Raw genomic sequence first — 60,948 nt, forward strand, 5'->3', positions numbered from 1 at the left:
TAGAAATAAGAGAATTTAAGAAGGTGAATGTAAGATTACAGTCAAATGCATTTCTTTATACCAATGACAAATACCTAAAAATGTAATTAAAAAGAAGACAGCATTTTCAATAATCTTAGAGAATACCAAGTACCTAGGAGTAAATATAATAACAAATATGCAAGATCTCTAAGTAAAAACTACAAAAAGACATTAGGAGACATTAAATAAAGACCTGAATAAATGGAGAAAGATACCGTGTTTGTGCATAAGAAGATTCAATATTGTAGTTAGTTGACCTACAGATTTAACATAATTACAATCAAAATTCCAATAGGTCTTTTTCATGCATCATGTAAAGCTAATTCTTTAAAAAAGCATGAACAATAAGGATTTTTTTTAAAGCCAGGAAATTTCTGAAGACACTAGAGGAAGTTGCCCTATCAGACATAAAGACTTACTATGAAGCTGTGGCAATTAAGGCATAATAAAACAAATTGGACAAATTAACTGAACTAAATGGGAAACTACAACAGACCACACATCTATGGGACTTTGGCTATGCCAGAAGAACACATGATATTGATGGGAAAATTAGGAACTATTCAATAAGTGGAGGTGGAAAAAATGATTATACATGTAGTTAAAGGTGAAAATTAGAGTTCTGTATCATACAAGATATAAGATCCAAATCCAAATGTATTAAAAACTATCATGTCAAAAACAAAACTTAAATTCTCTTAGTAGAAAGCACACATGAAAATATTTTAGACTAATGGAAGAATTTCAAAAATTTAAACAATACAAGAAAAGCACTAACTATGAAATACAAATGATATACACTGACTTTTAAAATTAAAAATTTTTTGGCTGGGTGTGGTGGCTCACGCCTGTAATCTCAGCACTTTGGGAGGCCACGGGGGCGGATCACAAGGTCAGGAGTTTGAGACCAGCCTGGTGAACATGGTGAAATCCCATCTCTACTAAAAATACAAAAAATTAGCCGGGCGTGGTAGCCCATGCCTGTAATCCTAGCTACTCCGGAGGCTGAGGCAGGAGAATTGCTTGAACCCAGGAGGTGTAGGTTGTAGTGAGCCAAGATCACGCCATTGCACTCCAGCCTGGGTGACAGAGCAAGGCTCTGTCTCAGGAAAAAAAAAAATTAAAAATTTTTTGTTCATCAAAATGTATTTTCAGGACAGGCGTGGTGGCTCATGCTTGTAATCCCAACACTTTGGGAGGCCGAGGTGGATGGATCACCTGAGGTCAGGAGTTTGAGACCACCCTGGCCAACATGGTGAAATCCCGTCTCTACTAAAAATACAAAAATTAGCCAGGCATGGTGGCAGGCCCCTGTAATCCCAGCTACTCAGGAGGCTGAGGCAGGAGAATTGCCTGAACCTGTGAGGCGGAGGTTGCAGTGAGCCAAAATCGCGCCACTGCACTCCAGCCAGGACAACGCAGCCAGGCTCTGTCTCAGGGGGGCAGGGAAATAAATTTAACATAGTGTATATTTAATTGGTTTGATAAATTGTATGAGCAAATAATTGGTCAGTACATAGATATATATGTTAGTTAACTAAAAATATTAAGTAGTTACAGAAAGTAATGACCTATATTTTTCTTTATGAGACTCTAATAAGAGTTTAACTTAAATAAATACAATACACCTAAGGCTAGTATAGGGTGGTTTTTCTAGCTCCGCCTTTTAACTGTTCTTAGCCTCTTCAGGACACAAATTTTATTTTGTTTATTAAAACCATGTGAAGTGGCATTGTTATTATCCCTTGCCCTCCTTTTTTTTAAAAATCGAGGAGGAAACTGAGGCTCAGAAAGACTGAGTAGTCTTTCTAGATCACGAAGCTAGTTAAGTTATGCTTCCAGGATTTAAAGCCTGACAACTGACCCCAGGATCAACATTTAATCACTAGGCTATCACTGTGATGTGAGATAATCTATGTACTAAAAAGCCATATCAGACCATATAAAAGACAGGCTAGACACGAAGTAAAATTGTAACCATGCCCTGTTTGCCCTTACTCTTAGAAGATTTCTATTAAGTTTGCAATATGAGGCAATCTCTGCTATGACTTCATGATAAGGAAAAAAATCATGCTGGTCCTTTGCTGCCCTCTTATGGAAGATGTACACAGATACACAAAAAATTCCCAGCCAGTAACTGCAGTCTAACTTTGCCACCGTAACTAAACTATTTCAGGTGTACCTAGCGTTACATGATAGATAAGATTCTAGAACAATGCAACTGGTACATAAGAGGTACTCAGTGAATGTGTAGAACTGAAATGAAAACTTTCTCTCTCTTTGATATGCAGTAAGAGCTTGATCTTATAAAAATCCTATGATAAATTATTTAAATGACAAATCACCCTCCAATTTAATTGTTGTGGTATACAGATTTGTATATATTTATTTTAAATTATAAAATGTTATCATGTGGCCAATTTATTCACAATAAAGGTATGACTAAAATAATTATCTAAAAATGTCAGTTTAATCACTTGTTTCAAGCAACTTTGTCTCTTTCTAAGGCCAAAATCTAACGAATAATCTAAGTGAATAGTTTGAGTTTCTTCTAATTTCTTGCTCTTTATTTAATCTCTGTTTGTTGTGACCATGATTTCTCTTAGGAGAGACTAAGTGTCTTGAACTCTGAGGTAGGCCTAAACAATTCAAAACAAAATCTATGAAGAGCATTGCTCAAAGTTTTAATGTAGGTAAATAGTTCTCTCCCTAGCCATTTCGGTTTTGACAAGGCTGTGAACGATTAAACACTAAAACCGATAATCTTATGAAGTCAAAACAGTGAGTGATTTTTGCAGCTAAACAGCAATGAACATTATTTCACTGAGCTATGGATGGTCTTACATGGATAAGCTTATGCAAGAGCACTTCTCCAGGCTCCCTACTAGAATGGAGTGTTTAGATCCTTAGAATTAGACTTCACCTGGCTCTCTTCATCAGTACAAAAGGCTACATACATCACTGAGATGTGTGATGTATATCATTCCTAAATATTGGGTAGCTATTACAATTTTTTTTAAAAAGTATCAAAAAATATTGCCTAGATGTAGCTCTATCACAGAACATGCTAATTCTTCAAAGGCTTTCCTAATTCATGTCTTCCTCCCTATTTTCGATATTACACTAGTTCAGGCTCTTATAATTTTACGTTCATCCATCAAACACAGTATTTCTTGAGCGCCTACTATTATGTGTAAGCACTGTGTTAGCAGGTAGGCCAGAGCGATAAACAAAAGAGATGTGGTCTGATCTCATATAGTTTATAGTCTAATAAGAAAAGCAAACAGGCCGGGTGCGGTGGCTCACGCCTGTAATCTCAGCACCTTGGGAGGCTGAGACGGGCGGATCGCCTGAGGTCGGGAGTTTGCGACCAGCCTGACCAACATGGAAAAACCCTGTCTCTACTAAAAACACAAAATTAGCCAGGATGGTGGCACATGCCTGTAATTCCAGCTACTCGGGAGGCTGAGGCAGGAGAATTGCTTGAACCTGGGAGGTGGAGGTTGTGGTGAGCCGAGATTGCGCCACTGCACTCCAGCCTGGCAACAGAGTGAAACTGCGTCTCAAAAAAACAAACAAAACACACAGAAAAAAAGAGAAACTGACACCAAACAAACAGGCAAATAAATACACTGACAAACAGTCCAACAAGGTTTTATCAGGGAATATAACAGGATACTTTAAGAAAGTTATAGAAAAAACAGGTATAGAAAAAAATCTCCTAATTTATCTAGGGACCAGAGGGAAAGCTGTTGTTTAGATAAGGGCTATCTGTGAAATGGACATTTAAGCCAACACTTGAAAAATAAGTCATGGTGATCAAGAGGAAGAGTGAGAACAGAGAAATCCAGGCAGTAGAAATATCAAAAACCCTAAGCTTTAATGTAGGAAAAAGCATGGCATGTTTTAGGATTAACATGAGGGCCAGTGTGGCTGAAAGATTAAACTGAAAAATAGGCAAGGTTTAAATTATCAAGGCTTTACAGGCCATATTAAGAAGTTTGACTTTTATTTGATTTTTATTCCAAGTAATACACTACGTATATATAGTTTCCCAATAAGTATTTTGGAAATTATTTTATTCATGATTTGGAAAATACAATCCTAAGAACAGATCTGTATTATATAAAGATAATATGTATTCTAGAATTCTGAATCCTTTTTTTTAATTATTATTTTTATGTATTTATTTTTGAGACAGGTCTCACTCTGTCACCCAGGCTGGGGTGCAGTGGTGTAATCACAGCTCACTGCAACCTTGAACTCCTGGGCTCAAGTGATCCTCCCACTTCAGCCTCCTAAGTAGCTGGGACTATAGGCATGCCCCACCATGACTGAATTCTGAATCCTTTACTGGAAACCTCACCTTTCCTCCAGTCACAAGGACCCCCCTGGGCTTCAATACTGCACTCGTCCCACTTCCTGACCTGAGGACACACCCAGCAATACCACTTCCTCTCCTACAGTAAGGCTAGCACTTTCTGGGGCCCAAACCTAGCCTAATTATGACACCTAAACACAAACTGAGCCACAACCTATTTATCCAGTCACAGCCAGTACCAAGGAGCCCTGGACTCTTTCTAATCCTTCCTATGTCAATGGCTAACCAAAGACCAATTTCATCAAAGAAGTTTTATAATATGTGATTTACTAATTAAGGCATAACAAAGAAGAATAAACAACTTGTTTTTGAAAGCAAATTCTAAAAGTGAAATTTGCAACTATATGGTTAGCAAAAATATGTCTATGCTACATTTGTCCCATTTTAAAAAATGAATATGCATTTATTTAGAAAATATCTCCTAAATACATACTGTATCCTAGACATATTTTCAAAATGCAGAAGCACACAGTAGAAACTAAAGTTATTTTTCGTTAAAAAGTGCAATTTATATTAGCAAATAATGGGTTTATTATTGATATTTTAAGTGAATTAATAAAAATTTTTACATTTCTCAATGTTAATAGATTACAACAAGTATTAGTAGGTATTACCTTCATAAATAAAAGCTCTTCAATCATTTTTAAGGCCATAAAGGGGTCCTCAGACCAAAATGTTTGAGAACCACTGTCACTGGTTCAGGAAGAGACTAAAAACAGGAAAGAAAGTTAGGAAGATGGTTTTGTAGGCATGAATGCCTGTTTTAGTATACCTATAGAGGGAATGAATCACATTTGAGACAATATGAATTAAGGACATTAACATCCCTAAATATTAATAGCTAAAGATTTGTGGTATCTCTCTTATTATATATTCAAAATAAAACAACATTAAGCCATAGAATAAATGTGAAGAAATCCAACATATCTCTGAGATTTTCTGATTTCAATGATCTTTTTGAAATACCAAATAACACAAACTTCCACCCACACCATACATTTTTAGATTCTCTTGTTTTGATGATACCCAAAACATGTGCTCATTGTAAATACTGGGCAAACAGGCTCCTTGCTACTCTAAGTGACCTCCATTAACCAGCACCAGCATCCCGTGGGAACTTGCTGGAATTGCAAAAGGGAAGACCTCCCCTCAGACCTACTAAATCAGAATCCACATTTTAGCAAGATTCCCTAGATGATTTTTATACGGGGTGGACTTTGAGAAACACTGGACTAACTAATATAGATGCTTAGGAATTCATTATTGATACATGTTAGATCCATAGAAAAGAAGAAATTTCAAAGGACTTACAGGGTGGATGGCGACGATAAAGTTATGAAATGACCCTTTGATACTGTATTCAATTCTCTGGCACATGAAATTGGTATTTTATTCGTGTGTACACATAGTAAAACAAATATATATTCTCCAGCTTTCACAGAATATATAAAACATAGTAAACAGATTTCCAGGATCTGTGTAATGAATTTTTAGAATCCATGCTTATGTTATTATGCTAAAAATTCATTAGAGAATATATGGAATAGCAGGAACCAGACTTAACCTGCTTAATAACTAGAAAACTAGACAAAATATAAAACCAACTGTGTCAGATGCTGGACAACAGATAGCACAGCACCATGATCCCTAGGAGCAGAGAAGCAAATGAAGAGAGCCCTAAAACTACTACAGCTTTTGGCCTGAATGCTATTACAAACTGCAGAAGCGGGAAGATAATTTCAAGCAGATCACAGTAGTGCAGATAAATTGAGGTATTTAGAGGCTAGTCTTCTGAGAGTCTGAAGTAACTGAAAGTTGCAGGGCAGGCGCCTGGAGAGGTGGGAGACAGACAGAAAAAAATGTGTGATTGTACATGGGGCTGCACAAAGAGGAATTATGTGACTATGAGCTGGATGGTTCCAGTACTGCACATATAACTGAATGTGACAAGGACAGACAAGGATGCCCACACTTATCACTTACATTCAACATAGTACTAGAAATCCTAGCCACAGAAATTAGGCAAGGAAAAGAAATAAAAGGCATCCAAATCAGAAAGGAAGAAGTAAAATTGTCTCTGCAGGTGACATGATCTTATATACAGAAAACCCTAAATACGCCACTAAAAACTGTTAGAATGAAAAAACGAATCCAGTAAAGTTTCAGGATACAAAATCAACATACAAAAATCAGTTACACTTCACTAACAGTGAAGTATCCAAGAAAGAAATTAAGAAAGCAATCCCATTTACAATAGCATCAAAAGGAATAAAATACTTAGGAATAAGTTTTACCAAGGACGAGAAAGATGTGTATGCTAAAAGCTATAATACATATATGAAAAGAACTGGAGATGACACAAATAAATGGAAAGCTATCCCATGTTCAGGATCAGAAGAATCATTATTGTCAAAATGTCTGCAATACACAAAGTAGTCTACAGATTCAATGCAATCTCTAGCAAAACTCCAATGACATTTTTCACAAGAAAAAAAAAAAATCCTAACATCCATACAGAACCCAAAAGACCCAGAATATCTAAAACGATCTTGAGCAAGAAGAGCAAAGCTGGTGGCATCACACTTCTTTATTTCAAATTATATTACAAACCTACAGTAATCAAAACTGTATGGTACTGGCATAAAAGCAGACATATAGACCAATGGAACAGAATAGGAATCCCAGAAATAAATCCACGTTTATGTGGCCAACTAATCATCAACAAAGGTGTCAAAAGTACACAATAAAGAAAGGATAGTCTCTTTAATAAATGGTGTTGAAAAAACTAGATAACCACATGCCAAGAAATGAAATTGGGCCCTTATCTTACCCCATCCACAAAAGTCAATTCAAAATGGTTAAAAGAGACCAGGCGCAGTGGCTCTTCCCTGTAATCCTAGTCCTTTGAGAGGATGAGGCAGGTGGATCACTTGAGGTCAGGAGTTCAAGACCAGCCTGGTGAAACCCTATTTCTATTAAAAACATAAAAATAAGCCGGGCACAGTGGCACGTGCCTGTAATCCCACCTACTCGGGAGGCTGAGGCAGGAGAACCGCTTGAACCCAGGAGGTGGAGGTTGCAGTGAGTCAAGATCATACACCACTGCACTCCAGCCTGGGCAACAAAGGGAGACTCTGTCTCAAAAAAAAAAAAAAAAAAAAAAAAGGTGAAAAGACTTAAATGGAAGACATGAAACCGTAAAACTAGAAGAAAACAGTGGAAAAGCTCCATGACATTAGTCTTGGCAATAATTTTGTCTGTTTGTTTTGTAAATGACACCAAAAGCACAGGCAACAAAAGCAAAAATAGGCAAATGGAACTAAACCAAACAAAAAAGCTTCTGCAAGCAAAGGAAACAACAAAATGAAAAGGCAATCCACGGAATGGGAGAAAACACTGAAAAACCTTTTATCTAACAAGGGGTTAATATCCAAAATATATAAGGAACTCATACAAAGAACTCATGCCTGTAATCCCAGCACTTTTGGGAAGCCACAGCTGGAGGATCACTTGAGGCCAGGAGTTAGAGACCACCCTGAGCAACAGAGTGAGACCCTGTCTCTATAAAAAATTTAAAAATTAGCTGGGTGTGGTGATGTATGCTTATAGAGTAATATAGTTACTCAGGAGGCTGAGGTGCAGAAAATACAAAAATTAGCCAGGCCTGGTGGCATGTGCCTGTAGTCCCAACTACTCAGGAGGTTGAGGTGGAAGGATCACTTTGAGTCCAGGAGTTTGACACTACAGTGAGATATATTCATGACACTGCACTCCAGCAGCCTGGGCAACAGAGCAAGACCTTGTTACCCAAAAAAAAATGAAAAAGAAAAAAAAATTACTCCAGATGGTAATGAATCCACAAGAAAAAGAAACAAACAACCTGAAATGATAAATAAGGTTATTATAACAAAAGTTACAAATATATATTTGCTTTCCTTTGTTCATTTTCTTTAAACGATGTAAAAGTAATAATTGTAGTAATGTATTGTTGAGTTTGTAACAGCTATGACATATACAACAACAAAACCACAAAAAAACAGGGACATGGAATAAAACTATATTGGAGTAAGGTTTCTACATCTCACTGCAATTGAGTATAAATCCAAAGCTGATTCTAATAAGTTAAGCTAATTGCACGGTAAGCTCTAGAGCACCACTACGATCTCTAAAAAAACTTAAAACAGTGAAAAAAATCACTCAAGAAATTAAAATGCTACATTAGAAGATATTCACTTGATGCCAAACAAAGCAGTAAAGGAGAGACAGGAAAAGAAAAAGACCAAAGACACAAAGAAAACAAAAATAAGATGGCATATATAAATCCAACTATATCAATAACATTAAATGTGAATGATTAAACAATTGGATCAAAAGGCAGAAATTATCAGATTAAAAAAAAACAAGATGTGGCCAGGCACAGTGGCTCATGACTGTAATCCCAGCACTTTGGGAGGCCGAGGCAGGTGGATCACGAGGTCAGGAGTTCGAGACCAGCCTGGCCAACATGGTGAAACCCCGTCTCTACTAAAAATACAAAAATTAACTGGGCATGGTGGGGGGCGCCTGTAATCCCAGCTACTATGGAGGCTGAGGTGGGAGAATCATCTGAACCCGGGAGGTGGAGGTTGCAGTGAGCCAAGATCACGCCATTTTACTCCAGCCAAGGAGGCAGGGCGAGACTCTGTCTCAAAACAAAAAACAAACAAACAAACAAAACAAACCAAGATCCAACTATTTGTCTACAGGAGACACATTTTAGATTCAATGGGACAAAGCATGTAAATAGTAATCACGTGAGAACTGAAATAGCTACATTAGTATCAGACAAAATAGACTTTAAAACAATGTTACTAGAGAAAAAGAGAAATACTTTCAATGATAAAAGGATAAACCCACAAGGAAGATATAACAATTTACAAGGATAGATGTACCTAGTAACAGAATATATGTAGCAAAAACTGACAGAAATGAAGGGACAAATTGATACCTCAAGAACAGAAGATGAAGTCTTTAATACTCCTGTTCCAATTAGTTAGACTCCACAACAGGTAACATGACTGAAACAGAACTCTATTTAGTTTCCCCCCATCTTCAGTCTCTATCTTGGTTAAGGAGCAACCGTATCTGTTTAACTGCCCAAACCAAAATTCTTTAAGTCACTTTCTCTTGAATTCCACATCCCATCAATCAGTGAATCCTGTAACTTCTCCCTTCAAAATATATCCAGAACCCAATCATTTTTCCCTACTTACACCCTGATCGAAACTAACACCGTCTCTCACAGAGATTACTTAAATACTCTCCTAATTGGACTGCATCTTCCTCCCCTGGTCCCTTGCAGTCTATCTCCATATGGCAGCCAAATGAGCCATCTAAAACAAATCAGGTCACTCCTCAACCCTGAACTTACTCTGTCCAGTAAACTTTTTTTTCAAAATAATTATTCTTATTTTTATTTTATGGAGATAGGGTCTCCCTATGTTGCCCAGGCTGGCTCAAACTCCTGGGCTTAAGGGATCTTTCCACTTCAGCCTCCCAAAGCGACATAATTACAGGCCTGAGCCACTATGCCCAACCTGTCCAGTACACTTTTAATGAAATCTAAATCCTACAAACTCCCTTTCCTGCATTACTTCCTACTCCCTTAATCATCCCACTCTCATTGCACTGGCCTCTGCCATTTTCAGCAAGTTACTAAGCCCAATTTATAATATAATTCTATTTTTAAAAAACACTACAGGCCCAGCACGGTGGCTCATGCCTGTAATCCCAGCACCTTGGGAGGATGAGGCGAGTGGATCAGGAGGTCAGGAGTTCGAGACCAGCCTGGCCAAGATGGTGAAACCCCGTCTCTACTAAAAATACAAAAATTAGCCAGGCACAGCGGCGGGCGCCTGTAATCCCAGCTACTCGGGAGGCTGAGGCAGGAGAATTGCTTGAATCCGTGAGGTGGAGGTTGCAGTGAGCCGAGGTCGCACCATTGCACCCTAGCCTGGGCAACAGAGCTAGACTCCATTTCAAAAAATAAAAATAAAATAAAATAAAACCACTACATATATATGCATAAGAAAGGATTGCCCAAAATGTGACTATTCACCTATGGTTAGCAGGATTATAAATTTTAATTTTTTAAATTTTTTCCTATTGTGAAAAATTATTTCTAATTCATGTGTTACTTATAATAAAGTATATGAAAAGCTGTGTATCAAACACACAATATATTGTATAAAATATATGAAAAGCTCTGTATCAAACCCCATACCCCCACTGTGATAAGTATTTAAGTATATTCAAAATCTGGAAATAAATCATACATGTCACCAAAAAATCACAACAAAAATAAATTTGCCTACAGTAATAGCTAGCATTTACTAATAATACATGCTGCAGGCACTTTCACTCATTATTTCATTTTACTCTCATAATAATTCTATGCAATCAGAACCATTATCCCCATGTTACTGTGTAAAATGAGGCTCAAAAAAGTTAAACTGTTTGAAATTGCACAGTAAGTTGTGAAGCCCAGGTCTGCCTGACTTGAATGCTCACGTTCTAAATACTAATCTAGCTACTGCCTTATCATATAGTAGTTACATGCAATAGTGCAAAGTTGAAATAACCTAGACATACAATAACAAAGGAAAAAGAGTGTAGTTATAAAAATGCATACTGAAACTAGAATTATGTAGTAAAAATTGGGGGACATGTTACATGAAAGAGCAAACTATCATATTCTATACCTGAGTACAAGAAAATTTAACATTTCATATGGAAAAAAGCCAAAATAAACCAGTATGTTCACGTTGGCTCAATGTGGGTAATGGAACTCTGGGTGATTTTCATTATTTTGCTTTGTTATCCTTTGGTTTGCACCAAAATTGCTTCAATACTAACAACAACAACAACAAAAACAAATTACGTTCTCATAAACTTTGTTTTGTAACAAAGGAAAATTCTGCCCAGTGTTCCAAACACCTCAAAGTTCCAAGTCCAGGTCTAAACCAGAGTCCTAAGTATTCTCTGAAAAGCGATCTACTCTTAATTGACATCTGGCGACTCTACATGGACCAATGGCTTCCTCCGCAGGATGTTATGATCTTTATTTTGTTTGTAGCCTACGGAAGAATGAGCCTATTAAGAGCTTATTGAGATTGATGATTGCACAGTGTAGCTTGAAAGGTCCAAATTTAATCCGTTTCAACGGGAGGAACAAAATTCAAAACTGTTTTCAAAGTATTTCGAGAATGTGTCCCTTATCTGGAAGTAATACTTAAAATGAAGCAAACAAAGACGGTAAGAGAAAGTAACAAATGCAAGCTCGCGCTCGAAGCCAGCCTCGGGCCGGTACGCTTTTGTGTGGTGTGGCGGCGGCAGGGCGCCAAGCGCTGTGGTTTTCATGGTCTCATCAGCAAGCAGGGCCGACCTCCGCTTTATCCGACAGGACCAACGCAGGATCCGAGGCGCGGCGGCGACATGGCCCCGAGGCGGATGCCCGGGCCAGGACTCTGGCACCTACTTACTCCTCGGCCGGCCCGGCGGCTCCGGAAAACGACCTCACAGGAATGGCGGCAAGAGCGCCGCCGCCGGCAGGGGCTGAGGAGAGCGAGCCTGGGGCTCCACGCCCAGGGATGAGACGCTCTGGCTGGGAGGCAAGGAGCATCGGCACCGACGGATAGAGTTCGGTCGCCCTCAGCTTGAGCAGGCGGCTTCGGGGCGGGGACAGAAGGGACCAAGGCCCACCGCAGGCCTCAGACCCTCCCACGACTCCCCGCTGCTCCCCCACGATGACGCAAGTACGCATGCGCCTCCTCAGCTGCCGCTGGGAAGAGCGCGCTCCCCAGGGCCCCGCCCCCTCCAAGGTTTTCCGGGGAGGCGGGTTCCACTGCTCAGTTGCACTTTTTGCCCCTCGGCTTAAAAGGCGCCTGCCCGGGGCAGCTTTCCGTTGCAAAGGTTCCTGAATTTGGGGAGGAAGAGCAGCAAGATTGAAATACTGGGCATAAGTTTGTTGCTTCATAAACGTTTGCTGAATGAATAAACTGATACGCCGATGTTTGCTTTAATTGTAACTCCCCGTTCCGAAGGTCCCAGTCTTTGAAAACCACAACAGCAACATAGTTTTGGGTGTGTCCTTGACAAATCTATTTCATTCCCCAGGTAGTACCGTGCAAGTGAACTTGGTGAGAATTTTTTCAAGGAAATTTTTGCCAGCGTCGATTTTTGAAACGTAGTTTTTACCATGCTCTTTATAAAAAAAAAGACTTGGTTTGTTCAAATACCAACTTTAGCCACAATCTGGCTTCAGCGCCTATTGTTCGGGCCCCATATATCCTTCCCCACACTTAGGATGCTTCATCTCCACATAAAACATAACTGCAAAATACACAGGGCAGAAGGAGACCTGGGAGATAATACTACGGTTGCAGAAATTAAGACCAGCCTGAACTCTCGACAAGAAAGGGACACAGCGAAAACAAGGCATTTATTTATAATAGGCTCTTGCAAACAAGGAAAAATAAGGTATTTTCTGATTCGAACGTAGTGCTCTATTACCCCTACTCAACAAACATTTGAATGTCAAAGAGCTGTGAGGGTAGATGCTCAATAAGCAGATGCTAAGCGAGGTTATATTTTTGTAGGAAGCAACCTGATAAGAAAAGAGCAGATTTTCGAGTCAGATTTTAGTTCAAAAATCAGCTTGGTACTTGGGAACTCAATCATAAGCAAATTACCTTACCTCCTAGTGTCGGTTTGTTCATGTGTAAAACGTGTTAATAGTACCTGACCCAATCTTTTGCCTTCAAGTATATGACTCTATTTCCAAGATGAGATCTCTCACAGTTCTACTACATACACCGTTAATTTTAACATTATTTAAAAACAGTTTGCTAAGTTTATTTCATTTTTTTATTTATTTTATTTGAGACGCAGTTTTTGCTTTTGTTGCCCAGGCTGGAGTGCAATGGCGCGATCTCGGCCTCCCAGTTCAAGCGATTACTCCTGCCTCAGCCTCCCGAGTATCTGGGACTACAGGCGCCACCACGCCAGCTAATTTTTTGTATTTTTAGCAGAGACGGAGTTTCACTATGTTGGCCAGGCTAGACTCGAACTCTTGAGTTCAGGCAATCTGCCCGCCTCGGCCTCCCAAAGTGCTAGAGGATGGCAGGCGTGAGCCACCGCGCCTGGCCCTAACATTTCAAAACGTTTGGAATTCAGGCAACAAGAGACATTTTGTAAGAACATTTAAAACCCTTCTCCCCTGGAAATCAAGAGATATGTATGGAGCCTGGAGATTCCGAACTCAATTTTCTAGGACAAAGGCAAACTCAGATGATTACAAGAATGAAAGTGATCGTCACGCTGCTTCTAGGTTCCAAAGTATGGATTTTTTTTTTTTTTTTTTTGAGATGGAATCTTGCTCTGTCGCCCAGGCTGGAGTGCAGTGGCGTGATCTCAGTGCAACCTCCACCTCTCGGGTTCAAGCGATTCTCCTGCTTCAGCCTCCAGAGTAGCCGGGATTATAGGCGCGCGCCACCACGCCCGGCTAATTTTTTGTATTTTTAATAGAGACGGGGTTTCACCATGTTGGCCAGGCTAGTCTCGAACTCCTGGCCTCAGGTGATCCGCCCGCCTCGGCCTTGCCCAAGGTGCTGGGATTACAGGCGTGAGCCACAGCGCCAGGCCGAGAAATATTTTTTTAAGCGGAATTAAAGAACCTAATTGGTTTTGAGAGCTCTCCAAGAGCCAGTAAATGTTTTCCCCACAATATTCCATTCTACCCCATTACTGTAGAGTCGTTATAGAAAAAAACAAAATCACATAAAGCAACTTGGGCCAAAAAACAATTACACGTTCCAATTACGGAAATAACGAACTGAACGACTCCTGAACCATGTCACCCTTGAACTATGTAAAAGTTGAAAAGATGTTCAGTGTTAAATGTAGTAACAGTTCCACATTAAAAGATATTTACGTTCGAGTTTAGAGTATTTAAAAATGCCTTTCTACACACTTTCCTGGGAAGTTAATGCCACTTCAGTTGAGCTATCTAGCGAGATGGTTAAGCATTTACTGTGTCTCTAACACCAACCAGGGGAAAAATAATTCGTTTGCCCGAGTTTAAGAGAATTTTCACCCAACTTCTGGTCTCCACAGCCAATCAGTTCTTGGAACCGCACACCCGATGCCGACATCCCTCTCTTGTTGGCTCCCCTCGTTAGCGGGATTCAATAACTAAACGTCCATTTCTAGCATTGACTGAAGAGCTCAAGCTTGACACTCGCCCTCAATCCTTAGCAGCACCGCCCACCATGCTCCCGGAAGCTGCGACACTACGCCCTGCGCTAGTCCTGGGACGTGGGGTTTTATATCCGGATTCTTAGCGCGGATTCAGAACCCGCTCTTCCCTACGCGGTCAGCACATGCGCGGCAGCTCTTTTCCGTCTTCCTCCACTTCCCCTACCTTCCACCGTCCGGGAGCCGCTGCCACCGCCGCCGAGGAGTCAGGAAGTTCAAGATGGCTGCCGCGGAGACCCAGTCGCTGCGGGAGCAGCCAGAGTAAGTAGTCTCTGTGAGTGGGCCAGAGGCTGGAGCCCGGGGACTGCCGGGTGGGAGCTGCACGGGCTGGCGGGAAAGTTCGGGCCTAACGGCGAGAGTCAAACTTTGCCTTTTCCGGCGCGATTCGTTGTGGGGTGGGAGGCATGGGGAGCAGGCGGCCTTCGAGCTTCCTTCTCCCAGAGGCCGCGGCTGCTGGGGTGAAGGCGGCCGCGGCCTGTCGCGCGTCGTTGCCCCGGGAGGCGTAGGCGCGAGCGGCCTCTACAGGTCCGGTGCGCGTGGCGGCTGCCGCGGCAGTGAGGTCGCGCTTTCCTATTCCTCCCTTGGGGACCCATCTGAGCTCCCCGGCCGCAGCTCTTAGCGGCATCGGTGTTGGGGACACGAGGGTCAGTGGCAGCAGGCGGGGCAAGCCCGAAGTCCTTTCTTCTTCATGCGGTACCCCCAGTCGTCCTTTTACTGGTGTCAGTTTAGGACCTGAAAGCAGAGATAGGAGGTGCTGAGGTCACACTGTCTGGCCATCCCAGAGCTAGTCTGTCGCTAGCGGGATACTTGATCTCGTCACCTTGTACACTTTAGTCCAGCAGTCACCCAGTATTGTTTTGTTTTGTTTTGAGTGCCTACCGGCAGCTTTTTTACCAACTTGCAAACTTGAGGCAAAGTAAGATAGAGTCTTTGGTTTTGAGGCCTGGCTTTTTTTTTTTTTTTTTTTTTTTTTTTTGCCTGAGTTTATAACCCTCCTTTAGGAGGACGAGTGGAAGGAGTAGTGGGAATTGCTAGCTACTGCCAAACCACTTTATGTCTATAATTAAGCTAATGTTAAGAATCCATGCGGCCAAATGAAAAATGAAAAAAAAAAATACGTGTGTATGCTGCAAAGGTTAACCATTGGTTAACTAAAAGCAGTATTTTGCTCTTCATGTCTATGTTAGGAAAACTCAAACAAAAACCTTAATGGAGAGAATGGATTTTACGGCAATGTTCCTATAGCGACCGTTTTTTTTGTTTTTTTGTTTTTTGCATCTGCACTGTCTGATCTGTTTCCAGCCATCTTAGAAAGAGGTATAGTCTCCAGCAACTTGTGACTGAGCGATAAAAGGAATCTTTGCCACCAGACAACCTGACACTTAATTGCTGTGCATCCAGTTTTGGGCTCCTCAATCATCTGCATTACTCAGCTAGGCAGAGAAACGGAATTTTTAATTAAGGGCTTTTCAAAACTGCTGTATTATTTTTACAATTTGACTTAGCAGAGAACAAATGGATTCTCAGGTTTTAAATTAGCTTTAACCTCTTACTGTTTCTCACCAAGTTCATTGTGTGGCACAGTTACAGTGTTTATGCCAATACACTGTAGATCTCATGCTATGTGGTTACATTTTCTACTAATCTGAAAAGTTCTGTAGTATTATGTCCATTTATTTGATTTTAGGGATGTTTCAGATTCATTTCGAGGAGTGGGTCAGCCATAGTTTATTCACATACTGTATTCAAATAATATTAGACTTAATAATTTAAAAAAAACATATTTAGGCCTCTGCTGTATGAGTAACAGAGATAATCTTTAATTTCCCGTCTCTTCCCCACAGAGCACTTGGTGTAAATGGAATATTTGGTCTGTATATGTCTCACTTTCAGTAGTTTGAAAGTATTTAACAAAGAAGATAACCATTTGGTATGAAAGCAAACACTATGCCTGGTGCTCATAGTGAGTCCCTGAATATAGTATCTACAACAGTTCTTTAGAGAACACTGAGTAGTTTACAGTTATATAGAATCTATTCAAAACAGAAAATTTAGAAAGAATAAATATGAGAAGCAGCTTTTAAGCTCCCTGAAGGCTTTAATTCTTTTAACAACCCTTTTATTTATAAAAAAACTTCTATTTTCCTTATTTTAGAGATGATGAAACTGAAACACAGAGAAATTAAGTAACTTGCTCAAGGTCACACTCAGCGGCACACCCATTTAAACTCAGGCAGTCTGGTTCTAAAGCCCTGCTGCTAACTGTTGTACTGTCTGGCCTCCCACTATACAATGTGGCTTCTTTTTAAATTGCTTTTCAAGTATGAATTTTTTTTGTTGTTTTTTTCCACTGTCCCGGAAAGATCCATTTTTTGATGTGACATGTCTAATTTATTGAGAACTAATTTCTCAAACCTAATTTCGCAAAGCGGAGACCAAAGGGAAGGTTTTAAGACTAGTCGGTCTTTTGGACCCATTCTGATTTTTATAGCTGCATTAATTCTTTTTATTCGTTTTATTTATTTATTTTTGAAACACGAGCTCTTGTCACCCAGACTGGAGTACAGTGACATTATCATGGCTCACTGTAGCCTCAGCCTCAAGTGATCCTCCGCTACCCCAGCCTCTGGAGTAGCTGGGACCACAGGCATATGACACCATGCCCAGCTGATTTTTTTTTTTTTTTTTTTTTTTTGAGACAGTCTCACTTTTTCTCCAGGCTAGATTGCAGTGGTGCGATCTTGGCTCACTGAAACCTTGGACTCCCTAGTTCAAGCAATTCTCCTGCCTCAGCCTCCCGAGTAGCTGGGATTACAGGCACGTACCACCACGCCCAGCTAATTTTTGTATTTTTAGTAGAGACGGGGTTTCACCTTGTTGGCCAGGATGGTCCCGATCTCCTGACCTCATGATCCGCCCACCTCAGCCACCCAAAGTTCTGGGATTACAGGCGTGAGCTACCGTGCCCGGCCATGCCTAGCTAATTTTTAAATATTTTTGTAGAGGCAGAGTCTTCCCATGCTGCCCAGGCTGTTGTTGAACTACTGGGCTCAAGTGCTGCAGGTACTAGGGAGTCTGAGGCAGGAGGATTATTTCAGCCTAGGAGTTTGAATCTAGCCCAGGCAACATAGTGAGACCTAGTTTCTTAAAAGATATATGCATTTTAACTTGTCAGAGAAATAGGCTTAATTACTTTCCTGGTAAATAGCAGTGGCGTTCACTTTGCTCACCACTAAAAAAAAATTTTAAAGAATTGTCTAGCTTAAAAACGGCTTTATTCATATACAAATTTAAATCAGTCAGTTCTCTGTGTCTCTGTATATTTTGAATGCCTACCAAATAAATTCACTAAGACTATTGTTTGGAAAAAAATGTGAAAGGAGAAATTAAAATAACACTGGTGGTTGGTGATTGGTGACTATTTTATTTTTTTGAGACCGAGTCTCTGTTGCCCAGGCTGGAGTGCAGTAGCGCAGTCTCGGCTCACTACAACCTCTGCCTCCCAGGTTCAAGTGATTCTCCTGTCTCTGTCTCCCGAGTAGCTGGGATTACAGGCATGCACCACCATGCCCTGCTAATTTTTGCATTTTTAGTAGAGACGGGATTTCACCATGTTGGCCAGGCTGGTCTCAAACTCCTGACCTCAGGTGATCCGCCAGTCTCAGCCTCCCAAAGTGTTGGGATTACAGTCGTGAGCCACTGCACCTGACCGTGACTATGTTATTTTAAAGGCTTTCCACGATTTTCATTCATTGTGCTGGATGCCTCAAGACTTGGGTTTTCTAAAAGGTAAAACTTAACAAAACAAGTAAATACTGTTAAGCAACCCCGTGTTGTCTGCACTTCTCATTCACCTTTGCTTCCAAATAATGTGATCTGAAGAATGTTATCCAGTACTCAATAGGTTCTCAATAAATATTTGCTTTGTGATAAACCTGTTGTGACCAGGTTGGTATACACATCCACTTGGCTAAATGTGGGATATTCAATTGTAAAATGTTAATGTTAAAGTGTAAATTTATATAAATGAAATGTATATGGCCTATATTTATTGTCAGTGTAAACTATCCAAGAGGACCATTAGGTTTCCTAACAAGAAACCTTTTTCTTGAGCTTTAGAAGAAAGTCATTGATAATAAACCTAATTTAGCTATTTTAGCACAAGCCTATTGTATGTAATACATTATGCCATTGACTCAATGTTTCAAGTTTTCCAGATTGACCTGGTCAGACTTTAGTTGTGATTTGTGACATTTACATTGAGAGATGAGCTGAGACTGGTAAAGATCCATTGTATGCCTAGCCCCTGTATAAGAAAATGCTATAATTAAGGTTAACGTAATTGTACCGAGCTGGTAGCATTTTTAGCAGGAACCTACTCATTATTTCTTGAGATAATACTCATTAATTTACAATGGAAACTCGTCACTCATGGGAATGACCCTTCTACAGTGATACTGGTCATCATGATGTATTTCTAATTCCCAGAAGCTCTAGGAGCTAGATTTTCTTTTGATAGAAGTTGATTCCTCTATGGGTAAACTCTTAACAATTTTTAATGAAACTCCTAAGATTTTTGTAAATTGTTAGCATTAGAAAAGATAAGCGTTCAAAAAACTGATTTTCCTTCAGGAGGGGTTGATGAAATATAAGTAATTTTGAATATCACGCAGTCAGAACATAGGTGTGTGCCTACTGTGTGTGCACTGTGTGAGGCACTGGAGATAAAACTGAGCAAAGCAAAATCTTAACTTTCCAGTTCTAAGAGTCTATAATAGACAGTGTAAACCAGCTTTAGACAACTTTTATATGCTTTTTGTTTGTTTGTTTTTGAGACAGAGCTTTGCTCTTTTTGTGCAGGCTGGAGTGCAATGGTGTGATCTCAGCTCACCACAACCTCCGCCTCCCGGGTTCAAGCAATTCTCCTGCCTCAGCCTCCCGAGTAGCTGGGATTACAGGCATGCGCCACCACGCCCGGCCAATTTTTTTGTATTTTTAGTAGAGATGGGGTTTCTCCATGTTGGTCAGGCTGGTCTTGAACTTCCGACCTCAGGTGATTCACCTGCCTCGGCCTCCCAAAGTGCTAGGATTACAGGTGTGAGCCACTGTACCCAGCCTTTTTTTTTTTTTTTTTTTTTTTTTTGAAGACAGAGTCTTGTTCTGCCACCCAGGCTGGAGTGCGATGGCGCAATCTTGGGTCACTGCAGCCCTCGCCTCCCAGGTTCAAGCACTTCTCCTGCCTCAGCCTTCCGAGTAGCTGGGATTATGCCCGGCTAGTTTTTTGTATTTTTGTAGAGACAGGGTTTCACCATGTTGGCCAGGCTGGTCTTGAACTCCTGACCTCAAGTGATCTGCCTGCTTCGGCCTCCCAAAGTGCTGGGTTTACAGGTGTGAGCCACTGTGCCTGGCCTTATGTTATTCTATATATATAATTGACAAAAACAATATTTACTGAGCACTTGCTATAGATGAGATAATCTGGGCCCTTAGAGATAGAGCAGTGAACTAAAATGAAAATTCTGCTCATATAGTGCTTACATTATAGGGAGAGACAAGAATTATATTAGTGGTAACAATTGCTTTGGAGAAAAATGTTAAGCAGAGACGGAGAATATGTGTGCAGTGGGGTGGTTTTGCATTTAAAATGGATTGATCAGGAAAACTTGTTTGAGACAGTGACGTTTAAGCAAAGACAAGGTAGGCAAAGGTAGCCAGGAATGCATGTATCTGGGGAAAGCATTCTTGGCAGGAGAAACAGGTACCACGTACCTGAGATGTGAGTATGCCTATTCAGGGGACATGGTGTGGCTGGAGCAGGGTGACCGTGGGAGAAGGGTGTTAGGTTTAGAGTGTGGGGGATGCAGGGCTGTAAGTATAGGACCTTTTTCTCTGAATAAGGTAGAAAGCAATAAAGTTTCACAAAGAGTAGTGACATAATCTGACTTTTAAAGCATCTTAATCAAATGGAAGATCTTTTGACTGACTTGAAATAACAGCCTTCTCACTGGTTTGTTGTATGTGTGACCTTAGGCAAGTCCCTTGAAACTCAAAAGTCTCAACTCAAATGGAGAGATATTTCTTGAACACTAAGTGTGACAGCCTTTTATACTATGAACTCATTTAATTTTCATAAGCCTATGATTTGTCAGTACTATTTCCCCATTTTTTACAGTTGAGGAAACTGAGGCACAGAAGAGCAGCTTACCTAAGGTCACAATAGCTTTGTCATGTTGGAGGCAGCATTTAAACCAGGTAGTTTGACTTCAGAATCTATGCTCTTTGATGCTATTCCTAAAAATAACATTCTTATTAGCAGCCCTCTCAGCTCCACAGGATTTTTGTGAGTAAATATATTTATCTAGCATCTACACAATAATAATAGCTTATTTGGCGGGGGGGGGCGGGGGGGTGGTTGGTCTGTGCTAGACACTGTCATAAGCATTTAACATCTATTCACTATGTAAACTTCATAACACCTTTGCAGGTAGGTACTATTATTTTCTCTGTCATGTAGATGAAATGCCTGAGGATCACTTGCCAAGACCACACAACTAGTAAGTAATGGAACTGGGATTCGAACCCAGGCAGTCTGGCTCCAGAGACTGCTTAACCACTCAACTATCCTTTGTCTTGAGGACAGTCTTGAGTTAAAACTCAAAACTTTAGGTAATTTTGAATTTGAGCTTAGTGAGTAGAATTTTGTACTTTGGGCGCTTAGATTTTATGTGCCTAAAGATCATTCTCAGTCTTTAAAGACTCCTACCTTCATAACTTGAATTAGCCTAAATTTTTCTCAGACTTTTCCCCCTGTAAGTCAAGGTTCAGGAAAAAAAAAGACCTTCTGGATGATGAGATGGGAGATTTCTGGGGAAAAAGGATGAGAATATAGCCTATATGAAGAACAAAGTTGAAATGTCTTGGAATCTTTTTACTGAAATCTATGTGACTTCTTTCCCTTCCATAATAAAACAATGATGGTGTTTTGTTTTTTTGTGTTTGAGATAGTGTCTTCCTTTGTTGCCCAGGCTGAAGTGCAGTGCGTGATCATGACTCACTGCAGCCTTTAACTCCTGGGCTCAAGTGATCCCCTCCTGGGTTCAAGTGATCCTACCTCAGCCTTTTGAGTAACTGGGACTACAGGCACATGCTGCCATACCCAGTTAATTTAGATTTTTTTGTAGAGATAGGGTCTCACTGTGGTCCCCAGGCCGGTCTTGAACTCCTGGGCTCAAGGAATCCTCCCACCTCAGCCTCCCGAAGTGTGGGATTACAAGTGTGAACCACTGCACATGGCCTGGTGGTGTTTTTAGAATACCAAAATACTGTACTTTTTCCAAGTCTTTGAGAAAAATTAATGATCCAGAGAACACTACTGTATTTGTCATGTGTCTTCTCATACTCCATTAGAGAGAAGTCAACCCAAATTAAAACCTGACTTTCACCAGAGGACGTAGCTTCTCCTGCACATCTCTTAAATACCTTTTCCTGCCAGAAATGGAAGTTGGCAATGTGACATCCAAAAATCAAAGTTCTTTGAGTATGATACCCTGTAGTGGCTATGTGTTTTTCATTCCCCCTCATTGTTGTCAACTAATTAATAACTTCTCAATCATACCACCATTCTCTCTCCCCCACCTTCTTCCAGCAAGTTTATTCAAGACTGTGATACCTGGCTGCACAACCTACTTTTGCAGTTCCTGGGCCTCTGTGACTCCAGTGAACCTTTAATTCTCTCTCAACTACCCACTCCTAGAATCATATACTATCTTGTCATCTCCTGGAATTGGCCTACTTGGAATCTTTTTTTTTTAATGAGATGGAGAATTCTCTCTGTTGCCCAGGCTGGAGTGCAGTGGTGTGATCATAGGTCATTGCAGCTGCAAACTCCTGGGCTCAAGTGATCTTCCACCTCAGCCTCCTGAGTAGCTGGGACTACAGGTGTGCACCACCATGCCTGGCTCCACTTGGAATCTTAACCTCAGTGTCTTTCACAACACTGATCTACTTGAAGTTTGCTATATATAACTGCCTTTTGTCGCCTTCTTTCTCTATTTGAAATGCCCCTTTTTCCCTTCTTGTTAATTCCTTACTCATTCTCTAGGGCAGTGTTACTCAATTTTTTTTTTTTTTTTTTTAAAGACAGGGTCTTGCTCTGTCACCCAGGCTGGAGTGCAGCGGCCCCATCATGGCTCATTGCAGCCTTGACCTCACAGGCTCAAGTAATCCTCCCACCTCAGCCTCCTGAATAGCTAATTTTTTTTTTTATTTTTAGTAAAGCTAAGGTCTCACTATGTTGCCCAGGCTTGTCTCGAACTCCTGGGTTCAAGTGATCCTCCTGCCTTGGCCTTCCATGGTGCTGGGATTACAGATGTGAACCATTGTGCCTGGGCCAACCTTTATTTTTTAATCCCTGTCCTTTCTCTGTAAACGTTTCTTCTCTCCTCCTAACATCCCCGCTTAACAAATTGGTTTCTTTCTGTGATCTACAAAACACTGTCCCTGACTGTTCTCAAAATGAGTTTAGGTGATTCTTCAGTGTTCCCATAATGCCCCTATTTGTCTTCATCATTGCATTTCTCCAGTATTTTATGGTTATGTCATGTGACTTAGTTTTCCACCAGACATTAATTTCTTTGAAGGAGGCAAATACTGGTTTTGTGCATCTGTTTTCTTTCTTTCTTTCTTTCTGTCTTTCTGTCTTTCTGTCTGTGTGTCTGTCTCTTTCTTTCTTTCTTTCTTTCTTTCTTTCTTTCTTTTCTTTCTTTCTTTTCTTTCTTTCTTTCTTACTGCGTCGCACTGTGTCACCCAGGCTGGAGTGCAATGGCGCAATCTCAGCTCACTGCAGCCTCTGCCTCCCAGGTTCAGGAGATTCTTCTGCCTCAGCCTCCCGAATAACTGGGACTACAGGCATGTGCCACTACACCTGGCTAATTTTTGTATTTTTATTAGAGACAGGGTTTCCCCATGTTAGTCAGGCTGGTCTTGAACTCCTGACCTCAGGTGATCCGCCCACCTCGGCCTCCCAAAGTGCTGGGATTACAGACGTGAGCCACCATGCCTGGCTTGTACATCTGTTTTCCTGCCACATGGATTAATGCTTACCCGTGGTTGGTGAGTTTTTTTTAAATGTTAAAGAGATTGTGAGTAGACTGATGAATTCTTAGGTTGCAAGGATAAACTTACTAAAAGTATAGGAGTGTATAATATGAAGACCTGACAAAATAATCCATAACTTCCTCCAAAAATAGTATGATGGCCTGAATCTAGATAATTTAAGGCCACTTTTGGTCTGATACTCTAGGATGATGGTTTATTATGGAGTAACTTTTAAAGAGAAAGTTAAATAATGCTTTTGAACCAGTATTTAACCTGGGATTATTAAACACCAAGGGCTTGATAAAATAATTTAGAATCATAAACTTTTTAACTCAGCATAAGCCAAACATTTAAGTACAGAATCCCCCACTTTATTTATTTATTTCCATAGCATCTGTTAATGTGAATGTATCTTGGGAAACTGAGTTCTCATTTGAAATTCAGAGAGATTAAATCACTTGCTGAATGAATATTGGGTTGTACTATATTAAATTACTGATATTAGACTTGTTGACTTACAAAAGGCCCTTCCATGTGGTTCAACCTAATGTCATATGATTGCTTACTACAAGCCTAGAGTCCTACATTCTGGTTTAGTTCACTTTGAAGATTTCACTTTTGAGGATGTGTTTATACTATCACCATCATCAGTATCAGCTACCAATGCACATTGATTGAGTGCTTATTTTGGGTATAGCTCAGTATTGGCTCTAGATTTTTGTTTTGCTTTGCTTTGTTTTTAAGGTGTAAGATGAAATCCGCTTAAAACAAGTGACCTTCTGGGTTTACTGTAGAGACACCAAGTTTTATGAATTTCAAGTGGAGAAGATTAGTCTTCCAATGTATGTTAATAGTTAGTAGGTCTTATTAAAAAAAAGAATGGGCCCTTTGGTTGTTAATGTGTGAGAAATGTTGGTTTAAAAATTAAGTTACTGAGTGGCTCCTTGTACTAAATCAGTGTTAATGAGGTTTTGCTGTGCCTGCTTTGCTTTTCCCTTTTTCTCTAACCTGTAATTTTTAAGCTCACTCCATTAGGGATTTCCTCTAATACTTTTGGTGAGTTCAACCATTAGAAACACAATAAAGTTGTATCACTATCCAGCTCAGTTCTTGCCGTAGACCTTCTCTGAAATAAAATGTCTGAAGCTGTTCTGAAAAAATTTTAGTGACTGACTTCATGTATTACATTGAGATGTATTTTCTCATTACTGTTATTTTGTTATGACTTTGAATACTTGATAAGTGATATGATTTTAAAATGTGTTTGATATATTTGTAGGATGGAAGATGCTAATTCTGAAAAGAGTATAAATGAAGAAAATGGAGAAGTATCAGAAGACCAGTCTCAAAATAAGCACAGTCGTCACAAAAAAAAGAAGCATAAACACAGAAGTAAACATAAGAAACATAAACATTCCTCAGAAGAAGACAAGGATAAAAAACATAAACATAAGCATAAACATAAGAAACACAAAAGAAAAGAGGTTATTGATGCTTCTGATAAAGAGGGTATGTCTCCAGCAAAAAGAACTAAACTTGATGATTTAGCTTTGCTAGAAGACTTGGAAAAACAGAGAGCCTTGATTAAGGCCGAACTTGATAATGAGTTAATGGAAGGAAAGGTCCAGTCTGGTATGGGGCTCATTTTGCAAGGTTATGAGTCTGGCTCTGAAGAAGAGGGGGAGATTCATGAAAAGGCAAGAAATGGAAATAGGTCTAGTACTAGATCTTCAGGTACAAAGGGGAAACTTGAACTTGTGGACAATAAAATTACTACAAAAAAACGAAGTAAAAGCAGATCCAAAGAACGGACTAGACATAGGTCTGATAAAAAGAAAAGTAAGGGGGGTATTGACATCATTAAAGAGAAAACAACTAGGAGCAAGTCAAAGGAGAGGAAAAAATCGAAAAGCCCATCCAAAAGAAGTAAGTCTCAAGATCAAGCAAGGAAATCAAAATCCCCTACCCTCAGAAGACGATCTCAAGAGAAAATTGGTAAGGCCAGATCTCCTACTGATGATAAGGTTAAAATTGAAGATAAAAGTAAATCAAAAGATAGGAAAAAATCCCCAATTATAAATGAAAGAAGTCGAGATCGAGGTAAAAAATCCAGATCCCCAGTTGATTTAAGAGGTAAATCCAAAGACAGAAGGTCACGGTCCAAAGAGAGAAAATCAAAACGGTCTGAAACTGATAAAGAAAAGAAGCCAATTAAATCTCCCTCTAAAGATGCTTCATCTGGGAAAGAGAATAGGTCACCCAGTAGAAGACCTGGTCGTAGTCCTAAAAGAAGAAGTTTGTCTCCAAAACCACGTGATAAGTCAAGAAGAAGCAGGTCTCCACTTTTGAATGATAGAAGATCTAAGCAGAGCAAATCCCCCTCTCGGACACTGTCTCCTGGGAGAAGAGCCAAGAGCCGATCCTTAGAAAGAAAACGACGAGAACCAGAGAGGAGACGACTTTCTTCTCCAAGGTAACTTGTGTACAAAATGTTAAAGCTTTTTACCAATGCATGAGATTTTAAACGGAAAACTAGAACTTGTGGACAATTAAAAATGAAGTAGTAAAAATAAAAATAAATGAAGTAGTAAAAATAAAAATAAATGAAGTAGTAATGAGTTTCATAATTTTAAGTAACCCAGTCCATTAACCATGTTAATATTTGCACTTTTGTCGATGAGTATTTTAAGTATAGGTGTTTAACAAATACTGAGCTTGATGATAGAATTGGGTTTTTTCACATTCTTGATTTAATACCTAGTTTGCTAAGGCACTCCTTTCAATCCATGTAATTTGGCTGATAAATCTTCATTGGGGGCGTTTAGAGAGAGGATTATTACTTCATGAACAGTGTAGGCTGAAACTCTTAACTTTGAAAAGGGGGAAAGGTAATCAGTTTAACAATTGTGTTCTGTTCATTCTCTTGTATTTGCATGAGTTTTAAATTTTAACAGTATAAATAGAAACCAATACCAATATTTTTTGGTCCCCAAAGTATAATTAAAATGGAAAATTTTGTATTAATACATAGAATCTCATTGGTGAAAAGTAGTATCTCTTAAGCTTAAGAAGAATAGTATATGAACTTATTTTGTACTATTTGAATAATATATTGTCTTAGTTCTTATAAATCCTCATGTGATTATCTTAACTCATGAGGTGAAGGGGCTCTCATACCTAATTTTTAAATGAAATAGAATCAGAGAATGTATATAATTTTCCTAGGATCATAGAATGAAAGTATTTGTGGGGAGGAGTGTTTATACCACTTAAACTACTTTAGAAACAGATTTCTTAATGTCTTTTTTGTATTTAATATTTAAGTATTATGAAATTGCCAGCCAGGTTTTGCTTATTAAGAGTATTGGCTTATACTATATAAGGATGTTATTAATTCCTAGCCATTTACTGTGTTCATAATAATATTTTTTGTGAATGAGTATAAATATAAACTCACCCTGAAAGTGAAGTCATCATATTTTCAGAGAAATTTCAAATTTTATTTCCAAGTACTGCGTCTTAAGAGCGTCTTGATTCTTTACTTCTGAGTGGCACTGTAATGAAATAGCCCCTTTTTCCTTTGGCTTCCTGGATTGAGGCAGTGATTAGTTTTACTGATTCTGTTATCTCAAGTGCTTCTTAATTATCCTGGTGGTCTTTCAGTTTGCTTTGTTTGAAGAGCAAATTCTGAGGAGTTTATTAAGGACTAGAGCTGACTATTTGAAACAAAAATATTTTTTTAAATTACCAAAGTGGTGCATAGTTATTAAAGAGAAATCCAAAGAAGCCTGTAAATTGGCTCCCTTTTTATTTCTCCACTGTCACTCCTTAGAAATTTACGTTATCTTAGGTCTTTCTTTGTACAGACAATAACATGGATACAAGGGATTGTTTTTTTTTTTTTACAAAACTGGAGTCATATTATTCATATTCACATGTGGCTTGCTTTTTTCAGGAAACATTTCTGTGACAAAACATACAGATTGTTTTTCATTCTGCCTAACAGCAACTGGTATTTCAGTGTAGATGTATTATAGTATCATTCTCCTATTGAAACTGATGAAAAATTTAGGTTGGTTCCAGTTTTTCACTATTATATGCGAAGATGTGCATTGTTATGTGTGACGTTTCTTTATAGAATAGACTCATAGAAGTGGACTTGCAAAGTCTCAGGGTATGTACATTTACATTTTAGAAAGTTACTGCTAAATTTCCATCCAGGAAAGTTAGATCAATTTCTACTTCTACTTCTATGACTATGTAAACTGCCCCTTTTCCTAAAACTTTATTAGGAAAGTTTAGGAAAACCTTTATTACTAGGATACCATATAGTATTTTGTCAGTCTTCAAAACAAAACAAAAAACCCAAAAATTGTTTTAATCAAAATTTCTTAGGTGACTAGTGAGGGTGAACATTTTTATTTTCTTTATTTTTATTTATTTATGTATTTTATTTTATTTTATTTTATTTTTTGAGACAGAGTCTTGCTCTGTTGCCAGGCTGGAGTGAAGTGGCACAGTCTCGGCTCACTGCAACCTCTGCATCCTGGGTTCAAGCGATTCTCCTGCCTCAGCCTCCCAAGTAGCTGGGATTACAGGCACGCACCACCATGCCCAGCTAATTTTTGTATTTTTAGTAGAGACAGGGTTTCACCATGTTGGTCAGGCTGGTCTTGAACTCCTGACCTCGTGATCCGCCCACCTCGGCCTCCCAAAGTGTTGGGATTACAGGCGTGAGTCACCGCGCCCAGCCCATTTATATTTTTTAACTGGTCTTTTGAGACTGTACGTGTGTGTGAGCAGATTAAATAAAAGAGTTTCCTCAGATGGCCCTATCAAGAAGTAAGCACTACCAAGAAGTAAGCACTACAAATCTGAGTCAAAGTCTACCTTGCTCATTTTGGCTGGATCAGAGAAAGATTCTTGGGTTCTGTATACTGTGCTGAAACGTGCAAGGCAGGTTGTGTGCTTAGGTTTTTATTAAATGAGGAAGGCCGGTTGCAGTGGCTCACGCCTGTAATCCAGCACTTTGGGGAGGCCGAGACGGGTGGATCACCTGAGGTCAGGAGTTCGAGACTAGCTTGACCGACATGGAGAAATCCTGTCTCTACTAAAAATATAAAATTAGCTGGGCGTGGTTGCTCATACCTGTAATCCCAGCTACTCAAGGCTGAGGCAGGAGAATCGCTTGAAGCCGGGAGACAGAGGTTGCAGTGAGCCGAGGTCACACCACTGCTCTACAGCCTGTGCAACAAGAGCAAAACTCCATCTCAAAAAATAATAATAATAAATGAGGAAAATACTGTAATATTATTTGATTATGGAGACAAACCTATTTATAGTCTGACTGTTCAGATTGAATAGTTGTGACCTAACCTGGAATAACATTAAGAAATATTCAAAACCTGTTTTAAAAAATTAAGCTGTAGAAAGGCCTGTTGTAATACAAATATCACATTAAACAAGAGTAAAACTCACTGAAAGGTACTTGTGTGATAAGTGTTGAAAAGTTGAGTTTTTGTGGGGTTTTTCTGGGGAGGCTGGAGGCAGGGTCACACTCTGTCACCCAGGCTGAAGTGCAGTGGCATGATCTCTGCTCACTGTAACCTCTGCCTCCCAGGCTTATGCAGTCCTCCCACTTGAGCCTCCCTATTAGTTGGGACTATAGGCACATGCCACCACACTTGGCTAATTTTTATATTTTTTGTAGAGATAGGGTTTCGCCATGTTACCCAGGCTGGTCTCAAACTCATGATCTTAAGTGATCCATCTGCCTCAGCTTCCCAAAGTGCTGGGATTATGAGTGTGAGCCATCACACCTAGCTATTGTTTTTGTTTTTTTGAGACAAGTTCTCACTCTGTCACCTAGGCTGCAATGGCACAAACGCAGCTACTGCAGCCTCAACCTCATGGGCTCAGGCGGTCCTCCCTCAGCCTCTGAAAGTGCTGGGATTGCAAGTGTGAACCATTGTGCCTAGCCTATTATACTTGACATTAAAAAGAAGATTTTTGGCCAGGCATGGTGGGTCACACCTGTAACCTCAGCACTTTTGGAGGCCAAGGGAGAACTACTTGAGGCCAGGAGTTCGAGACCAGCCTGGGCAACATAGTGAGACCCCCCATCACTACAAAACAAAAAATTAGTCAGGTGTGGTGGCATGCCCTTACGGTTCCAACTGCTCAGGGGGGCTGAAGTGGAAAGATTGCCTCAGCCTGAGAGGTCAAGGCTGCAGTGACCCATGTTTGCGCCACTGCACTCCAGCCTGGGTGGCAGAGTTAGACCTGTCTCAAAAAAAAAAAAAAAAGATCCTTAATTGGAGAAATGTCAGGATGTAGAAAGAAAAACTCGTCAATGAAAATGGAGTATTTGAATAAATGGAGTATTATACTCACTTGGGGAGGTTTTATTTGAGTTGTTTATTTGAAATTAGAATCAGCGACTTTACCGGTATGAATAACCTTTAGTAATTGTTCAAATTGTGGGACCAGAGGAAATAAGACCTTTCATTGTTTGCCTGCAATAACACCAAAATGTCATTGTGGTCATCTGAGTAAGTTTTGTTACAAAACACATTAATCAGAGTTCACTTTCTTTAGGCTAATGTGCCTTTTCTTACAGATGTTCCTTGCATATAGAAAAAAATCATTTACTTTGATTTATATTTCTTTTAATTTGCATTTGATCCCCTTAAGAACACGACCTCGAGATGATATCCTCAGTAGACGTGAAAGATCAAAAGATGCCAGCCCCATCAATAGATGGTCTCCAACCCGAAGAAGAAGTAGATCTCCCATTAGAAGGAGGTCTCGTTCCCCACTCAGACGTAGCAGGTCTCCAAGAAGAAGAAGCAGATCACCTCGGAGAAGGTAAAGACATTTCATCCTTGTGATTCATTAAACTCTGAATGTTTTTGAACCACCAATGAGCTCAGTTGGTAGGTTTTCTTTTAGACCAGTTTTCTCTGAAAAATCGTAGTTGTGTTCCCATAGTTTCCTTTTACCAGCAATCTCTACACATGGGTTTTCTTTGATATTGTTTCCTTTGAATTTTAAACAAATCATTGCTCATTTAAGATAAAATAAAATTAATCTTTTAAAAGTAGGACTTTTTTCTCTCTTTTATAAATCAGTACTACATGAGCCAGGCTTAGGGATTTTTTTTTTTTTTTAACCAGCAAGGTAGATCATATAGTAGTAAATATATAGCCCAGTTTCTTACATTTTATATTAATTTTGCATATTGATAGTTACTGTAGACTTTGGCAAAGGCCTATTTAATTTGCCATAGAAACCATTTTATCTGAAGCATATGTAGTTAGTAATAGGTTAAAAAGGTGGTTTATAAAGCAGGGAATCATTTTTTAAAATTCATACATGAAATATTTTGATATAAAACATAAATGGGTATTTGTTCGCCAATCTTTTAACATTTTTAATTGAAGTAATAAAGGAATATAATTTTTAAAAACAAAGGCTTATATTGTAGCCATCTTTACATATCTCTGAGAATTTTTGTATGCTGTGTTCCTAGAAGTGGAAATGCATGGTCTGAGTACACTCTGGTCAATGAGGGGTTTTATTTTATTTATTTATTTTTTCACAACGTCTCACTCTGTTGCCCAGGCTGGAGTGCAATGGCACAATCTCACTGCAACCTCCACCTCCTGAGTTCAAGCAATTCTGCCTCAGCCTCTCAAGTAGCTGGGACTACAGAGGTGCGCGTGCCACCATGCCCAGCTTTTTTTTTTTTTTTTTTTTTTTTTTTGTATTTTTTTAAATAGAGATGGAGTTTCACTATGTTGGTCAGGCTGGTCTCGAACTCCTGACCCCAAATGATCCGCTCGTCTCTGCCTCCCAGAGTGCTGGGATTACAGGCGTGAGCCACTGCACCCAGCCACAATGAGGGTTTTTAATACTACCCCTCACCCATGTTTCGCTTTTGCCTAATTTCATCACACTTTTGTTCTTCTAGAGTCGGTATAATCATTGTGATCGTGTATGTATTCATTGCTGAGCAAATAGTTGGGAGAGGAGGGAAGAGAGGACCTTCCTTCTGACACTGCTAGTCTCTGGCTCCAAGCTGATCTCAAGACTTGCTTTTGTCTCTCTTCCCTTTTTATAAAAAATGTCTTGTGTTCTGAAATTTTATTATGTGCTTCGGTATGTGGATCTTTATCCCCATTTATTTTGCTAATTACTAGGTAGGCCCTTTAAAGCAGGGAGTTTATGGCCCTCTGGGAAATTTTTGTGCTTTTTTTTTTTTTCTTTCTTTCTTTCTTTCTGTTTTTTCCAATTGGACCTTCTGTATTGTTCCACGTATTAACATTTTATTCTTGTTTTCCGGAAATAGTATTTTTTATCTCTCAGACAATAGCGAGGTTATTTTGTGAGATTTTTGTTCTTTATAGTTTTCTTTGCTATATTGTGTGTCTTCCCAGATTCCTTTTGCTGCATGTTTACCTTTTCATTTGAAGACTTCTCTCACAGCTGGATCCTTCATTGCTGCCTATTCTGACTTAATATTTAGGTACTGAGAAAGCTGAATGGCATTTTTCTTCTATTTTGACAGTGTAGAACTTGTCAGCAGCTGGGCGCGGTGGCTCACACTTGTAATCCCAGCACTTTGGGAGGCCGAGGAGGGGGGATCACGAAGTCAGGAGATCGAGACCACGATGAAACCCCGTCTCTACTAAAAATACAAAAAAAAATTAGCCGGGCATGGTGGCGGGCGCCTGTAGTCCCAGCTACTCAGAGAGGCTGAGGCAGGAGAATGGCGTGGACCCGGGAGGCGGAGCTTGCAGTGAGCCGAGATCGCGCCATTGCACTCCAGCCTGGGCGACAGAGCAAGACTCCGTCTCAAAAAAAAAAAAAAACTTGTCAGCTAGTAGTTACCACTTCAGAGTAATTAGATATTTTTGGATATCAGTGACTGTAGATGTATTTTCTTGGCCTATGAGTTTTCCGGAATCCTTTCATTTCCTCCTGGGAAATAGACCTGGCTACCAGTAGAGTTCTCTTCCTTCATAATGTAAACTTCGTTATAATCTGTCTCTCTTTGGTATGTGCCTCTCAGCATCTGGAGTGACCAACATTTCTCTAGAAAGTAAATCTTAAGTGTTCTGCTAGAATGTGAAGGGAGTGGTTGACATTTTCCACTGAGTTGGGGAGCGGACTGTACCGAGTCTGGCTGTTTATAAAGGCTTTCAACCAATTCTGTCTTCAGCTCTTACCTCACACCATCTTGCAGAGGATAGGGAGTCTCCAATTCCTGAGGCTTTCTAGGGGTGTTGTGACATGTTCTGACTGTTTCTGATTTACCTTGTGTGTTCATGTTGGACCAATATTCAGCTCAATTTCATCTGTTACTATTCTTTACTCCAATTTGCACATTCTAAGATTTTATTCTCATCTCTACTATCATCTCTCTTGACATTCTCCTTGCCTGAGGGTTTTCCTCCCCTTCCCACCCCACCCGTCCCTTCCCCTCCCATCTTTCTCTTTTCTCTCTCCCCTCTCCCCTCTCCCTTCTCTTCTCTTTTCTTTTCTTTCTTGTGGTAGGATCTTGCTCTGTTGCCCAGGCTGGAGTGCAGTGATGTGATCACGACTCACTGCAGCCTCAACCTCCTGGGCTCAAGGAATCCTCCCAGTAGCTGGGACTATAGGCACGTACTACCACACCCAGCTAATTTTTTTGTATGTTTTGTGGAGACAGGGTTTTGCCATGTTCCCCAGGCTGGTCTCATACTCCCGAGCTCCCTGCCTGCCTTGGCCTCTCAAAGTGCTGAGATTATATGTGTGTGCCACCGCACTCGGCCCCCAGTTGTTGTTTTTTTTTTTTTTTAAGTACTCTTTACTGTCATGTTAGTGAGGTTTCTTTAAGTTGAGCACATTGAAACATACATATAACTTACATAAAGTAAAATGCTTTTTGTTGTAAAGTTGTGTGAATTTTGACAAACACATAAGTCACACTCAAGTTAGAGAACGTTTTCATCACTCCAAGTTCCCTTTTGCCCCTTTTCAGTCTCTCCCTTCACTCCAGTGCCTGTGTATACAATCTTGGTGCTATAAGAATACAAAGAAACAGTAGGTATTTATCCCCATAGAGCTTATATTCAAGTTCAAGTTCATATCCATGGGAATAATTTCTTAGTTCAGAATTTGATAAGGAGTAGGTATGTTTTAGTTATCTTCAGCTAAGCCGATTATCTCAGCCTTTCTGATGTTCTGTTCTTTTACTTAAAATTTTCAAACAACCTTTTTAAAAAATAGACTATATTTTAGAAGAGTTTTAGGTTTACAGCAAAATTGAGTAGAAAGTAGAATTTCTATATATCCCCTGTGCCCACACATGCATGCCTTTCCCTCTTTGACATTTAAAAAAATGTAGACCTGTCTTTTCTTCTTTAAATAGGGACAGAGGTCGGAGGAGCAGATCACGCTTGAGAAGGCGGTCTCGATCACGCGGTGCTCGTAGACGAAGGAGCAGAAGCAAAGTAAAGGAAGATAAATTTAAAGGAAGTCTTTCTGAAGGAATGAAAGTTGAGCAGGAATCTTCGTCTGATGATAAGTAAGAATAGAACTTTCCCATAACTTTGTTTTTCCAGTTTAGAGAAGTCTTCTTTGACTTGGAAATTGTTAAATAATTTCCACCTAAATATTATAAGTGGCTCCTTTAATTTGGCTCTGAATTTAAAAGTTAGTCTTTTGTGAATATTGTGTAGGTTGTATCACAGAGTTAGTAAGCGGTTTCTGAATTGAGGTGTTTCAGCTTTGGCTGGAGTGAATATTGGGCCTTCATTTTATTGTGAGCCTACCCTTTGTTTTTAATATGAACAATACATACATTAGTCCTGCCAGCCAGGACTAATGTATGTATTGGGAGGAATTTTCTATAAAAGTTTAGACCTTTGAGTTTGTGTTAGATGATACATACTTTGCAGTTGAGGCTGTTTTGTGATGAGTGTCCTTTTTACAACGTGAAAATGTAGAAACATTTCAAGTGTCTAATACAATTGTGGGAACATTTTTCCCTGTCTCTGCAAAAAATACAAAAATTAGCCAGGCCTGGTGGCACACACCTGTAGTCAGGAGGCTGAGGTGGGAGGATCGCTTGACCCTGGGGGGAGAAGGTTGAAGTGAGCTTGATCACACCACTGCACTCCAGCCTGAGCAAAAAGAGTGAGACCCTGTCTCAAAAAACAAAAATAAATAAAATGCAGACTTGATTGTCCAAGTGGAATATCTCAAAAATAAATGGGACAAATCTAAAGCCATTCTCAACGGGAGGTTATTTGCCTCCCTGGGGACATGTCTGAGGACATTTCTTGTTGTGATTCTTGGCTAGAGGCCAGGGATACTGCATTCTACAATACACAGGATAACCCCCCGCCCCTCCCCACACACACACACAAAGAACTATCCATATCAAAAAACAAATCATGCTAAGGATGAAAAACCCTGATTAAAACCAGGTGATTAAAGTTGGATGGGGGAAGGGCATTCTACATAGATTCTGATATAATCAGAGTATAGTTTGCCTATTCTGCAGCAAACATTCAGCAGGTAAGATCATTAAAAAAGTTGCACTGGGAAGGATCATAAAGATTGTGGAGGTGGTATTTGAGGGATAAATGCGGAGGGTTGGGGGCAGTGTTTCGGAGTAGAGCCACATTCCCCTTCAGATTATATGCAAATATTTGCATGTGCATTTTTGATAGGGAAATACGGGCATGGCTTTCTTGAGCTTTCAGGTGGTTCTGACATCCAGAAAAGGTAGCAATTTACTTATCTTACCCTTGCCATCATTTTATAGGTGAGAAAACTAAGGCTAGGTAGGTAAAGTGACTTTACTAAGGTCATGGAAAAACTAGTGGCAACTTTTGTAAACCTGGAGTTATTTCTTTTATTCCCAATTTTGGTGCCATGAAATAGATGAGAAGAAAACTGAGACAAAAGTTAGGTTACTTCCCCACGTTCCAAACCAGGCAGTTAACTGAGATGGTTTGGAAATAAAAGTAATAGGACTTAAGACTTTTGCCCTAACTTGCTGATACCTACATTTTCCTTCCTTTAACTTTAAAATGTATAAGGGGTATGGTTTTAGAATCTCTAAGGGTGTTCGAATTTTTCTTTAAGCCTTGAAGACTTTGATGTAGAGGAAGAAGATGAAGAAGCCCTAATAGAACAGAGAAGAATCCAAAGGCAGGCAATTGTTCAGGTATGTGATTTTAATGAAAAATAATCATTATTGTAGTAAAAGTTTTTTTGCTTTAACAAAAATGTAACATTAATAACAGTTAAACAGGTCCTTAGAAAAGGAGAGTATATATAAAATTATCTTTGTGAGGTTTGAAAAAATGATCTTTTTTTAGTTACTAAAACTGAGATGGTTGCTCTTTGTTGGTTATACATAGAATTCTGGTTGTTTATACATAGAATTCTGATGTAAACCTCTTCTGTAAAACATGAGAATCTGAAGTTTGCTTTCTTTTTAAGTTAATGAACACGTATGAGTATAGAATAAACTGGAGGAATTTTATTTAACAAAAAATTATGCATGTTACTATGTGAATAAAGTAAATATTTTAATATTTAGTAATGGCAAGTTTTGTAATGTGAATATGGTGGTTTAAATGAAACATTTGAAAAACAGTTTTAAGACTAGAGCCAGATGATGAAGAAGATTGGGTGGGGAAAGAATGTTATACAAAGATCTTGATATAGCCATTTAATTATAAGGTTTGGTGACTTGGAAGGTTGTCAGCTCTTCCTTAGAAGACAAAAGGAGAAAACAGCTGTGGCAGCTTACCTAAACACACATAGCAAACTGTAAATCAGATAATAGTATGCCACGTTGGAGTGAAGGACAGAACTTGCATCACCAGAAAGGAAGTAGGGCAAAACTAATTCCGGAGGAAGCTTACTTTTCTGGGACACTGGTAAAATTCTAGGTAATAAACTGATATCCCTGAAGATGTGGATTAATCTTTTTTTATTCTTGCTCAGGTCTACAACCCCTTACCTCCAACCCTTGGGGCCATATGTGCTTCGGAACCCAGAGTTTTTGAGATTTAGAAAGGTGATATGGTGCATCTATTATGTGCCATCAGTGGGGTCTGCAGCAGACCCCATAATCAAACACATTAATATTTCTACAGTGAGGCATACTATAATAGTCACACTGGGGAGAAAATAAGACAATAAATGGTACCTCATCTGATAAGGTCCCGTGTTGCCACCTGATGAATGTGCACCAAAGAAAGAAAAACTTTTTCAGATTTTTGTGAATTTAGAAATTACATAAGGGATTGTGGATTTGACTGAATCAATAAATACCTTTTGGTTTGTTACATTATTTGATACGTTCTCTTAACTTTTCACTGCAGCAACTCTTAGCCATGAATGTATTTGGATAGCATCCAATTTTATGAAAGTATTATCTTTTGTATTGTTATTACAGAAATATAAATACCTTGCTGAAGATAGCAATATGTCCGTGCCATCTGAACCAAGCAGCCCCCAGAGCAGTACGAGAACACGATCACCATCTCCAGATGACATTCTGGAGCGAGTAGCTGCTGATGTTAAAGAGTATGAACGGGAAAATGTTGATACATTTGAGGCCTCAGTGAAAGCCAAGCATAATCTAATGACAGTTGAACAGAATAATGGTGAGAGATAGAGTTTTGTCCTGGCGACGCTTTTTTCTGAATTTTTAGCTCTGTAACTTTTAGACCTTATCTGGGGTGGGATTGGGAAAAGTAAAAAGGATTAGACATGTTGCTTCTGCTAAATATTGCTGTAATGTAATATTAAATATGTTCTTACAAATGTTCTCTATAAATGTGTTTTTATTAGTTCACATATCCTGAATAGTATACTGAACTCTCACATATTCATTACCTTTTGTTTTGCTTGCTATTTTAAAGCAAATCCAATTATGATTTTATTCCCCCTCTGAGTACTTGTTTATATCTCTATCAGTTGAGAACATTAATGTTTTTAAACATTAAATAAGAGGTTTCCACTTTTTGGTTACCCCAAAAGATAGTTTGTATAGGAAAGGCAGGGTAAATACATGTTTATTATTTTCTTTATTTACCAGTTTTTAGAATAGAGTTGGTGCCCTAGCAACCTCCAGAGATACCTAATGAGATTTTGACTGTTTTGTTAGGTGTTCGTTGTTTGGTGTCATTATGTGCTTGATGTGTTTCGATCTGGTGCTGTTATTTTTCTTTCTGAAGCTCAGATTGGTCTCTGTAAGTGGGTTGGGGAAAGGAGCCCTTTTTCAGTTGATTTCTCTTGTCCTTTTGGCCCAGCCCTTTAGTATTCAATATAGCTTTCTTACTTTCTAGAACAGGAACCAGCAAACTTTTTGTGTAAGAGGTTAGGTAGTAAATGGTTGAGCCTTTAGTAATTATATTGGCCTTTTCCTCTACAGTTCCACATAGTGAACTTGTTGGAGGGCAGAACCTGCCACAGACAATATATGGTTATTATTATTATTATTATTTTTTTGAGAGACAGAGTCTCACTCTGTCACCCAGGCTGGAGTGCAGTGGCGCGATCTTGGCTCACTGCAAGCTCCGCGTCGTGGGTTCACACCATTCTCCTGCCTCAGCCTCCCAAGTAACTGGGACTACAGGTGCCTGCCACCACGCCTGGCTAATTTTTGTATTTTTAGTAGAGGGAGGGTTTCACCGTGTTAGCCAGGATGGTCTCGATCTCCTGACCTCGTGATCTGCCCGTCAGCCTCCCAAAGTGCTGGGATTACAGGCGTGAGCCACCGCGCACGGCTGACAGTACATTGTTGAACGGATATGGCTACGTTCCAGAAAAAACTTTGGCACTGAAATTTGAATTTCATCTGATTTTCACTTGCCACAAAGTATTCTGTTATTCCCCCCCGCCGAACACTTACAAATGTAAAATAGGCCATACAGAAAGAAGCAGCCGGCTAGATTTGGCTCACAGTCTGTATATAGTTTACTGACTCCTGTTCTAGCAAGATACACAGGTTTATCTTGTGCATGTCCTGCCCAGAGCAGAATCAGCTATTTCTCCAGGGATCCCTGGTTCCATTTAATAGGAAATGCCATTTCGACATCACAGCACACTTACTAGTGTCTGTGATTTCTGGGCCTTTGCACTGGACAAAGTTAAGAAGTAGACGCTGTTTTGGAAAGGGGGAGTTTACACAGATATTGCCAATTTAAAATTGAGATTATAGGGATTTATTAACTTAAGATTTTATATTTCTATCTCTTTTATTACAGTGAAAAATTTAGTTCTTAACATGATTACTGATAGGTTATCTTGAAACTTATACACATAAGACATCAGTATGATTATCGTTACTAAATGTACTAACTGTGGCTTAAAATTTCAGTGGTTGTATTTAGGGTACATTCTAAGTTGTATAGGCAGAATTCTCTGTCTTTTGAAATCATTTGAAATCTCTGTATGGTATGCCACAAATTTGATAGACTTAGGTTTATTTTCATTTGCTTTTGATTTTTAGGAATCATCTTTTTTTTCTTAATAATACATTCTTTCATGTATGCATGTATGGGTGTATATGTTGTATCCTCCCTACACACACAAAACCAAACTATACATACTTAGATCAATATGCTTTTCCTCACTCCTTTTTATAGGCTCTGCCATAGTTTATTCAGTCAGACTTTGATATTTGAATTGTGTCCAGTTTTTGCCTATTCATTGGGTACTGATTATAATGGCGTTGTGCATTAAGTCATTCTTTAATTCTTGGCCGCTGTATTTTACGATAGTTCCCTAGAAATGGGATTGCTGGGTCAGAAGAGGGAGTGAATATATAATTTTGCAATGTATTACCAAATTCCACTCTTTTATAAGGGTTGTACCATTTTGAGGTCTTTCTGAGTGCTTGTATATCCAGAGCCTTGTTAACAGAATGTTGTTGTACTTTTGGATGTTTAGCTAGTATCAGAGGTCAGAAATTGATACCTCATTGTAGTTTTAATTTGCATTTCCCTTAATGTAAGTGATAATGAGCATGCACTCATATGGTTAAAGCGACTGGATTTTTTTTTCTAGAAAATCCTTTTATTTTTTAGCCAAGTTTTCTATGGGATTATTGGACTTTTAAAGGGAGAGATACATAGAGATTTAGATAGTGGAAATATTAACCTTTTGAGATTTAAGGTGTAAATAACATTTTTTAAAGATGAGCTTTTATTTTAGTATAAAGTCATTGTTTAGCTATTAGCTTATTCATGTAAACTAAGAATAGTAAAAGTTAACATTGGGTCTTTCAACTTTTTTTTTTTTGTTTTTTTTGAGCCAGAGTCTAATTCTGTCGCCCAGGCTGGAGTGCAGTGGCGCCATCTCAGCTCACCGTCACCTCCCTCTCCCGGGTTCAAGCAATTCTCCTGCCTCAGCCTCCCAAGTAGCTGGGATTACAGGCATCTGCCACCATGCCCGACTAATTTTTGTATTTTTAGTAGAGATGGCGTTTCGCCTTGTTGGCCAGGCTGGTGTCAAACTCCTGACCTCAGGTGTTCCACCCACCTCCGCCTCCCAAAGTGCTGGGATTACAGGCGTGAGCCACCATGCCCGGCCGGTCTTTCAACTTTCTGAAATGCACTCTGTTACTAAAAAGTGAATACCTTTATGTATCATAAATGTTAATAAAGTGATTCTAAATTGAATACTGTTGGGAAACTGATGTGCAAGAGGGCAAAAAAGTTTGAATTACTATTAATGACTTTCCATTCACTTATTTTGTGTTTTAAATCGTCTCTTCACTTTTCAAACATTAATGCTAATTTCCTTTAAGGTTCATCTCAGAAGAAGTTATTGGCACCTGATATGTTTACAGAATCTGATGATATGTTTGCTGCGTATTTTGATGTAAGTTATTTTAAATCAAGTGTTAAAACAAAAAAATATATAACATATATGGGTGTGTATATACATATAGAGAAAGAAGAATAAAGCAAATGTAATAAATATTTTGAACAATGTGGGTGAAAGGAATCTGAAAACTCTACTAGTTTTGCATCTTATAGGTCTAAAATTAATGTCAAAAATTTTAAGACAGGTATGGCAGAACAATTTGAGAGCTTTATAAAAGTCAAACACCAAATGATAAACATGTAGTCATTTGTACAGTATTGTGTATTTAAATACATACACGTACATCTGGTAGTTAGGTGCCATAAGAAGATACCAGTATTTTCTAGGTCTTTATTAGAATAGACTCCACTTTGGGGCCTCTATATTATATTAGTAGGTGATTGAGAACTTATTAATAGAATTTATTGAAGAATTGGAAATGTTATAAGGAGTAGATTAAGAAATTTTGGTGATTTCGCCATTTTTTTAAATTTTTTATCGATGCCTTATGTTGGAAAAGTCTTAAACTATGAACATGGTCAAACTTGGGGACATTTTCAATATAAATTTCAAAGGACATGCGAAATAAGAGGCCTTCATAAGAGCAGGTAGAGAAGATAAATGTAACAGGGAAAATAAAAATGTGGTAAGATAACTAGTCATGTATATGTATGTGTACACACACACACGCACAGCAATGGGAACACCAACATATAAATGAATTAGGAGAGGATGAAATGAGTATTGACCCAATTTTGGTGTCAGTACTCATTTGCTTGGTTGATATTGAAGAGTCTTCTGGGTATCTCGGAGAGTAAGGTGCAATAAAGAATCATCAGAAGGACCTGGCGCGGTGGCTCATGCCTGTAATCCCAGCACTTTGAGAGACCGAGACGGGTGGATCACGAGGTCAGGAGATCAAGACCATCCTGGCTAACATGGTGAAACCCCGTCTCTACTAAAAATACAAAAAAATTAGCTGGGCGTGGTGGCGGGCGCCTGTAGTCCCAGCTACTCGGGAGGCTGAGGCAGGAGAATGGCGTGAACCTGAGAGGCGGAGCTTGCAGTGAACAGAGATTGCACCACTGCACTCCAGCCTGGGCGACAAAGCAAGACTCCGTCTCAAAAAAAAAAAAAAAAAAAAAAAAACGAATCATCAGGAGTACCATATATTCTTATTTTTCAATTTTCCATGAAGTGTCAACTAGTGCAGCCAGTGACTTACTACATTTCATGCTTGTATGGGAAGAACACAAATGATATAACAGCTATAGAAATTTGTATCTGGTTTTGAGTTATTTTCTTTTTTTTCTCTTTTGTTTTGAGATAAGGTCTTACTCTGTCCCAGACTAAAGTGCAGAGTACAGTAATTAGTGACATCATGGCTCACTGCAGCCTTGAATTCCTGGGCTCAAGTGATCTTCCTGCCTCAGCCTACCAAGGAGCTGGGGCTGCAAACACACGCCACTACACCTGGGTTTTTTTTGTTTTTTAATCTTTAGTAGAGAAGGGGTGTCACTGTGTTGCCCAGACTGGGAGGGTTTTTTTTTTTTTTTTTTAGTGTTATTTTGAATCAAGATACTTTGGTCTCATGTTTCAGCTATGTTGTATTTACATAAGTGATAGTAAGAGTTTATTTAATTTGGAATAAAATGCTTTTATTAAATTATATCTGGTGTTACCCTTTTGTGTTTTAAAGGAAGTGCTTTAAATGTCTGACAAGTGGATAAACTGTTCATGTTGCCTCTTTAATTTCAGAGTGCTCGTCTTCGGGCCGCTGGCATTGGAAAAGATTTCAAAGAGAATCCCAACCTCAGAGATAACTGGACTGATGCAGAAGGCTATTATCGTAAGTTCACATTTTATGTTAACTTTAGAGTTCATTGTAACACCATGCAAAAGCGTGCTGCTTGATGCAATCACAGATTATTGGAGAACTCTAAAAAATCACATCACAGTGCCATCTTTAAAAAATGTGGCACATCCAACAGCTGCATGAACTCGTGTGTATTCTAAAAGCAGCCCAGAAACATCACAAATGGAGGTGAGGTAAAGTCTTGATGTACAACCTAAATATATTCAAAATTATTTTCAGCCATGAGATAGTCTTCCAGAAGGAAGGGGTACGTCACTTATTCGTCTTGATCTGAAACCAAGAAAAACGACAAACAGGAAACTTTGGATGCCAGTCATGCGGTATTTGTCATGCGGGACTGCAATTGGAAAAACTTACTCAATGTTAAAATCACCAGCAGTTGATAGGACAACAGGAACTCTTCTAGTGATCTGAAGTAGGCATGCAGCTTCTAACCACACTCTGATAGAGTGATCAGTGGAGGCATGGCTTTGATTCTTCATTGTGTCTAGGAAACCAAATAGTAGAGATTTAACACAATTTTTAAATGACTGCACTGTGTTTCCTACTTTCTGATTCTATTTATTATAGTCAGAATTCTGATTTTTCAATTTGCCTTTTTAGGTGTGAACATAGGTGAAGTCCTAGATAAACGTTACAATGTGTATGGCTACACTGGGCAAGGTGTATTCAGTAATGTTGTACGAGCCAGAGACAACGCAAGAGCCAACCAGGAAGTGGCTGTAAAGATCATCAGAAACAATGAGCTCATGTAAGTGCAGAAGACGTGTGAGGACACCTTTAACAGTACAGATATTTACAGATGAACATATTTTTAAGCTGTTTTTTAAAAGTGATACATGATACAATGTGTAAAACAAGTATTGCAATTATAAAGTAATGGAAACAGTTGTTTTTGACTGGATTTTAAAATTATAGCCATATGTTATATGTACTAGAACAATAGGCTGATTATTTTTAATTCATTTCAGCGCCTTGTAGTACCTACTATATGCACCAATAACAACTTAAACTCCTTCCTTCTATTGCCTGTCTTATGCCATCCTTTGCTTTATCTTAAAACGAGTTGAGAAATGCAAGGATCATATTGATTAGCTGTCACTATGGTGACCTGCAAAAAAGTGAAAATTTATCAGAGTGATGAGAATCTGTCTTTTTTTAATTTGTTCGTGTTTTCCTCCAATAGAATAGTTAATTGCCATACCTGTATGTTTTAATACCACACACTGAGCTAGTATTAAAATGAATTTAATGTTTTTGAAATGTTAGAAATAAGTGTTAAGTTTAGATTGCCCTAGGCTTAGAAAGGACCTTGTTTTGATGGGAAGCCCCAACTTCTGTATTTAGCCGCTTACTATAAAATGTAGCTTATTGACAAATTGTAACAATTTCCTCAGATAACCAAGTGTTAAAATTTGATAAGGCATCCATTACTATGTTCTGTTTTTTGGTTTGTTTGTTTTGAGACAGAGTTTTGCTCTGTCACCCAGGCTGGAGTGCAGTGGCATGGTGGCATGATCTTAGCTCACTGCAACCTCCACCTCCGGGGTTCAAGGGATTTTCCTTCCTCAGCCTCCCAAGTAGCTGGGATTACAGGCGCCCACCACCACGCCCAGCTAATTTTTGTATTTTCACTAGAGACAGGGTTTTGCCATGTTGGCCAGGCTGGTCTTGAACTCCTGACCTCAAGTGATCCACCTGCCTCGGCCTCCCAAAGTGCTGGGATCATAGGCATGAGCCACTGCACCTGGCTCATTACTGCATTCTTAAAGGAACCAAGACTAGTGTGCAGTGTGGTTCCATTTTTGTTAAAAATAGTGTCAAGATGTGGGTTTTGTTTTGTTTTTTTGTTTTTGTTTGTTTGTTTGTTTGAGATGGAGTTTTGCTCTTGTTGCCCAGGCTGGCGTGCAATGGTGCGACTTCAGCTCAACTGCAAACCCTCTGTCTCCCGGGTTCAAGCCATTCTCCTGCCTCAGCCTCCCGAGTAGCTGGGACTACAGGCACCCGCCACCACCCTTGGCTAATTTTTGTATTTTTAGTAGAGACAGGGTTTCGCTATGTTGACCAGGCTGGTCTTGAACTCCTGACCTCAAGTGACCCACCCACTTCCACCTCCCAAAATTCTGGAATTACAGGCATGAGCCACTGTGCCTGGCCTATTTTGAGATAAAATATACAAGATTGATATTCCTTCAGGCAAAATCAAATTTTTAAAAAAATCAAAATAAAATGGGTTTGTTCCTCAATGTTTCTGTTTTGTGCAGTGATTATTTTGGAAATTAACTCTATGTATGATAATGATAGTTGACTAAATATAAAGTATTTTGTGAATGATATATAGAGACACCATTTCTCAGTAGATTTATTAGTACTTAAAAATATAGACTCCTCCCACACATCACCTGATCATCAGACTGGGGCTAGCAAATATATTATTTAGTGCACCTAAATTCTGTATATATTCAATTTTAACCCAATTTTTTTTTATTTTAGGCAAAAGACTGGTTTAAAAGAATTAGAGTTCTTGAAAAAACTTAATGATGCTGATCCTGATGACAAATTTCATTGTCTGAGACTCTTCAGGCACTTCTATCACAAACAGCATCTTTGTCTCGTATTCGAGCCTCTCAGGTACAATGTCAAAACCTGTGCATTAAATTGAAAATTTAACTTCTTCATCTTTACCATTTCATTTTGGATAAATGCCGTAACAGATTTTCTGGGTATTTGATTTGTTTTATCCACACAGCTCTGGTTTTTGTTTTTTAACTTGCGGTTAACAGCTAGTCTTTGTTGTTGTTGTTGTTGAGACAGTCTCACTCTGTTGCTCTGCCTGGAGTACAGTGGTGCAGTCTTGGCTCGCTGCAACCTCCACCTCCCGGGTTCAAGTGATTCTCGTGCCTCAGCCACCCAAATAGCTGGGATTACAGATGCACACCACTACACCCAGCTAATTTTTGTATTTTTAGTAGAGACAGGGTTTCACCATCTTGGCCCGGCTGGTCTCGAACTCCCGACCTCAATTGATCTGCCCACCTTGGCCTCCCAGAGTGTTGGGGTTACAGGTGTGAGCCACCGTAATCACAGCTAGTCTCTTGAATCTTGAATCTACAAATGTTAGTTGACTGTACTGTATACCAGGCACTACTCTCATGGAGCCCATAGGTCAGCAGAGAGTCTCTCTTAAAATGAAATACTTCAAGGAAGGAATTTTTATCTTCAGCAGTATGGCTTTGTTGTGTTTTCAGATGTGAATCTATTCTAAAATCGAAATGGGAGTTTTACCTTGCATGTCTTTCTTCCTACCTATTTAGAAAATTGAATTTATTGGGAAACTGTGTTATATACATACAATTTGATATGCTCTCCTTTCAATATAAAATGATTTATCAAATGTGGGGGTGGTTGTTACATATTTTTATTTTGCACTTGATTTTACTTTATGCTTGCAAATGTTTTTGCCTTTTTATATTTCCATTTTGCATTTTAACTCCTATTTTTTTTCTTTTTTAAATTTTCTCCTAAAAGTATGAACTTACGAGAGGTGTTAAAAAAATATGGTAAAGATGTTGGTCTTCATATTAAAGCTGTAAGATCCTATAGTCAGCAGTTGTTCCTGGCATTGAAACTCCTTAAAAGATGCAATATCCTACATGCAGATATCAAGCCAGACAATATCCTGGTAAGTCAAACAGCCAAGCTGCGCTATACATCTTGAACATACATTTCACTTCTTACTAGCAATAATATTATTACTATGAGAAACGACATCTTAGAAACATAGTTCAGTATATTAATAACCTATTTCAAATGACTAATAATTTTTTCTTGGAAATCGGACAGTGAAATTTTATTGACAAGTATGAAGAAAAAGGAAGTGTGCAATTGTCCCTTTTTTTTCCTCCTTTGACTGATGGATTTAAAGTATGCACCAATCCTGGAATGCTTCACTGTAGTAATGAGTTTCTTCTGTTATCTTTAGAAAAGTGCTGCACAGGCCGGGCGCGGTGGCTCACGCTTGTAATCCCAGCACTTTGGGAGGCCGAGGCAGGCGGATCACGAGGTCAGGAGATCGAGACCACGGTGAAACCCTGTCTCTACTAAAAATACAAAAAATTAGCCGGGCGTGGTGGCGGGCGCCTGTAGTCCCAGCTACTTGGAGAGGCTGAGGCAGGAGAATGGCGTGAACCCGGGAGGCGGAGCTTGCAGTGAGCCGAGATCGCGCCACTGCACTCCAGCCTGGGCGACAGAGCGAGACTCCGTCTCAAAAAAAAAAAAAAAAAAAAGAAAAGTGCTGCACATGTTGCTGTTTTGAAATAAGGAGTGTCCGTACTCTTCTGTTTGCTAATTTTATAGCTCCCTAAGCTGTGGCTCCTGGGGCCTCAAACACAATAAAGCTCAGTTGTGGTTAGGTATTATATTTAAAGGCATTGCTTTTGAAGTTTATTTTATTTTATTTTTAAACATTCAAGTTCAGGGGTACATGTGCAGGCTTGTTACATAGGTAAACTCGTGTCATGGAGGGTTTGTACCCATTTTTCTTGATCCTCTCCCACCTCTCACCCTCCAGCCTCTGACGGACCCCAGTGTGTATTGTTCCCTTGTGTGTCCATGTGTTCTCACCTTTTGAAATCTTAATCCTCTTCGACTAGTGACTTCTGGTGGTAACATGCAGATTTCACAATGTATATGTTTTTGAAATTTTGAAATACATACATATTATCATAGTGATGTGATTAATGCACACACACACACTCCTCCCCTCCCCGGCCCCATTACTTCACCCTGTTTTGTGGCCTTCAGTTTGGGGCGTGTTCGCAACTTGGAGAATTCCAGCTTATCTGCTAGTAACATTCTGCATTTCATTTTTTTAAAATGGGTTCTCTTTGTCAACTCTCCTACAGTTGATGCCTAGGAGAGATCCTGAAGCTAAAAGCTAAGTGTGTGAGGTGTTCTTTATTGGGAACTCTTGGAGCTATAACAAAGTAAATACTTTTGATTTTTTCTTTTGTTTTTTGTTTTGTTTTGTTTTGAGGCAAGGTCTTGTTCTGTCACTCAGTCGAGAGTGCAGTGGTGCCATAATGGCTCACTGTAACCTCCAACTCCTAAGCCCAAGCAGTTCTCCTGCCTCCGCCTCACCAGTAACTGGGACTACCCACAGGCACATGCCACTATGACTGCCTAATTAAAAAAACATTTTTTTAGAGATGAGGTTTGGCTGGTCTCAAACTCCTGGGCTCAAGCAATCCTCCTGCTGCAGCCTCCCAAAGTGCTGGGATTATAGGTGTGAGCTACCATGCTTGGCCAAAATAAATTCTTTAAAAAATGGTGATCTCATTTTAAAGTTTGAGGAGTTTTTTTTTTAATCAATAACTAAGCTATTTAATTCATATTTCTCTTTTTCTTTTTTGTTAATATCTTAAAATCTTTCCAGACAACCACATTAGTAATGAGGTACATTCCATTTTTATGTTTGGTCTGAATTATTATTGTATTGTATATCTAACGTAACTTGGAGTTAGGGGAGCTGAGTGATTTCATTGAAATGGTAGGTACATTAAAAATGAAGTGTAAATTTGTGTGGCCAATTTCATAGTTGATTTTTACCTCAGTTTTTTTTATGAGACAGAGCCTTGCCCTGTCACCAGGCTGGAGTGCAGTGGCATGATCTCGGCTCACTGCAACCTCCAACTCCCTGGTTCAAGCAATTCTCCTGCCTCAGCCTCCCGAGTAACTGGGATTACAGGCAGGCGCCACCACGCCCAGCTAATTTTTGTATTTTAGTAGAGACGAGGGTTCACATGTTGGCCAGGATGGTCTTGTTCTCCTAACCTCGTGATCTGCCCGCCTCGGCCTCCCAAAGTGCTGGGATTGTAAGCGTGAGCCAATTTTTTGTTTTTTAATTGTGAAATACATGGTTCATGTCAAAGAATATGCAAAACATGTACAATTTAAAAGGTCATTTACAGTGAGCGTCTTTGTAACCATTGTGGAGGTTAAAGAATAACACATTTGCCAGTGTCACAGAAGAAACTCTTGTTTTTAAAACCTAACTCTAAACTATTATAGGTTTTCACATACATTTAAGAAATGTTTTCCCTTCTTCCTGGGGAAGGAAAAAATAGACCTTAGTGACGGAGCTGATTTTTGTTACTGAAAATCCAAGGCCTTTAGCTCATCATTTCAGGTGTCAGTGTGGTTTAATTACCACATTCCTCATGACAGGAGTAGAAGTTGTGTAGCAAACTGAAGTGCATATGAGTATGGATACCCTGCTATGATTTAAGGCATTTTAGCCAGCCCAAGAGTTCCACTGATAGATTCTAATTTTAAAATGGTTCTTAAATTTTCTGTGGGTATTGAAACTGCTTAAGTAGCTGAATTCCGCATATACTTTAAAAAGTTTTCAAATAACTTTTCTATTTTAAGATGCTTTTCTGATTCCCAAGATGAAAAGAATAGTAATCAATGTGGGAGTTAAAAATAATCATTTCTGTTCCTATTAATAGCTTAACTCTGGATATCATTTATAATAGTCCAGTCTCCCCATAGAGACTCCTAAGGCTAAAGTGTTATGCTGCTTTGGGGTGGGAGCAGTAGGCCAAGTTCAAGTCCCAACTCGGAATTTGTGTGTGTCTCTTTTGAAGGGGGGAAGGGACTCGAATATGAATTATCTTCACTTGTTAATCCTGAACATGCTTCTGACTCATGAGTGGCAGCAGTCATGGGAGCACCTCCAGCCTTTCTCAGCAGATGTCACTATTACTGTGTATGTTGAAGTATTTACAAAGGAAAAAAGAAACAAATGACTAATACAGAGTTCATGTTTATCAGTTTTGCCAGATATATTTAACATTTTCTTGACTAATACCTTCTTTATATTTAAGGGATTTAATATTTTTTGGACTTGAAGTGATTGCTAAATTTGGGATGATATAGCAGCTTCGGATGAAGAATATTTTGTTTTTGTCCAAGTTTAGTCTGAATCACCCTTCTACTTTCATTGCCACTGTAATTCTCTGGCAACTGAAAGTTAAGTCTGATTCCTTAGTAATAAAACTTGACTTTATTCAGGTATTCAGGGTCTTTTTAGAAGATGCTTTGCTTCATGAAATTAGATTTTTCTCTCAGTACCCTACCCTTTTAAAAATGCAGTTGTTAAAATTAAATATACTTTGTGGTATCCATTTCCTCACTGAAAACAGTTTTTACCCATTGTAATGAATATTTGCATATTAACTTTTCATAGTTAGGAAATTGAATTAAAAATAAATAGAAAAGGAATTTTTAAATGAGTGTCTTTGTTCTCAGTATTGGAATTAATAAAACTTTTCAAAGCCAATAATTTTTATTTATTTGTATTAATTATTCCTGGCTTGAATTAAATTCCCTTGAAAAAATGTTTTGCAGGTTAATGAATCCAAAACTATTTTAAAGCTTTGCGATTTTGGGTCGGCTTCACATGTTGCGGATAATGACATAACACCTTATCTTGTCAGTAGATTTTATCGTGCTCCTGAAATCAGTAAGTTTCTTAATGTTCTTTGCCCTGGGCCATCATATGTGGTGGAAACCGCATACTTAATGTCTAAGCACTGTTTTCCATCACACTTCAGCAGCTGCACGAGTTCATTCATGAGGAAGGGAACCGTAGCAAGTTCATCCTCCTCAGGTGGAATGAAGGTAGTTGTGACAGGAGTCTTGATCATGTCGGGCAAGAGTAGCAAAACAGTTGTGGAAAATCCTCGACTTTAGAAGACTGCTCTTGATTATTCAAGGTCTGATTATCACATTTATGGATTGTATGGGACCTTTGTTTTTTCCTGTTGCCTTGGTTGGGGCTGATTAGCACCTCCACCAAAGGCGAAATGAGAGAAGAAATACATATTTTCTTTTGCCCTTTAAGTTCCTCCCCCACACCTCCATGTTTTAAGGTTTTTAAGTTTGAGTCTCTATTAAGAATTAGTGGGAAAGAACACAAAACTAATTGTCAAACTAAGGCATGAAGATTGTGGTTACAGTCCAAGCTAAGGTAGCCCCTCATTAGTGGAAATAAAAATTAATAGTCGTCAGTTTTCTTTATCCTCATATATTAAAACTTTGATTTTGTTTTCAGTTATAGGTAAAAGCTATGACTATGGTATAGATATGTGGTCTGTAGGTTGCACCTTATACGAACTCTATACTGGGAAAATTTTATTCCCTGGCAAAACCAATAACCATATGCTGAAGCTTGCAATGGATCTCAAAGGAAAGATGCCAAATAAGGTAAGACATTAGCATGAGCTTCTTTAAGGTCTTAGTTTCTTATAAACTGACAAGACTGCTGACACTTGCTCACCACTAGTGAGCTATAAAACAAAAATTTCAGAAAGGTGGGTAGATGGCTATCATGATTTCTTAGGGTCTTTCCCTTTTCTGGTGTTTTAAATTAGTGGTTCTAATCAGCCAAGCGCTAAGGATAAGTGAACTTTTTCAATGATGGACAGAGAGCAGGAATATTTTGGGGATACACCCTTATTGGTAAAAGTTTCAAAATGTTTGGAAGACAGAATGGAAAAAGATGTAGATCGAATTAGGTAAAATACAAGAACGTGCTTAGTGGTCAGAATGAATAGGTGAATATTAGATATTGTAAGAGGAACTTGATGTTAATTAATTTATTAAAGATTGGAGGTTATTTGAGGAAGTAAGGTACCTTTCCTGGTTTCTTGGTTAGAAAGTTAATATCTTTCTAACTCACCCCTGATACTTCAGCTGTAATGCTAGTTTCTGTTTAACATGAAGCAGGAATGTAAGCATTTATTAAAGTATCTGAGGGCCATAACTTAGCTTTTTTTTTTTTTTTGAGACGGAGTCTTGCTTTGTCGCCCAGGCTGGAGTGCCGTGGCGCGATCTCAGCTTACTGCAAGCTCCGCCTCCTGGGTTCATGCCATTTTCCTGCCTCAGCCTCCCGAGTAGCTATAGGTGTGAGCCACTGCGCCTGGCCGTAACTTAGCTTTTTAAGATTTCAGCCTATATGCTGAATTTCTAAAAGATTTACACATTTTTCGTAAAGGTCAGAAGCCTGTATGGTTTTCAAGTGTGTTTTGTTTTTGTTTTTGTTTTTGTTTTTGCGGCTGGATCTTGCTCTGTGTCCCCAACTGGAGTACAATTATAGCTCACTGCAGCCTCGAACCGAACCCCTGGGCTCAAGCAATTCTCCTGCCTCAGTCTCCAATGTAGCTGGGACTACAGGCATGTGCCACCACACCTAGCTAATTTATTTAATAATTTTTTTGTAGAGGTGGAGTTTCACTATGTTGACCAGGCTGATTTGTACATATTGTCCAAATTCTATTAGGTTGGACTTTTTTTAGAATAAGTTACATAAAAATGAGCTATGTTGGTATTAGTTTTAATGAAGTCTGACCTGTATCATATTAGGGCTGTTGGAACATAATTAGTAAAGTGGCATTAGGTTTCCTAACTGCCAAGGAGAAAAAACTTGAGTTCTGTAATATTTTTAGGAAGAAATAATTTAAAGTCTTTATTGACTCTCCAATTTTAAATACTGAAAGCACAATTTGATGTTATAATTGTTTTAAGTCACTGCCTGGACAAATATAATTTCATGTTATTAAGTAGTTTTAGGTACAGCGTTGGTATTTGCTTTTCCAAAGATGTTACTGAATTCCTGGGATCAAGGGAATCTGAGATCAAACAAACCTACAGAGACTAAATAACATACTTATTTGACTTATTGTATATTAATTGTTAGTAGGTCAGACTGTTTCATAATAGTTCAAAACCCAAGGTTTGGTTTTGTTTTGTAGATGATTCGAAAAGGTGTGTTCAAAGATCAGCATTTTGATCAAAATCTCAACTTCATGTACATAGAAGTTGATAAAGTAACGGAGAGGGTAAGTGTTTTAAATGCAGCATTCAATAGTTATTTTATTATTAATTAATTGAGTACTAAGTCATACTAGGAGCTGGTGAATTAAAAAAAAACAAAAACACAAAAGTAAATATTTCCTTTTTGCTGTCGAGCAATTCCTAAATAAAACACATCAGGCTATGGAAAAGATGGAGGGATTTTAAAATGTTTTTCTAGCATAATTAATTTTTTTATTATAGGTCATATTTAGGCCCTCGTCACATCTTTGGATTACTTTCTTGGTCTGGCTTCCCATCCAGCTTTCTTATTGCTGCTGGAGTGATGTTTCTGAAAACAAATCTGATCATGTTCCTGTCCCTGCTTAAAAACCTTTATTGGCTCCCTGTTACCTATGAAATAATATTTAAGTTCCTCAAAATGACAAATCCAACTGCCTTCTTCAGTTTTCAAACGTCTTTTCAGTACACTCAGAACCCCCACCCTTCCACATTTGGCCAGAAGGCGTGCTGGTTCGGACCTTTGTGCCTTTGCTAACAGACCTCCCTGAGCTTAGTCATTTCCTGTGCTTCCTCACCCCCAACCCCCTAAAAAATGTATCATCTTCAAGCCTCAGCTGAAATACACATTCTGTGTGAGCCTTCCGAAAACTCGCAGATTGAAGTAATGATTTCCTTATTTTTGTCCCATTATTATATCATATGTCCCTGTCTTTGTCAGAGCACTTAATAACACTTCATGGTATTAACTTATTTACATGTCTGTCACTTACCACTTCAGGGTAGGGAAAGTACAGTGCAGACAGCTAATGCTTATCTTATTGTTAATTTTCATTGCTAACTTGGAGTTGACCCTTTTTTTTTTTTTTTTTTTTTGAGACTGAGTCTCGCTCTGTCACCTGTCACCCAGGGTGAAGTGCAGTGGCACGATCTTGGCTCACTGCAACCTCTGCCTCCCAGGTTCAAGCAGTTCTCATGCCTCAGCCTCCCGAGTAGCTGGGATTACAATTGTGTGCCACCATGCCTGGATAATTTTTGTATTTTTAGTAGAGATGGGTTTTGCAGTGTTGCCCAGGCTGGTCTCGAATTCCTGAGCTCAAGTGATCCACCTATCTTGGGCTTCCAAAGTGCTGGGATTACAGGTGTGAGCCACCGCGCCTGGCCCAGAGTTGGCGTCAACTTTTTCATTTAAGTTTTTTGGTTACCTTTTAAAAAGATGTAGAGCATAGAGGAAACCACAGCAAAGTTTTAAATGAATGGATGATGATGATACAGTCATGCATCACATAACCACAGCATACACTCACACACATCTAGGGTAACTAGTATGGCCTTTTGCTTCTAGGCCTGAACTGTAAGTTGGTGGACTGAATACTGTAGGCACTTTTGCAAGTGGTAAGTGTATGTGTGTATCTAAACATAGAAAAGGGAGAGCAAAAATATGATATTCCAATCTTAAGGGACCACTGTCATATATGCAGTCTGTCATTGCCCAAAATGTGCACTGCGTATATATATTTTGTATGTATGTATATTTTTAATATTTTTGATCGACCCCAAAACAATCTGATTTAAGTTATATATGCTTAGTAACTTATTTAGAGATACGCATTTTAAAAATTATTTTTAGGAGAAAGTTACTGTTATGAGCACCATTAATCCAACTAAGGACCTGTTGGCTGACTTGATTGGGTGCCAGAGACTTCCTGAAGACCAACGTAAGAAAGTACACCAGCTAAAGGACTTGTTGGACCAGATTCTGATGTTGGACCCAGCTAAACGAATTAGCATCAACCAGGCCCTACAGCATGCCTTCATCCAGGAAAAAATTTAAACAAGATGAAGAAACTCCAAGGGTTTGAGTAAATACAAAGACTGAAGAAATTTCACAGCAGTTTATTAATGTATATAAACTTATAAATATTTCTCCAGCAAATTTGAGGAAGCATGATATATTTGAATTAACACCAAGGGTGATATTTCTTTTAGAAATGTTAGTTAATCTGTTTTGTGTCTTACGTGAAATTTCACTGTAGAACTGTTTTAAATTGCCAAGACTGCACAAAATTACAGTGCTAATGTATATGGTTGCAGTTCACATAAAGACAAAAGCATCTGTTATAAAATGAGTAGTAATATTGGGTGGTTGATTTGTTTTTAGCAGACTTTTGGCTTCATTTTGGTCTTGAGATAAAATGGCCAGCATAAATGCTGTTTATATTCACGTTTTCCTAGGTGTGTGTGTGCAGGCCACAGCAGCATGCCCTTGGTGTAGTCAGTGCCGAAAGGGGTCTGTTCCTTCTTGAGCCTGCCTGCAGGGATGGTCTCCTTTTAAAGCAGGTTGTGTGCAGCATTCAGTACACTGAAGGTAAGCTAAACCATCAACATCTCTGGTGTTTTAAGATGTTATTTTATTGGAACAACTGACAAATGAGGGATGTTAGCTTTGTGGCAGAATTCCCTGCATGTGTGATAACTGATCTTGTTTTATTTTTTGGCATTGCAACTGTGGCATAGTTACAATTTCTGTTTGTTCATCACATTTAAAATTGGAAGAGAACGCGCTTGATGGATAGAGCGCCTTCAGTGTACTGTTTCTTATTAACTTTACTTTTTTTAAATCAACTTGCTATAGACTTTATATACATTTTGTTAAATATAGTTCCTAGTGACATAGAAACTATGCGTAGTTTTCATTTACTAATTACAAATGTTGAGGCCTGATTCTGAAAGTCCTCATATTTAAAGGCTAGACAACGTAATGAAATTTTTAACTATTTGTATGTCATTTTGAAAGTGTACTGCTTTATGGTAAAAGTGTTTTTCATTTGTTCATTGTTTTCATTATTTGTGATCATGTTGTCTTTCAATACAGGCATAAACCTTCCACTCTTGAACAAAGCAGCTGCTTTTTAAAAGCGGTAATTGCTTCTTTACCTTTTATTTCTTTTGTAAATGAAGCTTTTCTTTAAGAATGTGACTTTAAAGTGTTGTCTATTGCATAAAACAGTTGACACTCACTTATTGTAAAGTGAAGATTGTTCTACTGCATGTGAAGTGGGCCATGCAGATTTCTGTATGTTCTCAGTATGCATCACTAGATAATAAAGTCTTTTGTGAACAAGGCATTTGTAGCCATTTTTAAAAGTTTTTGTCTTCAGTGCTGGTAAGTCAGGTAAACCATAAATAGTTAAAAGCAACCTTTTGTTTTTTTTCCTGAAAGTTTTTAATTGAAAGTATTATTAGTTAAAGAGGTAAACCTAGCCAAAATTACCAGTTTATTAATAATTAGGATCCTAATTATTTCAAAAAATCCTACAAATATTGTCAGCTTTCAGTGTAGTGAGATTATTCCTGTAGGTTATGGGGTATAATTCAGGATTTAACTAATGTTTCTGCTATTTTCTCACTTTTCCTTTTGATGGTGCGGAAAGAGAAAAAGGAAAACGGGGCACAGGCCATTCGACGCCTTCTCCAAGGGGTCTGATTTGCTGAGACACCAGCTTCACCTTCTTAACAAGGTTATTTCTGACAGCATGTGTAGATAAACATTTAGCAACAATTTAAGACAAAATCGTGTAAATCAGCTTGGTTTTGCAACACAAAGGAATTTGTATTATTAACATGGTAGAAGAGAATTTTTCAGAAATACATGTAATCTTTGCTGTTTGGGGGGTAAAATTAATGCTTGTCTCCCTGAGGAATATGGAAAATAATCAGATTTTAGGGGTTTAAATAATATTTTTAAATTGTAAATGGGATTTTTTTATTCACCCAGGCACCTAATTACAACAAGCATGCACATTTTGGTGCATTCAAGAATGGAAAATCAGAATAGCAGCATTGATTCTTCTGGTGGGTTTTGCTCCATTTAAAGACATGAAATGAACTACAGCCAGGAAGGTGATAGATGATATAATAAGCCACCTCTGAACCTACACCCCGTCTCTTCACGGTTTAGACTTACTAAAATAAATACAAGGTGATTTTCATCTTCAGGTAGAGTGAAGCCTTTTAAATAAGGCGTCACAGGTGCAGCTATTCTACCTTAATGAAATGGGTAGTGATTTTCCCACCATTATTTATTTCGGTGATAATATGCTGCATATTCAAGTCTTCTGTAGTTATTTTCACCCAAAGTAGTTGACAATTTGATGCTTCTGGTAATGTTTATGGCTTCATTTTATATAATTTTTTAAGTAAGTTCCACTAGAAACAGTTCATCTTATACCTTCAAAACTATTACCTGTTCTTTAAAAAACAAAGTTGCTTGTTACTTGTTCTTTGTGTTTTAGGTGCAGCTCAGTGGAAGATGATGACAACCAGAAGACATGAGCTAAGGTTTCTGTCCTATAAAAGATTTATTAAAAAACAATCCTTCATTTAGTTTGTGTCGAATTTTTTAGTCTTCAGCATTATGATTTGGGTTTTATGAGTGTTTGGTATTTCGAATTACTGCTATTGTGGTGCTCATCTGTAAAGTGCTTGTTTTATCATACTTCCTGCCTCTCCCCTCCCCCAGTTCCTCCTCCCCTAAAATAAAAATAGTGGTCAACTTTAGTAATATAAAAGGCTGTTGGATGCTGAGATTCCACATAACACATGGTTGTCAAAATTGGATGTTAAGGATTCTTAGAAAAAGAGCAACCACCAGAATAGCATATATCTAAAAGTAGTCTCCAGGTTTAGGCAGATGCAAAAGAATAGAAACTGGAATATTAAGAATACTGTTCAACTCCTTTAGTATCTATTCCCCAACTCACCCTTTAGAAACCTCGTTATTAACCAGTATTCCAGCCTTAAAGTAGACAAAATATTCAGAGCCATTTTTTTTTTTTAAGGGAAATGAAAAGATGATACTGTGGGTTTTTTATACTCCCCAATTTAGCATATCTAGACTACCTATTTGAAAGGAACCCTATCAACTGTCTTATGTACGTTACATGATTTTCTTACACTCTAATTTTGCTGAGGTGCAATTTGGAACTCTGCAAGACCTACTAGATTGAATTTATTTAGTGAATGCTCCTTAATAAATTTGCATTCATCTTTTAGAGTGGCTGTATAGTTTTCAAATTCTATCTGCCATGAATTTTTTGCTTTTATTATACTTTATGGCAAAAGTGATATCAAGTGATTGTCAGACTTGAGGGCTCATAGAAGTCTTAGGTATGGCTCTCAAAGATGGTACAGTTTTTTCTAGGGTTGGGAGAATAGTTGAGATCTGGAAAGCAGACATTTTTTACACTCTGGATAGACTTTATTCTTGAAGGTCATCAGAAATGCGGTTGGAATTTCGAGGTTTTAAGCAGGGGGAGCATCTTCTGTTCACCCTTAAATCGTTATTAATACATCCCGTTTTCTTCATTCCCCGATAGCTATCTCATTTCACTCTACTTTCTCAAAATGTTGTTTTAAAATAATAGAAATGTTTTGCCATTATTAAGTACCACTTTATTCCTAACAAAAATAAGTACTCAGGACTTTTTTTTCAATATGAAATATTTATATAATGTTTTATGGTATGTGGTAGAGGAAGTAAAATGTAGTGTTCTCAGTTTTGTTCCATATTTGCATTCCTCTTATGCTTTACCTGTATTTTATCATTTGTAAGCAGAACTCTAGCTATATGGGTAGAAATAAAATCTCTGAGATGAAACAAAGGAATCACACATGATAAAATTTAGGCGAAGTAGTTAAGAAATGGCCCTTTTGAATGTTGAAGATAGGAAAGAAGCCATATATTCAAATATGTAATTTTCCTCCTTTAGTTATAATGACATCTTTACCAATTGGGCTTCATAAATGTGTTTCTCAATAGTATCCTAGTTCCAGCATATATTCAACATGAATTATCATTCTCCTCCTAATGGAATGTCTTCCTTATAGAAATATTCACGACAAATTCATTTGTGTTTTTTACATGTCAATAATGTATGCTAAATTAAAATGTTTTCCAGTTATTCTGATAGATGTCATTATGGCATCCTTAATTTTTCTTCTCCTTCTGTATATAGGGTAAGGGACTGTTCTGAAGAACCTTTCCATTTAGTGATCAAGATATGGAAGCTGATTTCTGAAAATGCTCAGTGTATACTCTAATTATTTATGGTAACATTTGAGTTGTAACTTGCATTTTAGCAGTGCATGTTTCTGATTGACTTACTGGGAAACTGAATAAAATATGCCTCTTATTATATTGTCTCCTGGTTTTTTTCTTTGGTTGAGTTCAGATTTTCCTCACAAACATCAAAACATTTTCAAAGCATTAGGTGCAGAACACCAAAGGGTGTATTATATTCATGTTCCTGTTACATACATTTCTGCTTTGGTTTTCCTAGTAATGGAAACAGATAAGTAATGAGCCATCTCTCGTTTTTATAACGATAAAAATAAATTGGTTCATTGCCCACATGATAGCTTGACAAATCTTGGGCTCTTATCCTCAGTCTACCCACTCTTTATTTTCTTCTTTTAAGGAACTGTTTTTGGCTTTTCAAAACAGTGAGTAAAATAGATTCACAGTGTAGTGTGTGAATCTTAGTGCATGCAAAGTAGGATTGGAGAAAGGCAGGCAGAATGGCCTTGTGGAATGCACCCACCCACCCCATTGGAGCTAACCACCGCAGAGTGGCAGGTAGAAGCTAGTATGGTTGATTCCGGGCTAAGAAATGGTCAAATGGTACTGGCTCTGGATAGTCTTCATGTAAAGGCCCCAGTTATAATTTTGTTAGACTGCATAACTAAAGTGGCTATGAGGTTATTGTATCTGGTACATTTTAGGGAAAATAGTATGCAGGATGTATTGGTTAAGGACCTTTCACACATACTTTTTTTCTTTCTTTTTTTCTTTTTTTTGAGACGGACTCCGTCTGTTGCCAGGCTGGAGTGCAGTGGCACAATCTCAGCTCACAGCAACCTCCACCTCCTGGCTTCAAGTGATTCTCCTGCCTCAGCCTCCCAAATAGCTGGGATTACAGGCGTGAGCCACCACACCCGGCCACACATACTTTCTCTAATTAGAAAGATTCAACCTCATGAAGATCCAGTGAGCTGAGAACCATCAATGACTGGAGAGCTAAACATGGGTATTTATAAGCAAACTAAGTTTTCCTGAGCGGAATTTATATGTGTTACAAACTGCCAAATGTTTTCTTATTTAAAGATGATGGTGGATGTTGACTTCCACCAAGTATGAAAAATAGCCAAATATTTTGTATTCATGTCTCCAATTTTGTCCACTACATATGTAGACAGTGCGTCCCACTTCACCTGTTTGAACCAGTTCTTTTTCCCCCATCAGTCTGCAGGATAAATTTGAGATGATACATCTCTAATGCCTACAAAACTTGCCACTTCTGGTCTCAGTCCCATCTCCCCATGTCCCTTCCCACTCCTAGTCTCACTGAAAGGGTTTGTGTCTGTTGCACAAACCTGTGCCTTGGCACATGCCCTGCAAGAAACAGGACATTGTTGGGAATTATTATTCCTGCACCTAACTAGTGCTAAGGAGGTTCATTCTCGAGATGGTCTGCCCTCCTGTGTCATTCTTACTTCCCTAATGTATTTTGTGAATACTTGCATATGCCAGGCACTTTTGCTGCTAGTCATTTAACCCTCACATGATTATATGGGATAAAGACAGTCTACCCACTTTACCCATCAGAAAAGTGAAGCAAGAGAGGTTAAGGAAACTGCTGAAGGTGTTAGAGGTGTTCAGTGGCAAGAGTCTAGGTTCGAATTTAGACAGCCTAGTGACAGAGCTAGTGCTTGTAACCACTATGTCATGCGTGACAATTGGTAGCCAAGTACTACCTGCCAGGATACAGCGGTGAGCAAACAGCCATGTCCTTTCTGAAGGTTTTACAAATAAAAATTACATCATGACCCTGGGGGTGAGGGAAAGAATCCAGGTAGCTAAGGAAAGTAGAAATGAAAATGGACACAGAGGGCTTGTCAAAAAGGTTCAGTACACAAGTTAGAAGGAATTGTAAGAATTAAAGATGGTTTGTGGGAAACAGGTCATTGCAAGTTGGAATTTAGTGAAAATGTAAGTCCACTTTGGTATATACTTTTATGAGAGGGATATTATACCACTTTGGATTAATGGGACTGATTGTATGGGATACAGGTAAAATTTCATTATGCTAAGGGAGACAAACCAATTACGTTTGTTTTCTATTGCTGTGCTATATGATTCTAGAAAATTCTTTGAAATTAAAAACTAAGCATGCTGTCTGACCCCTGCCTCTAAGAAAACTTTGAACCTTAAGCTACTAAAGCTGAAAAAGCTACAGTTGTTCTCTTCTGCATTTATTTGAATTATCCATTAATTCACTCATCCCTAACTCAAATATTCCATCTCATTTGCAGGGATGACACCCAAAAATTTAGTGGCTGTCTTTGTGTGTGGGGTTACGGGGGGGAAAGGCTTTTTTTTTTTTTGAGATGGAGTTTTGCTCTGTTGCCCAGGCTATGGGCAATGTTGGCTCACTGCAACCTCCACCTCCTGGGTTCAAGCAAT

The 60,948-nt window shown here is 38.8% G+C and overlaps 1 protein-coding gene across 16 annotated transcripts; it reads left to right on the forward strand.

The window, feature by feature from the left end:
• The first annotated feature begins 14,588 nt into the window (after nucleotides 1–14,588).
• On the forward strand, nucleotides 14,589–58,622 carry PRPF4B (pre-mRNA processing factor 4B). Of its 16 annotated transcripts, XR_004031351.1 has the most exons (21): nucleotides 14,591–14,956; nucleotides 25,071–26,264; nucleotides 30,485–30,658; nucleotides 34,206–34,361; nucleotides 35,930–36,011; nucleotides 37,254–37,464; nucleotides 40,614–40,687; nucleotides 42,431–42,521; nucleotides 43,152–43,299; nucleotides 45,042–45,179; nucleotides 46,077–46,230; nucleotides 49,959–50,073; nucleotides 50,665–50,816; nucleotides 52,364–52,450; nucleotides 54,055–54,328; nucleotides 54,660–54,792; nucleotides 55,300–55,345; nucleotides 55,859–55,945; nucleotides 56,203–56,279; nucleotides 56,720–56,765; nucleotides 58,442–58,622. XR_004031351.1 is itself a non-coding variant. In XM_012509059.2 (15 exons), exons 1-15 carry the CDS (start codon nucleotides 14,916–14,918, stop codon nucleotides 54,256–54,258), a joined length of 3,021 nt encoding a protein of 1,006 aa, XP_012364513.1. In that variant the 5' UTR covers nucleotides 14,797–14,915; the 3' UTR covers nucleotides 54,259–58,622. The 16 variants fall into 16 exon arrangements, 1 of the variants encoding a protein (XP_012364513.1); XR_004031349.1 differs by having other exon boundaries at nucleotides 56,720–58,622; XR_004031347.1 differs by having other exon boundaries at nucleotides 54,055–54,792; nucleotides 58,442–58,621.
• Nucleotides 58,623–60,948: the final 2,326 nt, after the last annotated feature.

This window comes from Nomascus leucogenys, chromosome 8 (genome assembly GCF_006542625.1).
Source record: "Nomascus leucogenys isolate Asia chromosome 8, Asia_NLE_v1, whole genome shotgun sequence".
NCBI lineage: Eukaryota > Metazoa > Chordata > Mammalia > Primates > Hylobatidae > Nomascus > Nomascus leucogenys.

What these genes read in the sequence shown, in the direction of transcription:
- PRPF4B (XM_012509059.2), top strand. Translation starts at nt 14,916, where the DNA reads ATGGCTGCCGCGGAGACCCAGTCGCTGCGGGAGCAGCCAGA. An exon ending in AAAGGCAGGCAATTGTTCAG is followed by an intron (nt 36,012 to 37,253) that starts GTATGTGATTTT and finishes TTGTTATTACAG; the next exon opens with AAATATAAATACCTTGCTGA. An exon ending in TGTTTGCTGCGTATTTTGAT is followed by an intron (nt 40,688 to 42,430) that starts GTAAGTTATTTT and finishes CTTTAATTTCAG; the next exon opens with AGTGCTCGTCTTCGGGCCGC.